The sequence below is a fragment of the Diceros bicornis genome, chromosome 18 (genome assembly GCF_020826845.1).
Source record: "Diceros bicornis minor isolate mBicDic1 chromosome 18, mDicBic1.mat.cur, whole genome shotgun sequence".
NCBI lineage: Eukaryota > Metazoa > Chordata > Mammalia > Perissodactyla > Rhinocerotidae > Diceros > Diceros bicornis.
In genome coordinates this window covers 55,485,350-55,552,956 of record NC_080757.1, presented here as the reverse complement: position 1 = coordinate 55,552,956, position 67,607 = coordinate 55,485,350, and the positions used below count along the sequence as shown (strand labels likewise).

The following is a 67,607-nucleotide window of genomic DNA, read 5'->3' as shown; positions in this document are numbered from 1 at the left end:
AAAGAAAGACAATCCAGTAGAAAAGTGGGCAAAAGACTTGATCAGGCACTTCACAAATGACCCATTTGGTGACAAGGTGTTCAACTTTTTTAGAAGGATCAACACCTGTGGGGGAAGAGAAGAAAGCAGGGTTGGCAGAGGGAGAAATTGGGTTGGGATGTGGCCTTGACAAAAGCCTCCCCTGATTCCTGGACAGCTCTGAATCTGTGGGCGACCCTTCAAAGCTATTCTAAGTGGCAGTGAGGGGAGGGCCTTTATATCCTCCTCCCCCCACACACATACCAACCAGTCGTTGAATGGATGCAGGCTGCCCCTGGGAAGCAAGTGTGACCTTGGGCAAAGGAGCTCTTTTCAGCTCCTCTCTTCTCAGAGGGGGCTGAAGCTGAGGACTATCTGTCAGCAGCTCTCCCAGCAGCTGGAGGAACAGGTCCTTCAGTCCTGAAGAGAAGTCTGGGGATGCATCACAGCATCCACTATAAATACAGACCCTATAACCCAGCAATTCTGTTCAAATATATGTGCAACAGAAATATGTGCAGATGTTAACTGAAAGACATGTACAAGAATGGTCATAGCAACACTACTGATAATAGCCCAGACTGGAAACAACCCAAATGTCCACCAATAGTCAATGAATAAAATGTGGTGTATTCATGCAACGAAATATTATACAGTACAAATAAAATGTTGAGCGAAAGATGCCAGACACAAAGAGTAAATACGTGTATTAGTTTCCTATTGTTTCTGTAACAAATTACCCCAAATTTAGCAGCTTGAAACGACACAAACTTATTATCTTATAGTTCTGTAGGTTAGAAGTCTGACATGCATTTCAGTGGCTGAAATCTAGGTGTCTGCAAGGCCGTATTCCCTTCTGGAGGCTTCAGGGGAGAATCTCTTTCCTTGCCTCTTCCACCTTCTAGAGGCTGCCCACAATCCTTGGCTCATGGCTCCCTTCCTCCATCTTCCAGGCCACCAAAAGGAGGTCGAGTCCTTCTCACGTTGCCTCACTTGGACCTCTTCTGCTTCCCTCTTCCACTTTTAAAGACCCTTGTGATTACATTGGGCCCACCTGGATAATCCAGTATACTCCCCCCATCTCAAGGTCCTTAACTTAATCACATCTGCAAAGTCCTGTTTGCCATGCAAGGTAACATATTCAAAGATTCTGTGGATTAGGATGTGGACATCTTTGAGGGTCGTGATTCCATTTATATAAAGTTCAAAACGGGCAAAAATTAATCTAATCAGGATAGTGTTTGGCCTTGGGGAGTCATGTGGGGCACTTTGAGGGGCTGAGTGTTTTATTTCCTTATCTGGATGCTGGTTACACAGGTGTATTCATTTGTGAACATCATCGACCTATACACTTACGATGTGTACAATTCTCTGGATGTATGTTATACTTCAGTAAAATAGTTTACTTACGAAGAAGGAAAAACACCCTATGGCTGAGACACAGGCAGCCTCTGCCCTTGTGTAGCTTTCATTCTAGTGGGGATAAATAAATTATTACAACCTGCAGCATGTGCTATGAAAGAAATTAACAGGGTTCTGCAAGAGACTCTGGGAGAAGGTTTAGATTCAGTGTTCAGGAAAGGCCTCCCTCAGGTGACAGCTAAGCTAACACCTAAAGGATAAGATGGTGCCAGCCATGCCAAGCTCTGGGGGGAGAGTGTTCCAGGCAGAGGAGACAGCAAGGTCAAAGGCCCTAAGGCAGAAAGAGCTTGATATATATTAGAAACTGACAGCAGCCCAGTGTAGCTAGAGTAGAGTGGATAGGGGAGAGATGAAATTGGAGTTAGGGCCATGAGAAGGAGTTGGGATTTTTTTTTCCCCCACAGCTGTACATTTTTTTATTGGACAAAGAGAACCAGTAAAAGGCTTTCCATGGGCCGGCCCCATGGCTCAGCGGTTAAGTGCGCGCGCTCCGCTGCTGGCGGCCTGGGTTCGGATCCCGGGCGCACACGGACGCACAGCTTCTCTGGCCATGCTGAGGCCGCGTCCCACATACAGCAACTAGAAGGATGTGCAGCTATGACATACAACAATCTGCTGGGGCTTTGGGGGGAAAAATAAATAAATAAATAAAATCTTTAAAAAAAAAAAGGCTTTTCATTTTCAGTTGTAAAATATCACTGGCAATTTTGGAGCAGGGATTGGAGGGCAGCAAGAGGGGAAGCAAGACCAGTTTGGAGGCTTTTGTGATCATCTAGAAGGGAAGTCACTTCGGATGGGCAAGGCTGGTGGCAGTGGAGATGAAGAGAGTTGAGAAATATTTGGGATGTAGAACTAAGATGTACAGAAGAATTGACTGAAGAGTCAGAGCGACGCCTTAGACTTCTGGCTCCAGTAACTGGGCGATGGTGATGCCATTTACTGAGAGGGGGACAAAATGAGTCTAATGGACAAGCAGGTTGGGGGGCTGAGTGCCAGAGGCATCTGGTCAGGACCCCAAGCCCACCAAATGTTCACAGATTCAGTCTCTGTTCCTCCCCGACCCCCCCCCCCCCCATTTGTTCATTTCCTCCTTCTGTAGCTCTGTAGAAATGTACCCACAGCAGCCAGGGCCACTCCAGGGAGTTTAGGAAGTCTCTAGAGGAGAGCAGGGCAAAGTGCTGAGGGCCAGGGACTGGGCAGTGAGGATGCTAGCAGGGACCCCCTCTTGCCAGAGCAATGAAACACAACCCTACCCCCGCAACCTGAAGATTTATCTCCAACTCCTGGAGCTAAGGATGCTTTCAGTCATCACGACTTAGATGACTCCCGTGTTTGAAAATATCCAGCTGCCGGGTCATCTCTCAGCCTTTGGCCTTTGCCACGCTGGCCACAGGCTTAGCACGGCTCTACCCAAATTACCCTCCTTTCCTATAGCCACCTTCCCCCTCCCTCTGCCCCAGAAGCATCACCTGGCAGGGACAAGCATGTCACCATGGCTGGATTCTCATTGCTGCCTGAGCACAGGGTTGATTCAGGCTCGATGGCCCCTGGGTCCCATAAGGCTGGTGTGGGGTGCAGGGTGGGCTGAAGCTGGGCAACCAACTCTGCCAGGTTGGTGGAGCCTCCCTGACCCCCTCTGTAGGGGATAGATGATCGAGGCCTGGGTGACTCCCAGAGCTGTGGCTGGCTTAGGAATGGGGGTGCCTGCTGTGCACCGGGCCTGTGCTGGCCTTTTGCCTGATTTGGTTCATGGGAACCTAGGCTTCTGGCTCAGTGGGACCACTCCCTGTGCCTTCAAGGCAGACTTTGTATTTTCTAAACTGTCCCATGAGGAGGAAAATCAGATCTGCCTTCAAAGGAGGAAATGCCTCCGCTTCCCTGAGCTACCAGCCCACAAGCCCTGGGATCCATTTCAGGCCTTTCCCTCTAATTTAGTCAAAGCAGTGCTGGGGGAGGGGTGCGGGACAATAAACTACGTGACCTTGGTAACCCCCAGAGCCTGGTACCTCATCTGTGTGTCAGGCAGACCTATTTCGTGGTGTTCCTCATTCGAGGCATTAAGATTGGACGCTGACGGCCTGAGCCCTCGTGGACTCGATGTCCCCCAAGCCTTGGGCATTATGATACCCCTGGGGTCGGTGTCACACTGCGGTGACCAAGAGCGCTTCCCGAGCTCCCACTCGAGCTTCCCGGAAATACAAGCCCAGATCCTGGATGTGAGACCAGACGAGAGACACAGAACTGCGGGAGCGCTCGGAGCCGGACTCCACGATGGAAACTCCCTGCCCGCGAGCGCGCTTCAGCGCGAGGCGGGGCTGGGGACCCTGACCCGACCGCCGCAGCACAGTCGCCCCTGCCCGCCAAACAGCCTCGCTCCCCCACCCAGCCCCCCAGCCCAGCCCAGCCCACCGGAAATGACGGTGCATGCGCAGGCAGTGGTGACGTTAGAGGGTCCCGGCCACTCCCAGTCACACGAGTCACGCTGGGGGAGGGGCAGGATGCCCAGCTGCGCCTCTGGCCCTCAGGGTAGCCGCCGACCCCACACGCTGTACCTCTTGGATTGAAGTCAAGGGATCAGGCGACACCAGGACACCTCCCTCGGGTGCCCCCACCCCTGCAGGCTGCGCTGCCCTCCCTGTCCCCACCCGCGTCGTTCCAGCTCTGGGCACACATTGCACTGAATGATCTCGCCCCATCTGTCCCCTCCACCAGTCTGAGGTCAGCGCCTGGCAGTGTAAGGCGCTCAGTCCATTTGAATGAGTGAGGTCATCTGGTGTCCATCTCCTGTTCCCCCGTACACCATCTGAGCGTGTCCCAGACAACTGTCTGCTCTGAAAGGGGAATTATTTTAGATTCTCACAGTCCTTGTGGTCAGGAAGTGCTTCCTTATGTCTACCTCAAATCCCTGCAGTTTAAACCCTCCAGGCCTGTCATCAGTGGAGTGACCTTTAGGATGCTTATGCTGAGTAGTGTCCTCACCCGTGCTCCTTTAATACCTCCTCATGGGCTCGTTGGGGGAATTCCATGAGTTAACACAGGCCAAGTGCTTAGAACAGTGCCTGGGCCATAGGAGCACTATTCAGTGTTTGCTTTTAGGATCATTATTATTATAACTTTTTTACCTGGAGGATCTGTTCCTTGCGCATCACTACCCCTCTTCTGGCAGGGCTCCTGAGAGGCTGGGGAGCCCTATCCAGGGACCTTACCTTCCTGGTTGGGGGGCGGCGGGGGGTCACAGGAGCAGGTGAAGCCTGCAGTCGAGGCCCCAGACATGGGCCTAAGAGACCTGTAGAGAAGCTCCAGGCACATTTGCTCGCTGCCAGCTACCTGGGTTCCATGCATCACAGCATGCAGCCCCACTGCCTGGGATCCACCTGCCCCTCAGCAGACTGAGAGCTCCTTGAGGGCAGGGACTCTGGCTGGCACATAGCAGGTGCCCGATCAATGAGCAAACGAATGCTCTAAAACCAGTGGCAGAACCATATTCCTTTGCCCTCCTCTGCATCTCTGCCCCAGGTCAGAGCCGCTTGCCCCACCTGAAAGCCTCCTGAAAGAGCTTAAAAATGAATCCGAAAAACAGTTGGTGAAAATGTGTCATTCCTACTGACTGAAGTGGACTACCACAGTGGCTCCACCTTCTGTGACCACCCAGGAGTGATCTTCATTTGTTTGTCCACTGAAAGATTGCTGGGTGCTAGGCCAGTGCTAGGTGCTGGGGATGCAGGAACCAAGACAGACCCAGTACCTGCTCTCATGAAGCTTGCGTTTCAGTAGGAGAGACAGACGTAAACCAAATAAAAAGGTGAAAATATTTAAAATGGTAGTAAAAGTTTTAGGAAACACACTGGAGGCTAAGATAACAACAGCTGTGGATGGGAAATCTCTCAGGGAAAGAGACTTTTACAATAAGCCCCCAAGGATGAGAAGGGGACAGCCACATGAAGAGTGGCAAGGAGCAGCCTGTACATAGATCCCAGGCAGAAAGAGCTTAGGGGGTTTGAGGAAATGAAGGAAGACCAGTGTGGGTGGAACTAGGGGCTCGGGGGAGGGGGAGCAGGGCCCAGATGGGGCAGGGCCTTGGAAGTCACTGTGCAGCCCTTCGAGGATTGTTCCTCCGAGGTGTTTTCAGTGGGGGAGTGTTGTGAGCCGCATTTTACAATTACTTAGGTTGTTCTACAGAGAACAGATTAGAGGGGGCAGGAGTGGAGGCTGTTGTAGGTGGGAGATGATGGGGGCCCTGGCAAGGTGGGGGCAGTGGAGATGAGGGAGGTAGAAAATACAATACACATGTATATATAATATAATATATACAGGGGATAACATCATCAGGACTTGGTGATGGATTGGACGTGGGGGTGACAAGAGGAGAGGCATCAAGGGTGACACTGGATTTCTGGCTTGAGCACCTGGAAGATATTTACTGAGATGAGGAGACTTAGAGACAAAGGTCAGGAGAGAGAAGGGCTGGGCTTGGGAGGAGGAAGTGTGGAGAACAGAATCACCCACAATGTGGTAGTTTTAAACACGGCACCAACTTCTTTGACACTTCTCCCATGGGGAGGTGGGTATATGTCCCCTTCCTTTGAATCCAGTGGGCTTATGATTGCTTTGACCAATAGACTAGGGTGGAAGTAACTTTATGTGTTATTCCCAGGCTCCATACCAAGGGGCCATGCAGCTTCCTCCTCTTTCTCTCAGGACACTCTCTTCGTGCACCCTTTGGGACGCTGCCTCAGAGCCCAGCGTCCTTGCTGGGAGAGGCCCAAGCCACATGCAGAGGCCCCATGTTGGTGCTTCCGTCTTCAGCTCCAGCTGAGCCCAGCCTCCAAGTCCTCCCAACCCAGGCGCCAGATATAAGTGAAGACGCCTCCAGGTGAGTCCAGCTCCCAGCTGTTCCAAGTTAACCCCTCCCCCAGCCATTCTAGTCTTCCCAGCTGAGACCCCAGACATCGTGGAGCAGACACAAGCCACCTCAGCTGAGTCCTGTCTGAATTACCAACCATGGAATTTACGATAAAATGGTTATTGGGCCCGCCCCATGGCTTAGAGGTTAAGTGCACGCGCTCTGCTGCTGGCGGCCTGGGTTCAGATCCCGGGCGCGCGCCGACGCACCGCTTCTCCGGCCATGCTGAGGCCGAGTCCCACATACGGCAACTAGAAGGATGTGCAGCTATGACATACGACTGTATACTGGGGCTTTGGGGGAAAATAAATAAATAAAATTATTAAAAAAAATGGTTATTGTTTCATACTAAGTTTGGTGGGGAGGTTGTTACACAGCAATAGTACCTAGAACACACATCAAACCGACAACCAAATTCCAAGATTCCACCTCGCCAACATCACCTGCATCCTTCCTTTCCATCCCACCCATGACTGCCTCGGTTCAGCCCTCATCATCTCTCACCTCCCAGCTGGATTCCCAGTGTTCAGGTCACTGCGTCTTCCCTGTCACGGCTAGAATGACTTTGTTAAGACATAATGATATTCGACAACATTATTCCCCTGCTTCAAAGGCTCCTCATTGCTCATAGAATAAGATAAAATCTCCTTAAACAGCATGTATTCTGTCCTTTATGGTCTGGTCCTAGCACACCTCTCAAGCTTTATCTCTGATTCTCTACGTGTCACCCTAGCTAGGTGTTTCTGTTCTCTGGACGTACCAAGCTTCTGGGCCTTCCTTCCGCTTGCTCCCCCTACCTGGATGTTGGACATGTTCCATTTGCCCTTTCAGATCGCTTTCCATCTTCTCCATCTGCTCCGCGCCCAGGAGGCTGAAGCTTTTGTGGGCTGCATCAATGGGCTCCCTTGCTCTCTTGCTGTCTGTGGGCCCACTGATGGGAAGTATCAGCAGAAAATCGGGGGGCAGGAGAAGAGTGGAGGTGGGGTATCTACCCCACAGCTCCCTCCCTTCCAGACCCCACCGGCTCTCTCCTACCCGGCTCTTTTTCTCCGGGTTCTGGCAACCATTCCTCCCCTTGCGCCTTCAGGCTTAAGGATGGCTGAGGCTCCCCGCGGCTTCTAGCCCCAGAGTGCTTCACAGCCCTTGTTGGTTTCCCTTCTCCTTGATTAAACTCTCTTTAGTTGCTGTGTCTGAATCTTCCATCTCTTTCCTGTTGGGACCCTGACTGATACTCTCAGTCATCCTCCAAACCTCAGTGCAGCCTCCCCTACTCTGTCCAGTCTTTCCTCCCGTGTTCCCACCATGGCCCTGGACAGACTCACTCGCACCCTCAACCCCATAACTCTCTTGCCTGTGTCGTTGCCCTATATGTCTCCCTCATTCTCAGCAGTAGGAACTTGCCTTTCTAGCTCAGGTCCTAGCACTGTGCAAGGTACCTGGCCCTTGGTAGGTGCTGAGTCAATGTTTGTTGCATGATTGGTGGTTGAACTCAGAAAAAAGGGCTCCAGGGAGGGCCATGGGAGCCACGGACTGGCGACTCTTCCTTTATGCTGGGCATAAAAGGAGGACACAGCATAGTTTCCATATGGTAAATCATAGCTAAAAACCTACTAGGAAATCATCAAAGTAATAAGGGATAAGTAATTTCTTTAAACTTTCAAAAGCTATATTTTACTACTAATTTTTTTTTTGTATATATCCAGTCTTTTTCCTTAAAAATTTTTACTATAAAAGTTTTCAAGTGCAGGGGGCCGGCCCGGTGGCACAGCAGTTAAGTTTGTGCATTCCACTTTGGTGGCCCTGGGTTTGCAGGTTTGGATCCTGGGCATGGGCATGTTCACCGCTCATCAAGCCATGTTGAGGCGGCGGTCTACATAGAACTAGAAGGACCTACAACTAGGATATACAACTATGTACTGGGGCTTTGGGGAGAAAAAAGAAAAAGAGGAAGATTAGCAACAAATGTTAGCTCAGGGCCAATCTTCCTCAAAAAAAAAAAAAGCATTTACCTTTAAAAAAAAAAAGTTTTCAAGTGCACACAAAAGTAGAGAGAATAGTACAATGAATCTGCACATACCCAATGCAGATTCAACAGTTACCAGGATTCTGCCACATTTGCTTCATCTCGCCTGTATGTCTTTTTCTTGTTTTCTTTGCTGTAGTATTTTAAAGCAAATCCCAGTCATTAGGCCATTTTCCCTCTACACACTTCAGTATGCCTCACCGAAAAATAACTAACAGCATTTTGAAAACATCATTTGTGAATCAGGGAGGATGTTAAGTTTAACTTAGAGACAGTAAACAAATGGTGGGGATAAATGGGTATTTTTCCACCTAGAAGTGTTAGTGGTCACATTCCTCAAGACAATGTTAATATTTTTTCCCTACTATGGTGGAGAGAGGGCACAGGGATCTTGTAAGATTTCCTGGAGACGGACACTAAGATTTTCCGAGGAGCTGAATGCCCAATGAATGGGAGCAGACCTCTTGAGGTTGGATGAGGATGAATGGACTCGTTTAAATTCATCCCATGAAAGCTGATGGAAAGCAAGGTCCATGAGGGACCGGTAATATTTTGGGACCACTTGGAGTTTCTGGTTGCAAATCACAGAAATGGCTATGAGTGATGGGCAAGAACAAAGGGCTCAGAATTACTCCTTTGGAATGGCCAGTTAGCACCTGCTCTTGGTTTTTGTTTTTTTCCAAAGTCAAGTTTATTGAGCTATAATTTACATACAGTAAAATTCACCCATTTTAGGTATACTGTTACATGAGCTTTGACAAACATATAGTTATGGAACTACTACTGCAATCAAAACACAGAATGTTTTCATCACCCCAAACAGTTTCCTCGTACCCTTTCATAATCCATCCCCTCATCTTGATCCCAGCCCATGGCCACCACTGACCTGTTTCCTGCCCCATTGTTTTGCCTTTTCCAGAATATCACATAAATGATAAAATACAGTATGTTGCCTTCTGTGTCTGGCACAATGCTTTTGAGATTCATTCACACTGTTGCTGCGTATATCAATAGTTTCTTCCTTTTTGTTGCTGAGTATTAGTCCTCTTGTATGGATGAACCACAATCTGTTTATTTACCAGATGATGGACATTTGGGTTGTTTCCAGTTTTTGGTGATTATGAATGAAATTGCTATAAGCATTACACAGGCTTTCTGTGTGGATATATGTCTTCATTTCTCCTGGGTAAATACCACGAGTGGGATTACTGAGTCATATGGTAATTGTATATTTAACTTCATAAGAAAGTATAAATGCTCCCCGTCCTTGCCAGTATCTGGTACTTTCAGGTTTTATTTTTTTTAACCCATTCTAATAGGTATGTAATGGTTATCATTTTGTGGTTTGAATTTGCATCTCCCTAATGTTTAAGATTCAGAGTTTTTAATGTCACTCTGGGTTGGACTGGGGTTGGGTGATTTGTAGAGTGTTGGATTTTTTGTTTTTTAATGCCAAATAAAAGTACTATTCATTCGTTATCTCAGAGTGATTAGAGAAGCCATGGAGCCTGCCCAGGATTTCATCCAGGGCAGGGAAAACCTACCTCTGGAGCAAGGACAGAGCTCCTTTGGTGACGTGGTGAAATCTCTGTCCCCCTCTTCCCTACCTCTACACCTGTCCTACCCTGCCTTTGTGCCACCCTTTTGCTGCCTAGATGGTGCACGCTTCATTTTTCACCTGTGGAATTCCTATTGAAGCTAAATGTCAAGTACTTTTGAAGCATCTAGGATTTCCAGAAGCTTCCAGACATAGTATGCAAGATGATGTTGTGGGAAAAGTGCAGCCTCTTTTGGGGCCAGAGTTAGATTTGCCTTTTGGGCTTTGTTCCTTACTAGTTGTGTGACTTTGGACAAATAACCTAACTGTTTTGAGCTTCAGGTTCCCCGAGTGTAAGATGGGGATAATACCTACCTCAGAGGTATTGCCGTCACATAATAATAATAATAATAATAATTATATTATTATTAATTAGCCTCTATCAAAGGCTCACTGGGTTGAATCATGGCTGATTCTTTCCTTGTTTCTCTCCATAGCTAATTGCTTGTAAAGGGCAGGCCCTGTGACTTAAGCCCCCTAGGCCCCCAGTCTCTGACACAGCGCTGGTGAATACCAGTCCCTCAACACATGTGTTGAAATGGATGGACCTAAAAGGATTCTCAGGGAAGGCAGGCGGCCAGAAAGGAGTTGTAGGACGCGGAGGGACCTTCCGTTCTCATCAGGCCAGGGAGCCGCTTTCCTGGAGCAGGGGCCCTGAGTCAGCGCCTCCCTTCCACAGAAAGGAGGGCTGAGCCCGGGGCTTGTGGCTGGAATAACAGCGAGGCTGCCTGGACATGTGGGTTTGACTGGTCAGAAAAAGGGAAACCAAGAGAGCAGATGCTCAGAAGAAAAAAAAAAAAAAGAATGAGGAGGACAGGCATTGACAAGGAGGGAGAGGGCTGGCTGAGAAGCTGCGGGCCCAGCGATGGTCGGGAGGAAGGGTGAGGATAGGGGCAAGGGGCGGGAGGGTGGGGGGATTGCCGGCCCTGGGGGCTGGGTGGAAATGGAAGGGATGGAGCGGAGGCAAAGCTCCGACACAGGAGGAAGGGCACGGAGCCACCGGGTCCGGCCGAGAAGGGCGGGGGGGTGCCCTGCTGCCTTGACGCGAGCTGCAGACTCCCGCGCAGGGAGTGGACTGGGCGGGGCGCGGCAGGTGCGGAGGGCGGAGCCACGCGGGGGCGGGGCCAGGAGGGCGGGGCCGACGCTGGGCCGGCGGGCGGGGTGCGCCGCTCTGCTCATGCGAGAGCAGCGGGGACCTCGGAGCTGGAGCTGCAGCTGGAGCTGGAGCTGGAGCTGGAGCTGGAGCTGGATCCCGAGCCCGGGCTGGGGCGGGGGTCGGGGCCGGAGCGGGCTCCAACGATATGGGGTCGGCCGACTCCAAGCTGAACTTCCGAAAGGCGGTGATCCAGCTCACCACCAAGACGCAGGTGCGCCCGGGGCCCCGGCTTCCTCACCCACCTGCCGGGCTGGGGGCTGGGCAGGGCCGGGGGGCTGCGCCAACTTGGCTTGTCCGGTCTTGGAGGGACCGGCTGGCCCCAGGGTGACGCTGAAGCCAGGGCCGGAGCGGGAGCCCTTGGCCTGTATCCCAGGGCTCCATCCCCTAGCCCCCCACCCCCAGCCTCCTCTCCCGGGAACATCCCTCTCCCCGCAGCCGCTGCTGCCACCTTAGGCCGACGTGTGCCTACTCCCTGAGCCAACGTCGCTGCTGTCCGCCCTCTGTCCTGCACGCCCCCCTCTGCCCCTTAAGCCTCGCATCTCCAGCCTTCCCCGCCCCCACTCACCCAGCCACCTCCCTGTCCCTCTCTCTGCCCCTCTGTGCCCGCTGGTCCGGGACGCACAGACCCGGCTGACTCAATGCAAACAAAGCCGGGACAGCGCCCGCCTGGGTCCGGGAAACAGCTGGTACGCGGCGGCAGCGGCCTGTCTGGGCCCAGGTTGATGCCCACAGCCAGAGAAGGCCCAGGTCTTCCTGGGTACATGCAAAGAGTGGGGGACAGCACTGCAGCCTGGCAAGGGGACTTGTTCTTAGGCCCATGGAGTCCAGTTTCCCAGATGGGGACCACTGCTCCAGGAGGCTCCTTCTCTGTGGTCCAGCGGTGGGGATGGCTGTGTTTGTGGGTACCCTCTCTTCTCCAGGTCAGGGCTAAGAACCCTCCAGTTTGCCCTTGACTGGCTGGTGTGGGGTTTAGGGGTGTCTTTAAGCCTAATCCATGCTTGCACATCCCCTTCAGTCCACAAGTGGCACAGAGGCTACTTCTTTGCCCCCAACACACAGGACATGGCCCCAGCAGGGCTGCTTCCCTGCCCACCCCTTCTCTCCTCACCCCTTGAACCAGGCCGCTCTGGCCTGGGAGATGCCCAGCCCTGACTCCCTGGATCCCTCACTTCCAAGGGAGTCAGGACCTGCTGTCATCTGGGACCTTCCTCTTACCACTCCCCACCCCCACCCCCACCACCCCCAGCTCCCTTTGCTCTTGACAGTTAGAGTGGGGTTGAGGGAGCCATCTCCCCACAGCCAGCTGGTCATAGCTTCAGAGGCCAGACCACACTCTCTCCTTCCCACGAGAGATACCCAAATGCCCAGGGCCTCTGCTGAGTCCAGCCCCGGCTGAGAGGCGTTTCATAGAAACCAGATGTTGCTTCTCGCCACTTCCCCCATGGCTCCTGGTTAGTTCTGGCACTTGGCTTTCTTTGGACTTCTAGGTCTGTGGGTGGCAGGTGGGCCAGCTCTCAATGTGGAGCCACAGGAGAGGAGGGAGGGGAGGCTCCCAGGTTTACCTACTTGGGGAGGGAAACACCTTGTTAGTGAAATGAGCTATGGGCTGTTGGCTCAGCAGCCAGGGTCCTTTGCTGGGCCAGCAGGACTAGCTCAGCTGAGTCGCAAAAGGTCTGGGTGGACTAGATTCCTCCCTGCTCCAGCCCCCTCCCCAAAATACAGTGTGCCTCTGTCTTTCCCTGGCTGCAGTCCTATGACAGAGCTGACTGAGACAGTGCTGTCCCATTTCCCAGCTGAGGACAATGAGTTGGTTTGGGACAGGACTGGAGCCAGAGACCAGCCTGGATCTCCCTCCGGAGAGCACTGGGGCCCTGCAGGTGGGAGGGGGCCTGGGCTGCCTGGAGAGAGAGACTCTCAGGGGCTGAAGCCTTGGGCTCTGTGTAGTGGGCAACTGTGTAGTGCTCTGGCTCGGGCAACTTGGAAGTGACCACCAGATCCCAGATGGTCATTCCAGACCTTACCACTTGCTGTCCCCAAGGAGAATGAGGCCAGTTGTCCCCAGGGTGTCCTCCAATCCCAGGCCCTCAGAGGCTGTGCTGTGAACACAGATTTTTGCTCTGGGCAGCAGAGAAGCCAACCCAGCACCTTTTCCCGTGGCCTGGGCCTGAGCTGCCACTGCTCGGCCTTCCCCGCCTTCCTGCTCTGCATCCTGTTTTCTTCCTGCCCTGGACTAGGCCTGACCCTGGTCCTGAGGGCCAGCAGCTTTGACTGTGTTTCCTGAGCATTTCTCAGGGTGGGTGGGGCTCTGGAGGGGGTACATTCCTGGACCTGGGCCCCTCTCCTCCATGCTGCCTGTTTGGAGATTCTCTGCCCTGGGCCAGAGGAGGCCTGGTGGTCCCTGTTTACATTACATGTGCACGTGTATGTGTGTGTGAATGCTGTGGTGACACGGTCCTCCAGAACAGGTCACCCTTAGCAGGCTAGAGCACTGCTAGTCCTTCCCTCCTCTCCCCAGAGAGGTTCAAAAGATGCAGCTGGTCCCCCAGGCTGGTGGGGGGGTCTGGACTGAGCGTATCCTGCAAAGCTGGGGTAAGCATATCTGAGTTTTCCCTGGGGATAGCTCAGTCCCTATGCCCCTGGCAGCATGGGCCTGCCGCCTCCAGCAAAAATACTCTTTTCAAAGAAACTGGCTTAGATTTTGGAAACTTCCTTGGGTTGGGTGGAGCCCAGCTGGGGTAACTGAGGCAGGAACTAAGCCATGTCCCTCCCCTCAGAAGCCTAAGGGGCTCCAGTGACCCTGGCCAATACCTGTAGCATCAGACTAGCCTGGTATGGTCAGGTAATGGTCACCAAATTGAAGTGTGGAGCCACAGTGGGACCAGGAGGGGAGGCCCGAGTTCGGGGTGAGGGAGGTGAAAGTCGCCATTCTTGAAGTTCAAGGCCAGCTCCCATAGCAGGGATTTTCCTCTGCTTCCTGGCTGGGCTAACCTGGTCCCACTAAGTTCCCTCCTAAGTCTCTGTCCTCGTTTCAAATTCAGTCCCTAGGTGACACTTGCCTGATGAACTAGGTTCGAGGTCAAGTCTACTTGGTGCTCGGTCAAGTTTCTGCCCCTTTAAGGGGATAGTGGCTACCTGGGAGGTGGGGAAAGTATCAGAGATGAGAGCTTCCCAGGGTTGGGGGGGCTCTGCGTGTTTTCTGGGATGTCCTTCCCCACCCCAGCCCCCCACACTGGGTGTGGTACCCCTGGACCCAGTGAGTGTTGAAGGCTGTCCTGGCTGTGGGCCTGAGGGCCAGCAAACCCCAGCCCCAGGGCCCCTCCTTTGGCCTTTGTTCCTTTCCCCCTGCTAACTGGCTCTACCAGTTCTGGGACTGAGCAGGCCCTGGTGCCAGGCCTGTGCTGCGGGCCATGGCCACGTGCTGCCTGTAGCTCGGAGGGGGCATTGCTTGGGGAGTGGGCCAGGGTGTACCTGGGCCTTAGTGAGGCTTTCGGCCCCAGCCTTACGCACCTCACTGGTGCTCAGCCCTGCCCAGTGACCAGGCTGAAGGGGTCTCTAGGATTAATTACAGCCTATAGCTGAACAAACATTGGCTGAGCATCTGCCGTATGTCTTTTTTTTTTTTTAAATAATTTTATTTATTTATTTATTTTTTCCCCCAAAGCCCCAGTAGATAGTTGTATGTCATAGTTGCACATCCTTCTAGTTGCTGTATGTGGGACGCGGCCTCAGCATGGCCTGAGAAGCGGTGCATCCGTGCGCCCGGGATCCGAACCCGGGCCGCCAGTAGCGGAGCGCGTGTACTTAACCGCTAAGCCACGGGGCCGGCCCTGCCGTATGTCTTAACTGCAAGGTCAGGGCAGAGGGGCTGGTGGACTAATGGGGCCTGGAGGCAAGTGCGCTGACCCTTGGAGCCAGGGGCTACGATGATTGACTGAGTGGGGTGGAGAGTAGGGTTCTAAGCCCGGCAATCCAGAGCTCTGGGAAACTTCTTTGAAGAAGTAGCTTCAGAGAACAGAATTATTTTTTAACAAGATATGTATTTTTTTCTGATGATAAGAGTAGTGCACGTTATGTGTGGATTTGTGGTGGTAGCAGGCCCTGTTATCAGGCCTTTCAGAGAAGGGAGAAGGCTGGGTTGATTGGAGCAAGCTGGGTAGGTCTCTTGCAGAAAGTGCTATTCAGAAGGGTAACAGTGCCTCGGACACCCTGGCCCCTCAACAGATGAACATTCAAAGAAAAAAAATAGTACTACATGCGCTTACAGAAAAATATAAAGAAAAAGAAAACTACTGGGAGAGATAATTGCTGTTAACATGCTGTCATTTTCTTCTCGGCTTTTGTTACTATGTAATTTACACAGAATTGTGATCATCCTATAGTTAGTTTTATATCTTGTCTTTTTCACATAGCATTTTACTGTGAGCATTTTCGATTCATTAATATTCTTTGAAAATGTGCTTCTGATAGCTGCATAATATTCCAGCGCATGAATGTGCCTTACTTTTTAAGCATTCCCGATTGTTGGTTATTTAGGTTGACTCCAACTTTTCACTGTTATCAACAATAACGCTTCAGTAAACATCCTCATACATGCACATCTCTGATCCTTTCCTGAGGAAGCGTTTCTCGAAGTGGAGTTTATGATTCAAACTGGTTTCCTGTATGGCTGTCTGTATGATTCAGAAGGCATAAGTGTGTTTATGGCATGTTGTCTCAATAGGATTGGTGGGACTTTGAAATGTGTTAGAAGGGGTGGGCATGCTGGGAAGGGGGAAAGTCTGAGCAAAGGCAAAGAAGATATGGCAGGGTTGTGTCGTGGGGATAGGAAATACAACTGTGTGTGTGTGCATGTGTGCATGCATGTAGGTGTGTTTAGGTAAGATCTTGGCGGACCGTCTGGCTGGGCTCTGGACTCAGGCTCCTGCAGGCAGTGGGGAGCCCCAGAGGTCTGTGCTGAGGGAGCAGTGCCTTGGGCGCTGTGCTTTGAACATGGGTTGGGGCCAGTGTGGAGGTGAGGCCCTGGCAAGAGTGGCCTGAAGTGCAGCGCCCCCACTGCCACTGTGGGCACTGAGAGGAGCAGGTGCGGGCAGAGAGCATGGGGGTCAGCTCCTTTAGATTTGGCATCTGTTGAGTGTGCGGGAGAGGGTGGAGGCTGGGGATGAGGGGGCAGCTGGGGTGAGTGGAAGTGAGCACATGTTCCCTTGTCTTCTTCCCAGACCTTGCTGAGCACAGCCTGGGTCTGGTCCCTGGGTGCTTGACCTAGCGGTGTGGCCTGGGGAGGTCCCCAAGTGGGGAGGCCCTGCCAGAGGACGACAGTGAGTTACTCAGGGTCACATAGTCCCTCAGGGACTGGACTGGGCTTTGGCTGCTGAACTCGGTGCCCAGCAGACCCCTGACCATCCGTGCCAAGTGTCCCCAGCCTGCCTGTGCTGGCCTCATGGTGGCTGAAGGCTGTCCCCCACGTGGGAAGACTCCTGGGCACCAGCAGGGATGGAGCAGGGGGATGGTAACTTCCCCCTGGGGGGCTCCCTTGGCTACAGGTTGGGCAAACTGTGGGCCTGTTGGCAAGGGATTGTGCAACTCTGGATGCTGGGTTCCCCCACAGCCCGTAGAAGCCACCGATGACGCCTTTTGGGACCAGTTCTGGGCGGACACGGCCACCTCGGTGCAGGATGTTTTTGCCCTGGTGCCGGCGGCGGAGATTCGGGCTGTGCGAGAGGAGTCGCCCTCCAACCTGGCCACTCTGTGCTACAAGGTGAGGGGGTGCCCGGCCCCCTGCTGCCACGCCCAGCTGAGCCGTTTCCCACCCTCACAGGGAGGCTGAAGCTGGCCCAGCGCTGCCGTCCGAGAGGGCAGGCACCCAGGACGTCCCACTTGCCCAGGTCTGGGCAGTCCGGAGGCTTCACACACTTCTCCCCACTAGTTGGGCTTTGGGAGAAAGTGATCATGGCAGTCGCCATCTGTGAGGCTTCCTCTGGGCCAGACCTTGCTGAGCACTTTCCACAGGTCAGCTCATTTAGCTCACCCTGTGTGGATGGTACTGTTAGTGTCACCATTTTACAGATGAGTAAACTGAGGCTCAGAGGGGTGGTCACTTAGCAAGGTCTCAGCCAGTGAGTAGTGGGCTAGGCTCTCACTCCTGTGATGCTCTAGGGATGCTCTCTGGCCCATGTCCTGTCCCCCTGACCTGGCTGACCCTGTCGGGAGAGGTGGCCCTGCTGCCTCTCCCCCTCTGAAGCCTGGGGTGCCCATCCTGACTACAAGTGCCAGGGCCCCACTCTCCACCCTTCCAGAGTGCCTCTCTGCCCATCCCCACAGGCCGTCGAGAAGCTGGTGCAGGGAGCTGAGAGCGGCTGCCATTCGGAGAAGGAGAAGCAGATTGTCCTGAACTGCAGCCGGCTTCTCACTCGCGTGCTGCCCTACATCTTTGAGGACCCTGACTGGAGGGGCTTCTTCTGGTCCACAGTGCCTGGGGCAGGGCGAGGAGGGGTCTGTGGGCTTGGCCAGGGCTGGGTGGGAGGGTGGAGTTGCGGTGAGAGGAGGAGAACCCTGGTTCAGGGCCAGCCACATTCCTCCAGACCTCTTCTGGAGTTTGGGAAGTGCAGGGATAAGAGGAGTGGGGGTTGCTGCTGAGCAGGGGGGTCAACTCCTCCTTCTTGAGCCCTCCATTCCTTCTTTCTGCCCACAGCTGGGTAGAGATGGGGGCAGGGCCGCCCGGCCCTCTCCCTCTCCCGCCTGCCCCACCCCCTCCCTGCGTTTATCTCCAGGCAAATGGCCAAGGGGCGGGGCCCAGCGGTTCCAAGCAATTCCCAGCACTGCTGAGGCTCTGGAGTTTAGGGGACACAGCGTGGCCCCTCCCAGTCAGGGGGGAGGTTTCCTCGCTGCTCCCAGCCTTGCTCTGTCCCTCTTCTGCCTTGGGAGGTTTGGGGTGATGGGAGTCTACTTCTTTTCCCTTCATCCCTATGCCCATGGGTGGCTGCCTGGGCCCAGACCCCGTACTTCTCCCACTGCCCCTCCCCGAGTCCAGGGGCCACCTCTCCTTGGCCAGCTACCACTGAGATGGCCTGTGGGTGCTGTGTCTCAAGCAGGGAGAGGACGATGATGAGAATGCCCGGCCCCTGGCTGAGTCCCTGCTCCTGGCCATTGCTGACCTGCTCTTCTGCCCCGATTTCACCGTCCAGAGCCACCGGAGGAGCACTGTGGTGAGAGCCCGCCAACCCCCACCCCCAGCCGGGGAGGGCTCTAGTCCTGGGTTAGGGCGGTTGAAGTTCCCCTGGGCAGGATCCTGCGAGGGCAGGGGCCGCTCTGGGAGAGCTGGGCTGCCTGGCACAGCTGGAGAGGAGCCAGCTGGTGTGCCGCCCTGCCCCCTGCATCCGGGAGGCTGGGCACAGGCACCCATTGTCTTCGTCTGGCAGCGGGTGGGGGTGTGGGGCTTGGACACAGGAGGCCCGGCCCTCTGACTTCCTGTGGGCTCATGGACTCGACCTTGAGTGTTCTCTGCCCCCCACCCCCACGCACCACTGGGGGCACCCAATTCCATTCTGCTCCCTCCCAATCTTGCCCTGTCTCAAGCTGGGCTTAGCAAGTAAAAGGACCAGGCTGAAGAAAAATTAGCTTTCAAGAGGTTGAGAACAGTCGTTTCTTCCTTGTGCATTAGTACCTGGGGCATTTTGAGGGTCTGTCTTTAGGAGAATATGAGAGTCTCTGCCCCCTGGGGGGGGATGGGGGCAGGGGCTTGGGTTGGCCATCCGCAGCCTGATCTCTTCCTGACCCTGTCCCCAGGACTCAGCAGAGGACGTCCACTCCCTGGACAGCTGTGAATATATCTGGGAGGCCGGGGTGGGCTTTGCTCATTCCCCCCAGCCCAACTACGTCCACGACATGAACCGGTGAGCCATGCTTGGGCCCAGAGTCTGTGGCGGGGCTGGACCCGCAGCCTGGCCCTTGCACAGCTCAGAGAGGGAAACATGCGTGGGGTTTTTTCCAAGGACACCCTGCCTATACTCGTGACCCCACTTCAGCCTCACAGGGATAAAAGGGGGTCATTTCTTTTCATGGACTTGCGCTGGGGCTGGGCAGGGTGGGCATGCCCTCCTGGAGGACTGAACCCCTCCCCTCATAACCCCCCACCCAAGGATGGAGCTGCTGAAGCTGCTGCTGACATGCTTCTCTGAGGCCATGTACCTGCCCCCAGCTCCGGACAGTGGCAGCACCAACCCGTGGGTGCAGTTCTTTTGTTCCACAGAGAACAGGTGAGGGGCCCCTGGCCTTGTTTTCCATTCGCCGCCTCCTGGTTCTAGGCAGCCCAGAGCTGACGCCGCTCTCCAGCCCCAAGAGTCTTATTTGAGGGGAGGTGCTGCCCCCTGGTGGTTATGACTTGTAACTTCGCCACACCTTATGCCGGCGCTGTCCAGTGTCCCATTGGGGGGCCCTGGTGACTCCTGCCTGTGTCCTCCATCTAGAGCCGCGCTGTCAAGTAGAAATATAATACAAACCACATATGCAATTTAAACATTTCTAGTAGCGACACTAAAAAAGTAAAAAGAAACAGGTGAAATTAGTTTTAATATTTCATTTAATCCGATATATCCAAAATATCAGCATTAACATGTAATCACTATACAAAATTATTGAGATGTTTTACATTTCCTTTTCATGCTAAGTTTTCAAAATCTTGGTGTGTAGTTTACACTTACAGCACATCTCAATTCAGACCAGCCACAATTTAAGCTCTCAATAGCTACATGTGGCTTGGATGGGGCAGTGCAGTTTAGACAGTGGGTGGGGAGGGGGCGTAATGAATACCCTGAAGGATGAGGAAGCCCGGCCACATAGGGGCGTGCATGGGCTGTGGAGGCTCATGGGAGTACATGGAGGTGTCACGTGGCGAGATTGAGTGTTTGGAGCTGGTACATGCGCTCCAGCTGTGCCCAGGGCCGTGCTGGCAGCACAGGAGTTAGTGCCCCTAAGGGTCGTGGTTCACCCTCTTACTTCCAGACTCTGATCCCCACATGGCACGCCTCATCCTTCAGGTTTTCCTGGCTGCCTTCCCAACCCCTTTTTTTTTCCCCAGAAGAGAAGGGAGGCCCCCTCCACCAGTCAGAGTCCAAGGCTGGCCAGGGTTTTCTTTCTCACCAGCCTTGTCAGGCAAACAGCCATCCTTTGTCAGTTGCTTCGCCTCGAGGGGTCTCACTTTCCTCATCCGTAAGATGAGGAGCCTGAACCCTGACATCTTACAAATCTCTGAATGGAGCCATTCTGTGGCCTGGGAGCTGGGTGATTGAGCACATGCTCTGCTTCCCCAGGGGAAGCCCACCTCCCTGTGGGCCTCCAACTCCTTCTTTGAAGCCCCGAGGGAGGGTACCTGCCCCTCAAGATCCTGAGGGGCATGTCATTACATATCTGTCCAGACCATAGAATGGATGGCACCAAGAGTGAATCCTGATGTAATTGTGGACTTGGGGTGATACAGGTGTGTCCGTGTAGGTTCATCAGTTGTAACAGATGTACCCCTCTGGTGGGGGTGTGAGTCGGGGAGGCTGTGCATGTGTGGGGCAGGGCTATATGGGAAATCTCTGTACCTTCCTCTCAGTTTTGCTGTGAACCTAAAACTGCTCTAAAAAATAAAGTCTTTTAAAATAATAATAAGAGGAAAAAATAGGCTTTGCCCCTGGGGGAAAAATCTAAGGGGTGTGGACATGATTTCCTACAAAGAGCCCCTCATGACTGGCCATCACGCTCTTGGTTATAAATTCCTTCTGCCCTCGGCCCAGCCTGGCCCAGGTCTGGGATGCAGGCAAAGATGAGGAAGGGATCTCTTCTACTTCGGACGGGACGAGCTCCTGGGTCTGCTCCCCAGTCCCTAGCCCAGGGCCTGGCACTGATACACTTGTTGAATGAGGGGGTGGCTTGGCTGACCTGCCCACGTGGTCCGGCCAGGGTGGACGGAGGGAGGGCTGGGCTCAGTGGCGTCTCTGCATCTCCGCCCTTCCTCTCCGCCGCAGACACGCCCTGCCCCTCTTCACCTCTCTCCTCAACACCGTGTGTGCCTATGACCCTGTGGGCTATGGGATCCCCTACAACCACCTGCTCTTCTCCGACTACCGGGAACCCCTGGTTGAGGAGGCTGCCCAGGTGCTCATCGTCACCTTGGACCATGACAGCGCCACCAGCGCCAGCCCCACCGTGGACGGCACCACCACAGGCACTGCCATGGACGATGCTGATGTAAGGATGGGAGGGGGAGGGCAGCCGCCCTGCCAGGCTGTGGGTAGATGACACACCCTCTAGCAGAACCCAGGCAAGGGATACCCAGTGGGCACCTCCTGGTGAGCCTGGGGGTATCTGAGGTCGGAAGGGGCACTGCTGCCCCAACTAGGCCCGGGCTAGGGGCAGGGGTGAGGGCACCTGCTCACCTCGGGCTCCGCCCTCTGCAGCCTCCAGCCCCCGAGAACCTGTTTGTGAACTACCTGTCTCGCATCCATCGCGAGGAGGTGAGTTGAGCACTGCTCTTTCTCCTGTGGATTCTTGATGCCTCCCCTTCCACAATGGTTACGGCCTTGCAGAGGTGAGGGGATGCAGATGAGAGGGGGTGAAGGGAGTCTTGACCCCTATGTGAAGGAACCATGGTCCCTGTGGACTCAGGCCACCCCAGGTGAAACAGTGATGGCAGGACTGTGAGGGTTTCGAGACGCAGAAAAGGGCTGATGGCCTCAACTGGGTGGGGGTAACCAGGAAGGCTTCCGAGGAGGCAGCTCTGATGTCAGGTTTAGTGGAGGGGGAGTGACAGTGGACTTAAAGGCCAGGCAGACCTGAGTTCATGTGTCTTATGACCTTGGGGGAGGTTCTTGTGCCCCAGAGCTCTAACTGCTGCAGCTGTAACATGGGCACGGTAACTGCTTTCTTGCCTGGGTGTGAGGATTAATTGCGAGTGCAGCCCTGTGTGCAGTAGGTGCTCAGTGGATGGCAGCTCTTTGAGAATGGTGGAATGCTCCTCACGTGTGACAGGGCGATGGGGAGGGGTGGATGGCACCTGTCAACAAGGAGTCCAGGTGGGCAGGGGCCCAGTTCAGTGTGTGTGTGTGTGTGTGTGTGTGTGTGTGTGTGTGTATGTGAGGGGGTCAGTAGGAGCAGCCTTGCTCGGGCACAGGGGAGCCTGTGGTCTGGCGGGGGGGTAAGGGGCTCTCCGACCTGCCCTGGACTCAGCTTCCTGAGGGCCTGGCCCAGGACAGCTATTGATGACATTGGAATCTGGGCCCCTCAGGCTCTAGAGGTGAGACTAGGCTCTGAGGGAGTGAGGAGGCATTTTGGGGGCCCTGGCATGGGAAGCGGAGCCACAAGGGGCCAGACTGGACAGGCCCCTGCTCTTCCCCCCGCCAGGACTTCCAGTTCATCCTTAAGGGCATAGCCCGGCTGCTGTCCAACCCCCTGCTCCAGACCTACCTGCCCAACTCCACCAAGAAGATCCAGTTCCACCAGGAGCTGCTGGTCCTCTTCTGGAAGCTCTGCGACTTCAACAAGGTGGGCCAGCTTTAGGGCCCAGCCTGGCGGGCAGCGGTCTGCTTTGAAATGGGGAGCGGCTACTCTGGATAGCCCAGGCATGGAGACAGCATCTGGGGAGACTCTGAGGAAGGGGAGAGGGTGGGGCAGAGCTGCCCTCCCTCTGACCCCCCACCTGTCCCCTACCCCACCCCCCAGAAATTCCTCTTCTTTGTGCTGAAGAGCAGCGATGTGCTGGACATCCTGGTTCCCATTCTCTACTTCCTCAACGATGCCCGAGCTGATCAGTGTAAGGCCAGGGTGGGCAGGGGATCCTGGGGGGCTCCTCTCCGGGGGTGGGGGGGGGCAGGTCCAGCCAATCTGTCCTGCCTCCCAGGGCCTCAAGCCTGGGTCTCTGACCTCCCAGGAAAAGAGCTTCTTCCAGGCCCCCCAAGATGGGTTTCTGCCCTGGGCTCCCTTCTTCCCCTCCCCACCCAGCGTGGTGACCCCCCCATGCCACGTGCTGCAGCTCGGGTGGGCCTGATGCACATTGGCGTCTTCATTCTGCTGCTTCTGAGCGGGGAGCGGAACTTCGGGGTGCGGCTGAACAAGCCCTACTCAGTGCGCGTGCCCATGGACATCCCAGTCTTCACCGGTACCCACGCGGACCTGCTCATTGTGGTGAGGGGGGTCCTGCCGCCAGGACCTGGGGGCATGGGCGTGATGTCCTCTTGTCTGAGTCTGGAGGCGGCGGGGACCCTATGGCCGTCCCTCTGCCTCCCTGCACAGGTATTCCACAAGATCATCACCAGCGGGCACCAGCGGCTGCAGCCCCTCTTCGATTGTCTGCTCACCATAGTGGTCAACGGTAGGAGGGCCGGGAGCCTGTCTTCTTTGCGCTCACCACCAGGTGGCGCCAGGCCACAGGCTGACCTGCTGCCTGCTCCCTGATTCAAACCCGCCCGGTCCAACAGAAATATACCGTCAGCCACCTATGTACTGGTCAATTTTCTAGTAGCTACATTAAAAAAAAAAAAAAAAAAAAGAAACAGGTGACAATAACTTTATATTTTATTTAATTTTTTAAATTTACATCCAGAGTACCATCATCTCAACACGTAACCAATATAAAAAATTATTGAGATATTTTATATTCTTTTTTGCACCCCATCTTCAAAATCTTGTATTTCACACGTGTGTCTCAGGAATAGCTATGTTTCAAGTGCTTAATGGCCACATGTGGCTCGTGGCTACCTTATTGGACAGTGCAGGTTTGGACCAGTGCAGTTGGGGTACTGGGATGTGCTCCTCCCACCAGCCCAGAGTGCAGACAGCTGTCTGGAAGAGGCGGCGGGAGGGCTCAGGCTGGCTGGGGTGCTGCGCCCAGCAAGGTGGGTGGCCGTGGGCTGGGGCGGGATGACTTCAGCATAGCCACCTTTTGGAGAGGATGATCCTGGGTGGGAGGGACTGTGGACCCTCCTTGTGGTCTCTTGGACTCCAGGGTGGGTGGGGCGGTTCGGGGTGCCTCTAGCTACGCCGTGAGCTCTGGGACTAGAACCACGACTCTCCAGTCCTCGGTCACTCATTGGCTCCATCCCACAAATCTTAACTGAGCACTGGCGAAGTGTGGCTGGCTCTGAGAATGTATCTGTGACCAAGAAAGCCATCGCCCTGCCCCAGCCGGAGAAAGACATGAGGCAAAAATGCACACAGACCACTATGTGACTTCAAGCTGTGCATGGCATTTCATCTCTGATCCCCCTCACAGGCTATGCAAAAAAAAAAAAAATGGATTTAATTGTATCTAGACTATCAGGTTGATATTCTAGAAAGACTTAAAGATCCTGAGTTTGTAACCCTGCCAATCATTTTATAACTGGGAAACTGGGCAAGTTTACGAACCTCTCTGAGCCTCAGTTTCCTTGTCTGTAAAATGGGAATGGTTTCGTCTGTGTCCCACCTTCCCCTCAGAGGTGTGGGGAGGAGTGGGCGAGATGGCATGTGTGAGTGACTTTATAAACAGTATGGCTGTCCACACAGTGGAGGGACGAGGGTAGAGCCCCGGTGGCCTCCTGGGGCTCTGCGGGAGGCATGGCCAGTGTGGTCTTGGCCTCCGGCGGCTTGGTCTTCCTGGCTTTGCGGGGGACTTCACAGGCAGGGTGCAGGGAGTGTTTGGGAGCGGGGGCATCTTGTCCTGCTCAGGCCCAGGATGTGCAAGGACGGCGGTGGGGGCCCAGGAGTGAGCCAATGCCTCCTCTGTAGTGTCCCCCTACCTCAAGAGCCTGTCCATGGTGGCCGCCAACAAGCTGTTGCACCTGCTGGAGGCCTTCTCTACCACCTGGTTCCTCTTCTCTGCCGCCCAGAACCACCACCTGGTCTTCTTCCTCCTGGAGGTTTTCAACAACATCATCCAGTACCAGTTCGACGGTGAGGCACCAGCCCAAGCCCCGGGCCTGCTCTCGGGGGCAGGAATCAGGGTGGGCAGTGGGTGAGGGCACCTTCCCGTCTAAGGAGGGCACAGCCCTCTGCTCCCCAGTTTGTTCAGCGTGCATTTATTGAGCACCCGCTGTGTACCAAGCCCAGTGCTGGGTGCAGGGGATACAGTGGGGAGCAAAACAGAGTGCTCCCTGCCCCGTGGAGCTCACAGCTGGGAGTGGAGGCACAGAGGGAGGCTTTAAACAGATGCACACCCAGACAAACAGGTCATCCTAAATCTGATGAGAGGCAAGTTCAGGGTGGTATGGTTCTGATGGGTGTCACAGGGGCCAGACTGCCTGGTGTAAATTAGGGCCTTGCCGCTTGTTAGCTCTGTGACAGTGGGCACATAACTTAACCTCTCTGAGCCTCAGTTTCTTCATCTATAAGATGGTCATAACAATAGTATTGAGTCCCTATTTCAGAGGGTGTTGGAAGGATTAAGTAAAATGACCCCAAAAAAGCACTTAGCACAGTGTCTAGCAACCTAAATATTAGCAGTTATTATTATTTCCAAAAGAAGTAATATTTGCACTGATCTATGAGGGATGAATGGGGATGAGGTGGGGTAGAAAAGCATTTCGGGGGGAGGGGCAACATATGCAAAGGCCCTGGGGTGAGATGTTGAACTGAAAGCAGGGCAGTGTGGTGAGAGGCAGGGACCAGAGAGGTGGACGTGGCACTGAAGGTCTGGAAAGCGTCTGTATCTTCCCCCAGAGACGAGGGAATTCAGCGTGGGTGACGGAGCACAGGCACACGCCACGTTGTCTTTTCTCTCTGCTGTCCTAGCTCAGGAAGAGTCAAAATATTGAACAGCTGGCTTGGGGTGGACACTGACGTGCTGGGCCAGCCTCCCTTTGCCAGGTGTCACCGCTTAGTGCTGGATGGTGAGGGGGTCTGGAAGGTGCCCAGGAGGGGCATGGCGGGGAGCTGAGCCAGAAGCTCTGAACATCCTGGGAGAGCTACAGCGGCCACACCGCGTCTGCCTGGCCCCCTGTCTTGGGTGCCCCTTTCCAGCTCCTCCCCTGGGATAGATGCTCCCCGGTCCTCCCAACTCCCCCTCCCAGGAAGCCCGCCTCGTGGAGGAGGAGGTGTGGGGGCCTCCCTGAGGCGAGGCTCGTCCCTCCCCACAGGCAACTCCAACCTGGTCTACGCCATCATCCGGAAGCGCAGTGTCTTCCACCAGCTGGCCAACCTGCCCACCGACCCGCCTGCCATCCACAAGGCGCTGCAGCGGCGGCGACGCACACCGGAGCCCTTGTCCCGCACTGGCTCGCAGGAGGGCGCCTCCATGGAGGGCTCCCGCCCTGCCGCCCCCGCCGAGCCAGGCACCCTCAAGACCAGCCTGGTGGCCACCCCAGGTCTGGCGCTGGCAGGTGGCAGGGGGGTGTGGGTACTGGCATGGTTGGGGGATGGGCTGGGTCCCTGGGGTGTCACCCCCATCTCTGGCAAAGGCAAGGCCTGAGTTGGGAAGCTGAGGGGATGGGGATGGGCAATAGGGGTGGGGCTGGAGGTATTGAGGGGGCCCAGGAGGGGGAGCTTGGCGGGGGGACCGAGCCTCGGGGCTGGGTGTGGGGAGATCAGGCACAGCATCTCTTAAGTGGGTGGAGGAAAGAGGGAGCCTCTTCCAGCTGGTGTCTGGCAGGTGTCCTCACGCCCACTTGGGGCCCCTGCCCCAGGCATTGACAAGCTGACAGAGAAGTCCCAGGTGTCAGAGGATGGCACCTTGCGATCCCTGGAGCCTGCGTCCCAACAGAGCTCAGCAGACGGCAGCCCAGCTGTGGAGGTGGGCGACTGGGACTCCTGGAGGGGTGTGAGGCTGGGCATTCCCTTTCTCCCTGGCCTCCAGGGTGTGGGCTGGGCCAGGGCACTCTGGGGTCACCTGTGGTAGAGGGGTAGGCACGTAGTGCCCAGGGCATCAGGGTGGGCACTGCTGATTTTCGGGGGAGGCTTTTACGTACCCCTTCCTTGTTTACTGGTCAGGAGCTCAAGCCCTTGGTCTTCAGACACCTCATCCATCACCCTTATCTGAGGCTGGGCTGGCCTTTACCCGCCTGCCCAGTCAGCCCCGGGCCCTAAACCTGTCACTGGGCTGGGCTGGGTTGGGCAGGGCCTGGGGCGCAGGGCAAAGGGTGCTGGGCTGGGCTGGGCTGTCCCCTCCGTTGGGAGTGAGCCCCCCCCCCCACCAACATGGGCCAGTAGAGAGACCTTATTGCCCTCCCAGGTTCCAGAATGGGGAGGGACTGGGAAGAGGGGATGCTTCTCTGCCCTCGGTCCCCACCCTGTACCTACTCCCTCCACCCCTCACTCCTATTCCTTCCCCTGGGAACCAGGAGCCCAGCCAGGTGTGGCGGGAACAGCGGCGACCATCCAACTCGTCAGCCAGTGGGCAGTGGAGCCCAACATCGGAGTGGGTGAGGGTTCGGGCAGATGGCACGGAGGAGGGGCGGGTCAGGGGCTCCTGGCTCGAGGAACAGGTCAGCAAAGGCTCGGATGGGAATGTGTCCAAGTCCAAGGACTGGCCTGGGAGCCAGGCTCGGGTCAGTCAGTCCTTCCAGCTGGGTGACCTTGGCCTCTCTCTGGCTCAGTTGCTTCCTGTGTCTACACTGTCCAAAGTTCTCCTGCAGGGTTAAGCTTCACTTGTCCACAGTGCTAACTTTCTTAATAAATCACCCTTTCCAGCTTCCTTCCCCGAATCGCTTGCCCACTCCCTTATGTGTTTCCTGAGATCACCACTAATTGCACTTGTGTGGGGTAATTAACGTCCCTCCCTGACCATGCCATTGTAAGGGTAAAGGGGACAGTTTCTGGCATGCCGTACGTGCTCAGTGCGAGGCCCTGACTGTGAATAGATCACTGTTCCTGGGCACTGCCCCACGCCAGGCCCTTGCTGTGGTAGGTGGGGACGCTGCCTGCTGTGGGGAGCCCATGGTTCAGGCCTGTCCCATAGCCCCTGGGGGCTGCTTTCCCAGCCCCAGGAGCCCCGGTCCCTCCCCCAGGTCCTCTCCTGGAAGTCCAAGCTGCCACTGCAGACCATCATGAGGCTGCTCCAGGTGCTGGTTCCCCAGGTGGAGAAGATCTGCATTGACAAGTGAGGCTGGGGGCGGGGGTGGGCAGGTGGGCCCTGAGGAGGGGCCCACCCAGGCTTGAGTGGGGGTGAGACCGCGAGCATGGGCCTCTGGGGTGCAGGGTGAGCCCCATGTTCCCCTTGATCTTCAGGGTGGGCTTTCCCACGTGATCACATTGGAGACACCCCTCTCCCTGGCAGGGGCCTGACAGACGAGTCGGAGATCCTGAGGTTCCTGCAGCACGGTACCCTGGTGGGGCTGCTGCCCGTGCCCCACCCCATCCTCATCCGCAAGTACCAGGCCAACTCGGGCACGGCCATGTGGTTCCGCACCTACATGTGGGGCGTCATCTATCTGAGGTGGGCCCCGCGGGGTGGGGGTACAGTTACCAGCCTCAGTGGGTCTGGTGTCCACCTGAGGGTCTGCCCAGTGGTGCTCAGCAGGGGTCGTGGCTCTGAGTCCCACCTCGTAGTGGGCTTAATGTCAAGACAGTCAACCAGGGTGGCCTTGTCTGGTTGAGGGTGGGCACCCACTGCCCGGGGTGGGACATCAGGGTGGAAGGGGTTGGGCTTCCGCCTAGCTCCTCCTCAGTCTTTTGACAAGGCCTCCCAGCACCTGGGTGACAGCCCACTCCCTCTGCAGGAATGTGGACCCACCTGTCTGGTACGACACCGATGTGAAGCTATTTGAGATACAGCGAGTATGAGGATGGAAGCCTGCAAGGGGCAGGGACCAGGGGAGGGCAGGGGCCCTTGTCCTTCTGATGCTTCCCCCAACCCACCGTTCTGAGCTTTAAATGACTACGATCAGGGCTGGTGGCTGGCAGAGTGGCCGAGTCCTGGGTAGCAGGCCCTGGAGGCCCCTTGTGGCTGGGACAGTGGGGACCAGCTCTGACCCGCCCCCCTGACTAGGCTGGACTCACAGGAGCTTCTCGTCTCCAGGGCTGCAGGCCCCAGCCCGAGCCCCCATCTCACTCTGCTCCCCCTCAAGACCTGTTTTCTGTGCTGCCCCTCAGTCCCCACCCAGCCCCTGTGCTGCCCACACCCAGATGCCACAGGTCACTATGCCCGAATGGGTTGCCCAAGAGGGAGCCTTGGGCCATCCCTTGTGGCACCTGGGCAGGGTGAGGGGAGCCCTTCCAACCCTCCCAACCTGAAATCACCTGGTCAGGCCTGGCTAGCTGCCAGGGCCCGCGGGAGGAAGGGGCGTGGGAGGAAGGAGCGTGGCCAGGCTGCTCGAGGAGGAGGCTGGGGGCTGGCAGACTGCAAAAGCCAGACTAGGGGAGCTCATGCATTTTAGGGGTTTGGAGTAGGGTGTTGAGGGTCTCCTGCTATATTCTCCCAGGTCAATGGATATAGATATAGCTGGCTCCTTCTTATCCAGTAACGGGGGGGGGAAAGGAATGAGGAGAGCAAGGGCAGCTGTACAGTCCTCCCTGCCCCCGCCCACTGCCTGGATGACTGGGGGAAGGGGGGCCAGGAGGCCACCCCTCCGTCCTGCTGGCTCTGGCCTCTGGGTCTCCCTCAACCTACCTGTGTCAGTACAATCTTTGCTCTGTACAATCTCTTACACAATAAAACTCCCCTCTCCACGCCCTGGCTCTTTGTGCTTGGAGAGGAGGGGGTCAGGCCATGGCTATTGGCTTCAGTGGAGCTGGGGATTCTGCCTCCCAGAGGCAGTCCCCAGAGGGCCCTCAGCGCATGACTGGGAACTGGCATTTGTCATTTTCTTGGGTAAAAGTGGAGAATTGGACCCTCTCACCCAGGGTTTGGCCCCCTGGGCTGTGGCCACCCAGATGAAGAGCCCACGCAGGAGAGGCGAGGGGCCTGCCTCCCAGCCTCCTGCATGGCTCCAGGCAGCACTTGAGACAGTAGGGGGGTCCCTGGGTCCATGGCCCTGTGCTTGCCAGTGCCTAGCTTCATGAAAGCCTGGCCTGCAGGGGCCAGTGCTGCCCTGCCTGGGCCTCACCGTGGGCCTCTCTCTGGGTACAGCCCACTGTTTGCACTGGGCTCCAGGAGATGAATGGGCTGTCAGTGCCTGCCCTCTCCACCTGATGGCTCAGAGAATCCAGCAGGCCTGGGGACTGGTCAGCCAGATGCTACAGCCCCTGTGGTGAGCCAGCTGCAGAAGGTTACCTGGTGCTCTGTCCTGAGGGGAAGGTGTGCTGGCGAGGGGCGGGGGATGAGAGCCCCAGCCCCTCTCTTCCACCTCGTCCCGTGTAGCAGACAAGGGAAGGACTGGTTTAGGCCCTTCCTGACTCAGAACGGGACTGTCCCAGCCCCATAGCCCTCCCCAGGAGGACTGCCCCTTCCCACCATACCCGGAGTGGCAGCTCCGTCCCTGGGAACAAATGCCACGAAGCCCGAATGTAATCGATCAAACAAACAGGGTTTATGGCAGAGGGAGACAGCTGTTGAACCCTGCCTGGCAGCTAATTAATGAGCTCATTAGGAGACAGGGTGTGTGGGGAGGGAGGAGCAGGGCTGTCTGCCGAGCTTCAAGCTCCCAGGATGTCCTGGGCTGGGCTTGGACCGTGTGCCCTTCCCACAGTAGGAGGCAGACCACTGAGGCCTGGCTGGGTAGGGGCTCCCCTCTCCAAACTCCCCAGACTCAGTTATTTAGGACTGACCCTCCTAGAGAGTAGTTGTGGCTTCCTGAGGTGCATCCTGGGTAGTTCTGATTGTGGTGGTAAGCGGGGGGCAGGCGTGTGCCCAGTCCTGGGTGTGGGCATCAGGAGCTCAGTGTCCAGACGCTGCCCTTGGTCTTGGGCTGCAGACAGTGCCCTCCCATCTCAGTGAGGCATTGGGGAGGGGGAGGCTTTGGGGGGCCCAGGCTGGTCCAGGGCGCCCTGGAATGCTCTGGGCTACCTTCCCCCCAGCCTTGGCACTTTGAGGTTCTGCCGGGGGTGGGTTCCTTGGGCAGCCTCAGGCCCCCAGGTAGACCTCCACCAGCCCCCCCACAGAGTGCATGCGGTAGAAGACCCCCAGCGGCAGGCCAAAGTTGACGATGGTGAACCATGTCCAGTAGCCATAGAAATCCTTTTCCAGTCCGTTCTCAAACTCTGGGTGTATCCCAAATGCGGGCATCATCCACAGCTGGGGAGGAGAGGAGGGCGTTGAGTGGCAGGGGGCTCTCCCATGCCCCAAGGCCTTCAGCTCAGTGGAGGCAGGCCCCAGAACCTGCAGCTCCTCCAGCACATCCCCCAACCTAGCATCCCCTCACCCTGGGGCCAGCCCCTCTCCCACCATGTTCCCCCTCTACAGCAGAAGGCCTCAGACACTTCTTGGCTTGCCTGGGGCCAGCCTGACCTCCAGATGGATCATGAGACGTGGGCTGCCACCACGCATGGTACAGCCTGCCCCATCAAGCTGGGCTTCCCTGGGCCCTGACCTCAACCGCCTTCTGCTCTAGCTTCATTCTCCTGCTAGTTATGACTCTTTGCACCCTCCACCCCAGCCTTGCCTTCTGTCCAAATTCTGCCCATTTCTCGAGGCCCAGATCAAACCTTCATGGAGCCTTCCTTGGCCACTTGGGCCCATGCTTCCTTCTCTGAGCTCCTACTGCACTTTAGGGCCAATTTATTACTGATGCTCTGCCGGGGCCAGAGGTTTCAGCACCTGAGGTGTTTCCAGAGCGGTCGTTACCAACATGGGCTCAGACAACCCTGACTGGTCCCAGGGCATGGGACCGTGTGCAGGTCAAACAACCTAAGCCTCAGTTTCCTCATCTGTCAAAGAGGGACATTAATAGTGCCTGTTGCATGGGGTTGCCGTGATGATCCAGCGAGGGGGGAGCTATTACATAGGGAGGTAGACTTGGGGCTTAGCAGCCGCCAGACACTGAGCAATTGTCGTCAACACCTTCCACTAGAGAGCCTTTAGAAAACCAGGCACTTTCTGATCTCTTTCTTTGAATTCAGTGGATGATTAATTATTTGGTAATTTTCTAATTGGTCCCCCAGTGTCTCACCAACTAGACAGGAATCTTCCTGAGGGTAGAAATCTTACATGCTTATTTGTAAAGAGCACTTAGCTCCACACTTAGCACATTCATTCATGCCAGGCACTTTGCAGGGAGCTGGGGGACTCTGTTCTCAAGTAGCATTGAGCTAGTTGGAAACGGGCATGTGTCCTTGGCAATCAAAGGGACAAGCCAGTCGCTCTTGGGACAGTCAATATGCAATGAATGCGCCTTGATCCGTTCCTTCCTGAGCCCTCGAGGATTTCTGGGGCTGCCTGGCCAGCTCTGCCCCCACGCCTCCCGCCCACCACTCACTGTGATGTTGCAGAGGATGAGGAAGAGCGAGATCTCCTTGAGCGCCCGCCGCTTCTGGTTGAGGTGGCTGTAGGAGTGGATATAGGTGCGCGAGGCCCGCCGCAGGTCCTGGCCCAGCTCCAGCAGGGAGCCCCTACGGGGTGGCCCTGCCTCCTGCTTCCCCGCCAGGCCCTCGGGAGCTGCCTCCCAGAGCGGGCGCCGGTGGAGGCCCTCGATGATGAAGAGGTTCTGGGCGATGTGCTGCAGGATGTGCAGCAGCGAGTAGGCCAGGATGAGGCGGTTGAGCTGCTTGTGGGGGTGAGTGGCCACGATGGCCACGATGGAGAAGTAGGCTATGCCTATCTGGCCCAGGGCTGCGCCCATCAGCAGCACCACGTCCAGGCTGCGGGTGGGGTTCTTGAGCGTGTCCAGCTCTCGCTCCTCCAGCCCGTGGATGGCCGTGCCCGCCAGGCACGCCAGGCTCATGGCGGGCAGCACAGCCGCATAGAAGGCATAGTAGAGGGTGAAGTACTGGCGCGCGATGGTGGGGCCGCTGGCTTCGATCTGGAAGAGCACGAAGATGCACACGCCTGCCACCAGCACCAGCAGGCCCAGCAGTGGCCCAAAGATGGCCCCGTGCAGGCAGAAGGGCAGGGTGCCGGGGTGGGCGCCTGTGTGGGGTGCCAGGCGGCGGCCCACGTTCTTCCACATGACAAAGAGCACAGCACAGCAGATGAGGCAGTACTCGGTGCTGAAGGGGTAGAGCATCAGGTAGCCCTTCCGGAAGACCTTGCACACTGTGGCGTTGAGGCACAGGCAGGTATTGGTCTCATTGCCTGGGAGGGGGCAGGGCGAGAGGGGACAGACGTGCAGGTGGGCCTTGCTCTGAGGAAACCAGCTGACAAGTCAGTCCCATTCACCTTCTGGAGAATGCCAGAGGTGGAAGGGACCCAGCTACCCATTTTACAGATATGGGAACTGAGGCCCAGTGATAGAAATCAGAAATCACAGGATGATCATTCCTTTACAAAGGGATTCAAGACTTCAGGTGCCAAGCTTATGTAAAGCATTTAATGCATGATGTCTCTGGTGCCAAATGCCACCTCTACTCTCCAGGTTACTTTTTGGGCACAAGGGGAGACCTGTAACTTTATAATGGGAGGATCTGGCTGCTATACCTGGACCCTCAGCAGCATGTGCAGTGGGGTAATCAGACACCTTGCCCTGCAATGAGGTGCCCTGCAAAGCACACAGCATCACCTGTGGAATGCCAGCACCAAAAACGCTCAACCTGAATCTGGTCAAGACTTTAGTCTCTGCAGCCAGTTTCTAGGAAAAGCAGGGGAGAGGGCAACAGCTCAAATGCCACCACAAGGAAGCAGCCTGACAAGTCTCAATGTCATTAGGAAAAAAGAGACTTAGATACTTAGCTTACTGCAGAAAGCTGAGTATAGATGGATGAAGAGGGTGGCGATGATATTAAGGACTTTTGTTGGAAATTATAATAGCATTGTGGTAGTGTAAGGTAATACACTGACTTTGAAGAGATGCATACCGAAATGTTTTGAGATGAATGCCGTGATCTCAGTAATGTAAATAACTCAGCAAAAAAACAGAAATAAATGTTGCAAAATGTCAATAATGATTATGTCTGGGTGATGGATAGATCTTGTTCTTCCACTCATCTGTATGAATGTTTGAATTTTCTAATAATAAAAGAATCCATGATGTCACTTGCCAAAAATTCTCTTTGCATGGCTCTTCTGAAAAATGTCTGGAGCATAAAGAATGCCCACAGTCCACAGGAGTGCCATGATTTATGCAGTGGGTGTGTAAACACATGATTGTGCTGGGAGGGCTTGGCTGTACACAGGTCAGGATGGTGATGCCACCTGGGGGGGGCGCTGAATACATCCAGGTGTGGCTGAGTCCCACAGACAGCAATGTTCCCACGAAGGTTTCTGGGATACCGCCTCTAAGGGCCAGACTGTACAGGCGGGGATTGGGCACGCGGGACAGTGTGGGGAGTTCTTTCTACCCAGAAATCTCCTGTCCCTCTTGATATGTCCAGGTACCTACAATTGTGTTAGGAAAACATTCCTTTGAGTCCTAAAGGCTTTTTAGTTTCTTGAAAGTAAAATGCAAATACCAGGGGTGGGGTGCATAGCTGGACTCATCAGTGACTAGCTCAGCCAGGATTAGTGGCTAGCTTGCTGACAGCTAGATGGATGCCTGGAGCAGGCTGCAGGGTGCCAGCCCCTGATGAGGCAGGCACAGAATGGGAGCAGGACGTCAGTTTTCTGATTCGTCATGATCTGGCCTCTAGAGTTTGCTCCCAACTCTAGAGCCTTACCGAGCCTCACCTGTTTGAGGGAGCATGGCATGAGGGGGTGTGCGCAGGGGTGTGTGTGTATGTGTGCGCACATATTGCGGGTGAGGGGGTCCTGGGCTCATCTGTACCTGAGAGCTTCCCCACGAGGGCGCTGAGCTCGGCCTCGATCTCGCTGTGCATGGAGTCGTTGGTGATGGCCAGAACCCACAGCAGCAGGTTGGTGGCCAGGGTCAGCATCAGGCCACACCTGGAGGAGGTGCCGTACTCTGCCCACACAGCCTGGCCGGCTCCCCGGGGACCCGAACCTCACCATGACCGCTTTTGGGCAACCATTCTCTCCCAAAGCCAGATCTCATCTGGCATTAGGACTTCAGAAAAGGCAGCCCGGGGCTACCTGGGATGCTTTTCCAGACTAACCCACAGCCCCAGGGTCACCCTGTCCAGGGAAGCTGTAGTTGTTGGAGAAAGAGAAGGGGTCCCCATCTTACCTAGTGAAGTTGGTCTGGACCTGAACACAATCCTTACAGTGTTTCCAGAGCACCCAGGTCTGAAAGAGATGAGGCCTTGAGCCCAGGGGCTGCGGGGTGGGACCGTGGGCTGTGCCCCAGTTGCGTGTAGATATTTACAATGGAAAAGACAGTGAGGAAGCCTGGGTTGGAATCCTGGCTCCACTGTTTCCTTGCTGTGTGGTCTTGGGCCAGTGGCAAAATATCTCTGGGCCTCAGTCTCTTTGGCTCTAAAATGGGGCTAAAATGCTTACCTCTCAGGGCAGTCCCTGTTTATTTTGGGAAAATAAAGAAGACGATGCAGATGAAACACCTAGCACAGTGCCCGGTACAGAACAGGAGCTCAGGAGGGAGTTGGATATCCATTGCTGTGAGTAGCTCTGCATATCTGGGCTGCAGATTTAGGCATATACAAGTATGTACAGGCAGATGTATTAATAGTCTGCATTTCGGTGACATGGTGTGTGCGCTGATGCAGGTATATGCAAGTATGTGTGGATGTGGGTACCGGAGGCAAATATTTGTGGAGGAGCTGTGGTAGTGTGTACACACCCTGGGCCATGTAGGTATTTGCCTATGTGGCTGTTTCTAGGCACAGGTCAGCGTGTGTGTGCGCATAGCATGGGTAGGTGGAGTGTGTGCCCGGTGGCACGGATGGGAGAGGCCTGTCACCTGGACACCGATGAAGACGATCTCGATGGCAGGGAAGACGAGCTCCAGCTGCGACTTGCACTGGATGTGGCTCACGTCGTAGCCCATGTGGAAGACGTTCAGGCAGATGGTGCAGCTGCCAAAGAGCACCAGGGAGCCTGGCCAGGCCAGGGGGCCGTTGGCACCTCCCCTGGACTGGGCTGTCCCTCCCCACCCTCTCCATCTACCCAGCACTCGACACTCACCCCGCACCCAAATGGGTCCCGCGTGAGGGTCCCGGTAGAGCACAGCGTGCGATCGGCGGGAGGTGCCTGTGGCGTAGTAGAGGAGCCAGAGGATGGAGAGGGCCTTCAGCACAGCCAGCAGGATCCACACGTCGCCCAGAGTGACGGCCACATTGTTGAAGATCATGCTGCAGATGAAGGCTCCGCCCAGGAACACCACGTTGAGGGCCAGGAGCCCCGAGAAGAGCTGCCCGGCCTTCTGGGCCTGCCGGTCCCGCCGCAGCAGCAGGGAGACATGCCGCACCAGCCAGGACTTCTGGTGGGGCGAGGCAGGGGCCACCGTCTCCTCAGCCCCCATCTCCACTTGGTTCTCTTTGGCTGGGGCTGGTCCAGTCTCCTGTGCTTCTAGAGAGGCCACCGGTGGAGCCTCAGTAGGGGCTGGGGAGGGAGAAGGGGTCCTGGTTGGTTGCCAGGCTGTCCTAGGTTCAGTTCCACTCCTGCCCCTAACTGCTGTGTGACCTAGGACAAACTATGCAACCTCTCTGGTTGGGACTTTGGAAATAACAGCAACTGCCCCATCTACATTATAGGACCTGAGGAGATTCAAACAGACCAGGGAATATGGAAACCCCTTGTGCTCCGCATAAACATAGGGATTATTTTGACTGGCTTGAGGACCACCTCCCCTCCCTGCCCAGCTTCCTGTCTCAGTGCCTGGTCCCAAGGTGGAATAATAATATCTGTCAAGGGAGCCAGGGCCAACCACATAGTGCCTGGCCACTGGGCAGTTCCCTGGGCTGTGACTTTTTGCCACTAAAAGGCAGCTTGTGCCCTGCTGACTTCTGGGAGGAATTTCGCTCCTGAAGTCAGGGGGAGCAAGTAGGTGTCCTCTCTTGTTCTGACTCTGATTAGTTGGGTAATGATTGCTTAGAGAGTTGTGTTGAGAAGGATCCTGAGGCTGAATGTAGGCTTGGTGGGAAAGAATGCTGTGATCTGAGATAATACTCTAGTATGGGTACAAAAGTGTGTATAAAAAATTACTTTTAAAAGGTCTAGAAGATACTCACCAGATTTACAACAGGATTTTCTTCTGGGGAAGGGAGGAAGGTACTAGGACTGGGAGTGGTTTAATGTTCTAGTTTTTTTTTTTTTTAACACTACTTATGTAATCAACATTACTTACTTAATCAAAATTAATTTTAATGCACATTAAAGGTTTAGGGGAAAAGTTCTGGGATTGATTTGCAATGTCTGCCTGGGACAGGTTGGGATCAGCATGAATGCCATGCCCTCGACTGTGACAGACTGACTTCCATCTGCACCCTCCCCCCGACCCCTAGATGTCCCATAATGCCCAGCACAACATGGGGAACACCATCCTTGACTCTTCTCTTTCCCTCAATGTCTCCTGCTACTTCCTCAACTTCCCCAAGCTTTCACTCAGGCCACCCCTTTGTCACCCCTCTGTTGGACCCTGATCTTGGGTCTTCCTATCCCTGCAGCTCAGGGACCTGGCCTGGAGGCCAGCACACTCCTCCTGTAGGCCCTTTGGGTACTCAATCCTGTGGGACTGAGCTGCACTAGAGAGCTAGACAGCCTCGCTGGCTCTGGGTGCTGTCCTGGTGGGGAGGCTTCTCCTGAGCGACCTCGGAGGCTCCCTTGCCACCCTCTGCCACCTCGGGCGCTCTCCTTTGGTCCTGCCACTGTCCTTGCATCCCTAGTGCTTTGAGCTCAGGGTTCCAAGTGCGCACTGTCCTCCTTCTCCAGGCTGTAGGAGGCCCGTTCCCTAAGTTCACCATCTCAGTGAGTGGCGTCTCCATTCCCACATCTCCCAGCAGGGGACCAGCTGTCCTTGTCTCTCTCCTCATCTCTGATTCTCTCAGGCCTCAAGCCTGTCCGTTCCAGCTCCCAAACCGCTCTTAGATTTTTCTTGACCTCAACTACTACCATAGCCAAGGGCCCCTTCTCTCTCTCCTGGACTGGTCTCCCTGCCCATTGTGCCTCTCTCATACTGTGAGCCCTGCAAAGGCAACCAATTGCCCTCAGTGTAAAGTCCAAACTACCTAGCATGGCCTTTCAAAATGAAACAAGGCAGTGAATGTTCAGTATGTGCTTGGAGCGTAAAGTGCTCCAAGCAGGGTAGCTGCTGTGGCTTTCTGGTCCAGCCTCGACTTACATCTCCAGCACCTTCTTCAGACCCCACTCCCTTGCCCACGGGCCGTGCCATCCTGCTGCAGTTCCCAGAATGCCCCTGCTTTTGCTCACCTCCCTGTCTGCCCACACCCCACCCTTTGCCCACAGTGCCCACCCCCTTGCCCCTTGGCTGACTGGAGCTTGTCCTTCAGGACTCAGCAGAGCCCCACCTCCTCTGAGCAGCCTCCCCTGAATCCCCATGCCAAGGCTGGATTAGGTGTTCCTCTTGGTACCCTGCTGAGCTCCATGCTGGTTGCTGCAGCAGCATCGTGCTCTATTTTAATTAGTTCTGCTTTGCTCTGTCTCTCCCTTTGAACTCTGAGCTTCAGACTCTCCCTCTGTGTAACCACCAGAAGACCCTCTCTCATCTGGCTCTAAAATGCAGCCTCCCATTCTCCAGCCTCCCATTCTCCCATGTGCAACCTGCGCAATATTTATATCTTCTACTATTCTCTTCTGGGGCAAGTGGAATAATCAAACTTGATCCTCTTTTAAAGATTCTACAAATGATTCCCCTTCCCCCTCTTTCCCAGTCCTCCCTGTCATCCTTGCTCCAGTTCTGCCCTCTCCCTGTCCAGCCCTCTCATCACACTCCAGGCACCTGCCCCCACGTCCGTCCAGGCCCAGCCAGACAGCTCCACATTTCTAGCATGATCTCATGCTTCCAGCCATCGCTCCTGGAGCCTGCTGTTCTTTCTGCCTCGCCTGCTAACCTCCACCATGGCTCTCACTCATCCTTCCCACCCACCTTAAGCGCCTCTCCTGGGAAGCCTTCTCTTTCTGCCCCAGCATCTATTGAGAGTGGGAGTGCACTGTCCGGTGAGGTGCTGTGAGTGTGGCTGGCTCCCCTCAAGGCCAGGAGCTCCTCCAGGGCAGAGGAGCTTAACTCAGACCCCCAAATTTGGCACAGGCATGACATTCAACCAGTGTTTGCCAACTGACTCGGCATTTTCCCGGGAACTTTCAGCACCAGAGTCATGGACAGAGACCTTTCCCATTAAACGTTTCCATCCTGGCCTAGCCCAGGAGACTTTCCAGATTGATCTTAATCTTTCCTCCCAGGCTCCCCAACCCAGGTTGAGCAAGGCTGAGGCTCACAAGGACACCTCCCTGCTCCTTTTCTCCCAACTGTGACTGCTCCATCTCGCCTTCCCCAGCATCTCCCTGTCCTCTCAAGGCAGGATAGCCTAATGATTAAGAGCCCAGATGCTGGCACTTACTACCTGTGTGATCTTGGACAAGCTACTTAGACTCTCTGTGCCTCAGTTTCCTCATCTGTAAAACGGATGTACAACTATGGTTTAGTGCCTGGTGCATGATAGATGGTCAATAAAAATTTCTTGAACGAATAAGCAAAGGAATTAATGCATAATACCTACCTCATAGGGGTTTTGTCAAAATTAAATGATTTAATTTATGTAAATGCATGTAGATCAGTGTGTGGCACAAAGAAAGCTCTCAGTGTTAGCTATCTGTGCATTTCCTTCCAGTTCTTTCGAGGTCCTGGAGAGGCTGGAAGGGTCAAGATTATTGGGGAATTCCAGGGGCGGTTTTTGCTAGGACTGCAAGCCTAGAGGGGACACGGAAGGACAAGGTTCCAGGTACTCTCTCTCCGGGGTCCTCGCCCTTACTATCTTCCCCGCCGGCCACCCCCGGGGGGCCAACCCTCCAACGGCCTCTAGAGGGAGCCCGAAAGTGGCGGATTGGTCCGCCCCGGGGGAGGGTGCCGGGGTGGGCACTGTAGGGGTCTCGGGAAGAGGGCGAGGGCACCCGGAACTGACAAGAAGGAATCCACCGCCCTCCGTCCAGTACGCCTCTCGGCGCAACGCCAGCCCCAGGGAGGGCCCGGACACCAAACTAGTTTGTAGGTTGCTGTTAGAGGCAGGTGATGAAAGCTGGGGTGCCGTCAGGGCGCGGCACCTGGCCAGGAGCGCATGGCCAGCTCCGGAGGAGGCTGCTGAGCGCCGGCCGGGAGCTTCGGGATTTCTTTCTGAGCCACTCGAGGGACTGCGGGGCCTGGGGCAGTATGCCACAGACCGGGCCTCCAGGCTGCCCCAACCCCATACGCCTTTTCCCAGCCGTCCGGGTTTTTCGTTTTTTCCTGGCCTCAGAGCCCTCTTTCGGCTGTGCGCGCCGGGATCCGGCTGGTGGCGGGGCGCGCCCTGCTGACCTTTGTGTGCCACCCATCCGCGGAAAGGAGGTGGGGCGCAGAGCCGGGTCGAGGTGGGGGGCAGAGAGGGGCCAGGGCTCGGGTCACCGGGGTTGGCTTCCCATCAGTCATCCCGCCCTCCGGCCCCAATCCCTGCAGCCCCTAGTCCTTGCCTCACTTTGCGGGGGAAGTAGGTGCGAGTGTCAAGTGTGGGCTCGCCGGCAATGTTCCTCCAGCGGTCCGAGGGCGCTCCCAGCCCTAATGGCGCCACCGGGCAGCCTTACCTGAGGCCTGGGCAGGCATTGCCGACGGCTCACCACCGACTGCGGCGCAGCGCGGATCTTCTGTCCAGGTGAGGCCCCTGCGCCCCGACCGATGCCCCCAACGCCCTCCCCCCGCGGGACTGCGCAGCCGCCGCTCCTGCTCCGCGGCCCATCGATTTTTCTGTTGACTTTGGGGAGCTCATTAATCTTTCGTTAATTACCCCTCCGGGGGCTCTGGCCCGGACGGTGCAACCAATAGCGAAGACGGGCGGGCGGGGCCGGAGGCGGAGCAGGCTCAGAGCCTCAGGGTTCGGGGACTTGCTGGCGGCCCGCCTCTGGGGTGGGGTGGGGTGGGGTGGGGTGCAATGTCCTTAGGCTCACAGAAAAAGCCTTGCGGGATTCGAGCCACACTTTCCTCTGGCGGCCAAGCAGAAAATGGACATGGCCCCCAGGTCTGGCGTCGCCTCTTCCTGCACCCCACCTAGCACCAGGCTGGGATGCGGCGTCTCAGCAACCTGCTACCCCACGTGGCCCAGCGCCTTCTCTCTCCCTAAGTCAAACGTGAACTTAGTGCGGAAGACACCCCATTCTGACAGGGCAATAGGCCAGTAGGGTGGGAAGTCCCCCTCTGGCCCTCCTCAGCTCCTCCTGCAGCCTCTGACACCCACCCATCTCATTTGGCTGGTAGGGTCCAGGCACCTTTTCTTCTGAAACCTCTGTGCTCCAGATGCTGCTGCTCTCACGCTCTCCTCCCACCCCAGCCGCCACCCCAACGCCCACCCTAGCCTGTGCAGCTTCACCTGACTCTGCTGGCCACCAGTTCCTCTTCTTCTAGCTGTTGGGGCCTCCTTTTCAATCTCGCTGTTCAGTCTTACATTCTAGTCTCTCCCTCTGCTACGTCCACCTCTATACCTTTTGCACAGTTGAAGCCCTAGGGCTTTGGAGGAGAGTCTCAGGGACTCCCAGGGAAAGGGGGTGGTGGGTAAGAGGAGGCCCGGGAGGTGGATATCTGCATCCCCCAACCCCTCTTAGACTAGAACAGCCCTGTTTATATTATAAACTTGAGTTCCTAAAATATTTTATTTGAGGTAAAAAAAAGTTCTGCTGTTTGAGAATTATTATTCTTAGTAGAAGGGCTCTGGCTGTTTCGCTGTGTGACCTTGGGCAAGTCACTTTACCTCCCTGGGCCTCAGTTTCCTTCTTTGTAAAATGGTAGTTGAACTAGGTCACACCTTCCTAACCTTTCGTGCATCATGGAACACACAAATTATGTATTTGTCACTTGAGGATAAAGGGAAGAGGAAGGTGGCAGCCTGGGTACTCTGCCCGGCCCCTCCCAGCCACCCAGGCACTAGTCTATAATTGGTCTGTAACTCAGACTTGGCTCACCCACCAAAAGGCTTGAGCCTGAAAATCTCCAAGGACCCTTCTAGCTCCAACTCCCAAGATCCTCTCCTGTGATCATCTCAGATGGGGCGGCTGAGACAAGAAGTGGGGGACAGGGGGCGAACTGCAGCTTTATTGGTTCCCAGCTCCAGGCAGCAGCACTGGCCAGGCCACAGGGCTGGGATCAGGGGTGGAGCCGGAGCCATGGACACTTCCAGATCTTGCCTGGTCCTAGAAGTGCTGAGGGAGAGGACTTCCTCCCTCGGTCGCCCGAGGCCTCAGGGTCATGTTGGGGTGGATGGGTGTGTCCTGTTGGTGATTTAAAAACTCATCCTGGAAAAATAACTTTTGTGAAAATTTCACTCTGGGGCCAGCGGGGAAAGGGTGGTAATGTGGCGCAGTCACTGCCAGCCTGGGGATCATTCCCGAGCGTCTCTGGGTGTGCACATGAGCTGAGGGCTGCCCCGTGTCTCTGTTGGGGGCTTCAGGACAGCACGTAGACTTCCAGCAGGCTGGAGACAGCATGCATGCGGTAGAAGATGCCGAAAGGCAGGCAGATGTTGACGACGGCTGCCCAGAGGGAGTAGCCGTAGAAGTCCACCTCTACGGTGTTGCTGAAGTGAGGGCGGGCTCCAAAGGCAGGCATGATCCACAGCTGTGGGGGGAGGGGGCGCATCAGCACCTGGCCCAGACTAGCACCTGGGGGACATTCCCATTGGCCTCGCTGGAGAGCGACAGGATGGGGGTTCCAGCTCTCTCGTTTGGTGGACAGCGAGGGCTGCATGTTGCTGAATGGGAACTTACAGCATCTTGGGTGGGGCTTGGCACTCACTAAGGAGCTAGGGAATTGTGCCTAACTGAACTTGCCCACCCCCAGGCTAGGGCTCCCCTGTGATGGTATCTCCCACCCTGTTAGTACGGCCCACTTGTGGGATGGGGGAGGGGAGAAGAGGTTTCAACAGATGACATGAGAATTTGGTACAAATGGTTAAATCGGCAGCTCTCTCCTAGAGAGACATATGCAGGGTGGTGGTTGAATCAGACAAGCCCAGGGCGGGGGGTCAGAATCCAGCCAGAAGCTTACCCCACCCCAGCCCTCTCTGAGCTTCTCTCTCCAGCTCCACTCCCACTCCCTTTCCCCTCCCAGGTCTGGCAGGAGGTTGAACTGGAATCCTGCTTCATCTCTGGCTACGAGCTCAAAAGGTTCCGGTGTGGGGTGTGGGCAAAGAAAAAAGGCTATAGGCTAGCCTCACCCTCCCCACCCCTAATTAACTGCATCCTTGGGCACATCACAGCCCCTCTCTGAGCCTGTTTCTGTCCTATAAAAAGAAGGAGTTGCAGTTGATCCAGGACTCCTGATACCTGAAGCAAAAACAGCCTCCCCAAAGGTGACTCCCAGGCTGTAGGCCGGGCCTGGGCAGAAGGCCAGGTCTATGTTGGATGAAGTCTGTTGCTATACAGAGGAGTTTCTCTTTTAAGGGGCTTTGCTGAATCACGGGGAGGGGGCCGCTGCTGTGGCTGCTCCCCTTCCCTGCCAGCCCACCGCTCTACTCTGCTAACAGACCACTCACACTTACTGGTGAGCTGGTCTCTGCTGCTTCCTGGTGCTGCTCCAATTATTCTAAGAAGCAGGCTGGTCACAAGTTCCCAGGAGCTGTCACACCTCCCACCGGGGGTGAGGGCCCCTGCCCTCCACATCAGCTCTCACAGCTCCCTCTCACCTCCGCCCAGCCCCCATGTCAGCATTCCCTGGGACCCCTCAAGCTCCATCCACTGCCTAGATGCCAGAACGCTGGGATTTCACTCTCTCTGTGTGCCCTGAGATGCTCTTTGCTCGGGGGCTGTACCTGACCCTCTCTGAACTTGCTCCTTTCCTAGAGAGCTGTAAGATTCTCGAGTGGGCTGGGCAAGACAGAGAAAACCAAGTGAATAAACCTGAAAGAGCACCTTTCCTTGGCCTTCTCTTCCTGCCAGCCCACTCCCATCTCCCCCCAGTTACTCACAATGATGTTGCAGAGCAGGAGAAAAAGAGAAATGTCCTTCAGGCACCGGCTTCTCCAGTGGCCCTTGGGGGCCGAGATGATGGCCACTGCTTCTGGAGGGCCTGCTGGGCTGGAGCCAGCCAACCTGGGGGTGGGTGGGCAGGAGGGCAAGGTGTGGAGGGCATCCAGGTTGGCAAAGGTGAGGCCGTGGCAGGGCTCCTTGGGGGGCGTATCATGAGAATCGGCCCCAGGCGGGCCCCGGTGGAGGCTCTCGATGATGAACACATTCTGGAAGATGTGCTGGGCAATCATGAGCAGAGCATAGGCTAAGTTGAGCGCCCCCAGCAGGTCCCTGGGCGAGCCTGCTACCACGGCCACGATGGAGTAGTAGGAGATGGCGTACTGGCCCAGGGCGGCACCCATCAGCAGGGCCACATCCAGGGTGCGCGTGGGGTTCTTATGGTGGTCCATGGCCCGGCGGTCAAAACGGTAGATGATTGAGCCACTCAGGCTGACCAAGGTCATGAGCCCCAGACAGACGATGTTGAAGCTGTAGTACATGACCAGGGCCTGCTGGGTGCGGCCCTCCTCCCCACTCACTTGGACCTCATAGATAATGAAGACGGCCAGCCCTACTATGAAGAGCATCAGGCCCAGGACTGGGCCGGCAATAAAGGTCTCCCGGAAGAGGCCGAGCCGGGATGGGGTGTGGCTGTGGCCATGGGTAGAGGAGGCCAGCAGCCTGCCCACATTCTTCCACATGACATAGAGCATGGTGGAGGCAAAGAGGCTGTACTCGATGTTGAAGGGATACAGGTAGAAGTAGCCCTGCTGGAAGATCTGGCAGACGGCCGTGTCGCAGGAGCAGTCTCCTCCAACGTGGCCGTCCGCACGCTCTGCTGTGGAGAGAGAGGCACAGAGCTGCACTGCCCTCTCGCCTTCTTGGAGGTGCCCCATCTGAAGAACCTCAACCCTAGACTGTGACCTTTGTAAGGGCACGGTCTCTGTCTGCCCTATTCATCACTGTATCCCATTTGCCTACACAGGCCTGGCACATTCATCCATGCCATAAGTTTTTACTGAGCATCTACTGTATGCCAGAGATTGTGGGACACGTGGGTAAACAATAGCCAGTAAAAACAACAATAGCCATAAAAAAAAAATCTGAACCGCAGCACTGCCCACTTCATCTCATTCCATTCCTTCAGGAAAACACTCCCCATCCCTCCTCCCAGTAATGACCTCAGGCTCCTGGAGATAGGTGAGGCTCTGGTCCTGACAGAAGGCAGCCCTCTTGGGAACCCCTGAAAATTCAAGCTTCCTCGCAGCTCTCCCCAGCATCTGACTCAGCCCAGAAAGCGGCTGCTGCTGAGGTCTCAACCATGGCCTCCTGTCACTTCAGTTCACACCACACTGATGGGAATCTTGTCCTGCACCAGAGTGCACTTTGTGGGTTGCCTTGGACCTTGGCAAACATCTCTTTTGATCCACAGACTATCCCAGCTGGTTTTGCAGATGAAGAAACTGAGGTTTTGCAGATGAAGAAACTGAGGCTCAATGAGGTAAAGTGTCTTATAATGGCAGAGCTAACGCAAATGACCTAACTCCCAACCCTGGGGCAGGTACTGCTCCAGCATGCCCCTCTGCACCTCTGTGGCCCCAGCAGGTTAAGTTGTCCGCCTCCCCAGGTTGGTTTCAACCATCCTCAGAGACCTTCTGTGTGTGCAAGGGGACCCTTTATCAGTCCTGCTGGGCTGGGGTCTCCCAGAGGGCTGGGCTCATGCTTTCCGTTCCAGGACTCGCCCATACTGGGGGTGTGTGTGTCTTCAGACCAAGTCCAGATGGACTTAGTCATCTAGTCTGGTCCTAGCTAGTGGGGGGCCCTAGAGAAGTCCAGAAAACTAGGACCAGGGGGACTGTGGACCCCATTCTTCCTCAGTATGGCATATTGGTTAAAAGCAAAGATGGATTCTAGTTCTCCAATTTCAAGCTCTGTAACCTTGGGCAAACTACTCAACCTCTCTCTGCCTTAGTTTTTTCATGTGTAAAATGAGAATATAAATAGTACACATCTCATAGGGAAGTTGTGAGGGTTAAGTAAGATAGAGTGTTTAAGACACTTAGCACAGCGCCTGACACATAGAGCTCAATAAATTGTCACTATTGTCATCATGATTATTATTTCTAGCTTCTGCTTGCCAGGCTTTCCTGTCTGATCCCATGCTTCCACCATCGAGCCACCATGCTGCCTCCCTTCCCCTCTCTCCACCTTGATCATCCTTGCCCTTTCATCCTGGAGCCCAAGTCCCTTCCGGGACGGGGTGTGGGATGGAGACCTGGACAGTGGAACCAAGGCTGCATCCTCAGGATGAGATGACGCCCCCGATACTCTTCCTCCTGGGTCACCTACACCTAAATTTCTTCAGAATCAGAGCCTGGAGCAGGAGGAGGCTTTCCTCTCTTGTGAGGGCACAGGAGACTGACTCTACAAATCCACAGAGCACCCAGCCTGAGGCCCGGGAGTCATGGGGCCAAGATCAATCCCAAGTGAGGACTCACGGTCAGAAGCGAGGTGGGTGTGGCTGGTGTTGCTGGCAGAACTGGTGGAGGAATGGGCCTGGTGCACAGATTCATCCACCACGGCTGCCATCCAGATGGCCAGATTGGTGGCGAGTGTGAACATGAGACCACACCTGTTTGAGGAGGGAGAGCAAAGAGGCCAGTGAGAGTCCGGCTTATCTTGGGTCCCTGGCAAGGTGGAGAATTGGGGAGCTATACTGGAGGACGGTGTTGAGATGCAAGAAAGCAGTCGGGCCCTGTGTGCACAGGGAAGCTGAGTTTGGAAGGAACACTTAGCCTGGCTGGGATGCCATCCTGGATACCAGGTGGTGTCCAGGGGCTCAGGCTGCTGCTGCTCCCTCTCCTAGAGGAAAGGACGTATAGTGCACTACACGAGCCATCCCATCAAAGCACATGCAGGTGTATGTGGGCACACACACACAACACACACACAGCACGGGGTGGTGGAAATCAGGTTGACAAAACAAGGGAGTCTTGGCTGAAACCTCACCCAGAGGGCAAAAAGAGGACCCCCGCCCTCATCTCTCGTGCAGGGTGAGCAGTGGCATCACGGACATGGAGCTGTGGAACAGGCACTCACCGGGTCAGATCCAGGTGGATGTGAATACAGTCTTTAGCGGAGACCCAGAGAAAGTAAGTCTGTGTTGAGAGACAATGGTGAGGTCACTTACTCTGCAGACAGGCGAAACTCCGGAGGGCCCATGTCCATGCCCGGCATTGTGTTCTAACTCAAGACTCCTCATACTAAATTATCAAGGTTATCTGAGCTTTACAAAATGAAATGGCAAGTTTTCTCTCTTTCTATTCTATGGAATAATTCGTATAAAATAGTACTCTGTTTTTTAAAAGTCGGCAAAGTGTCACCTGTAAACTCTCTGGTCTTGGTGCTTTTTGTTTTTTGTGGAGTGGCAGTCAAGAGTTTTGATTGCCTAGTTATTTGTTCCTGGGAGCATGGCCAGCCTCAGGCTTGGTCTTGTCCAAGGTAGAAATAATCTCTGGTGACTCCTCACCTCTCTTTGGCAACATCTTCATCCTCTGCTGCCCTGCAAGGCCTCACTCTCATCTGGCCACCAACAAATCCTTGCTATGATATTTGTTGATGTGGGAATATTTATATTTTCATTTTGTCTGAGTATTCTTCAAACCCATAAAATTTGAGATTAAAACCAAAGTCATAGATGTGTTGAGTTGTGGAAACCTGGCAGCAGGGGTGATATCTCAGGAGAGGGAACTATACATGTGGTCATTCTGGTCATGATACAGGGCTGAGGTCTGTCCCGGTCCTATGTAAGATCAGTCCTGCCTCAGCTCCATCAGAGGATCTTTCAGTGTTATTTATGCAACAGATGGAAAAAAAACATATTTGAACTTGTTTGAAAAATCCCAGGTACTGGATACCCTATGTCCTAAACAAATACATAGGGGCCATGGGTGAGGCCAAACCGGCTGTGCCCACAGCCATGCCTGGGGCTGAGACTAATGCCCTCTAATGCCCTGGCGCCCCGGGAGGGCAGGCCAGGTTCTAGGAGACAGGGCAGACACACAACTCACACCTCCTAGGTGTTAACTACTGGCACTGCTAAGGTTGAAATGAAATCGCAGGGCCCCTAAGTGGGAGCTCTCATTTGGATATTACTATTACCAAGTGCTTCCGGATTTATGGACTCACATGATCGACACTATAGTCCTATCCCCACTTTGTTTGTTTGCTTGGGGTAGAAGAGGAGGGGAGCTCAGGTCTCCTGAGCCCATGCCAGCTGTTGCCACCTTTCCAAAGCACTCAAGGACACTCTTCCCACCCACCTGGATGATGACAAACACAGCCTGGATGAGAGGGTGGAGGATCTTGATGGCCGACTGGCACTCAAAGAAACTAGAGTAGTAGCCGGTCTTGAAGACATCCATGATGAGAGTGCAGATCCCAAACAGCACCAGCCCACCTGGGAATGAGGGTTGCGGGGTGAATCAGAGAGACAGGAGGAGGCCTATAGATCTGAGAATGGATGGCTAGATGGGTGGATGGGGGATGAATGGATGAATGGGGTAGGTGGGAGGATGAGTGGACCCATGGATGGATGGATGGATAGGTGGATGATGGATGAATGGATAGGCGGATGGATGGATAGGTGGATGGGTGAATGGATGGATTGAAAGATGAATTGGTGGATGAAAAGAGGAGTATATGATTCAGTGGGTGGATGAATGGATGTCCTATTGAGCCCCCATCTCTTTGGGGCTGAACAGATAAAGGGAAGGGCCCTAGATGGGCTTTTTCAGCCTGGCTGTCATCTGTTTTCAGCTCTCCATCAAAGGCTCTCTCATACCACCCTTTTTCAGTCTTTAGACAGGGCAAAGAAGTTCCCCTCCATCCCTCTCTTTATCCCTCCTCCAAAACTCTCTCCCTTCCTCTTCTCCAACTGCAGCCCACCTCACCCTCAGCCACATAGTCCTCCGGAGTCGGGTGGGGTGGTAGGCGACTTCTCACCTCTCTACTTTGACTTGCACTTAGCAATTCAATCATCTAAGAGTTCCAGCCTCCAGCTCCCTGCCTGGTTCACCCCACCTCCGCCCCCACCTCCCCGGGCACCTCGGAGCCAGATGGGGCCGGCGTGCGCGTCCCGGTAGGGGACGGCGTCGGGGCAGCGCACGGTGCGGAAGACATAGAAGAGAATCCAGAGCATGGCCAGCAGCATCATGGTGGTGAGCAGCGCGAACACGTCGGTGTCATACACTGCCACCTTGTTGAAGGCACCGCCGCTGATGAGCGTGCAGGCGAGGAGCAGCACGTTCACGGCCAGCAGCACCGACAGCAGGCGGCCGCCCTTCTTCCACACCTCGCGGGGCCCTGCCCGCGGCGCCGGCGGGCTCTCCTCGGGGCCCGTGGCCGGCTCCTCGGACATGGCAGTGGCGACTGGAGGAGGTTGGCGAGGTCACTGTGGAGGAGGAGTGGACAGGACCCCAGGTCAGCCTTCGGGGTCTTCTCCCTAGATTTGGGGACGGGGAGTTCCTAACTCGGAGGGAGGGGGCTGCGGGGGGTGGAGGAAGCGCTGAAAGGGAAGAGAAAAGCCACCATGCGGGTCTTGCCCCCGACGGGAGAATAGGAGAAGCGGCGGCAGCCCCGTCGGACCCCGTCCAAGGTCCCCAATACCCCGACCTGTCCGCCGTCTGGCCCGGGGCACCCACCTGACTAGGCCGGGAGCCCGCGCTGAGCTGGAGGTCAGAGGGCGGCAAGCGTCTCCTCTCTCCCACGCCGGGCTGGACAGGCGCTTTATACCGGGGAGGGCAGGGTGATTTACAGCCGCGGGAGCCCAGCTCCATAAACCTCTCAGTCCCACTCACATGATCCATCTTTTCTCCGAGCTGAATTTAGGGAAGAGCGGGCGGGAGCCAGATAAGGTGAGATTTATATTTACCCGTTAAGAGGCGCCCCCTCCCTCGCCGCCCCGTCACCTAGCGCGGCCAGGCTCGGGCGCGGCCCCGCACTGCGGCACCCAGAGGGCACCCTACCCCAGCGCCCACCACGCCCTGGCTTCCCGCGATCCAATCCGCCCAGAGCCCCGAGAGCTAATGCTCAATAGACACCCCAAGGGCTCGCCGGCGCCCGACGCGCTCTCAGCCCCGGAGCGTCCTATACCTTTGTGCTCCTCTGTTGCTGCCCCAAGATCGGGAACCCTAGTGCCCCTTTCCCCGGCTCTCTCACAGTGACCGAAGTTCCCTCTTTCTCTATCCCTCCCCCCTGTCCTCTGCTCCGCTGGACGCTGCTAAGGTGGGCTTGGGTACGAAGTTCCCAAGCGGCGCGCCGAGTCCGCTCCCGGTCTTCTTGCGCCCCCTGCTGGAGCGCGGCTTGCCCACCCTGCGCGAGCAGGTGGCCGCCAGGACAGCCGCGTCCTACTCGCTGTCTGGCGTTCAGTCCTCATATCCCTCTTAGGCCCACCGTCAGGGGTCCTTGCTGGGGCCTCACTGGTCCTTACGGGTCCTTACTGCCGGTAAGGACTGCCCTCAGACACCCCTCTCCAGCCCTTGGCCCGTTCCCTTGACCAGTGGAGACATCGGGAACCGCAGCGCCGGGGCCCACCCTGGACTGTCTTCAGACTGGCCCTCATGGGGCGGGGCGCTGGGGTGGGCACTTTTGGAGAGAGAGAGAGGCCTCGAGGGGGTCATCTCTGTGCGCTTGGGAACAGGGAGTTTAGGACCCAGGGGCAGCCCGGGGGCGGCTCCCTGGGCAGCAGGAGATTCCCCCCGCCCCCGCCGCCCCCGCCCGCTGGGTGAACAGCTCAGATGTCCTATTAGCGGCGGCTGTGGAGCTCTGCATCGTCTTTCAGCGGCAGCAGGGGCTGGCCGCCCCGGCCCCCGACCGGGCCCCTCCCCAACCCCATGCCTCAGCTCTAACCCCGCCGATCTCCCCCGCGGGGGGCATTTCCCCGAGCCCCCTGCTCTCCCCGTCCAAGTCAGGAGCCATGAATGACCAGTACCACCGGGCGGCCCGGGACGGCTACCTGGAGCTCCTCAAAGAGGCCACCAGGAAGGAGCTGAACGCCCCCGACGAGGATGGCATGACCCCGACACTCTGGGCTGCCTACCACGGCAACCTGGAGTCGCTGCGCCTCATCGTGAGCCGTGGGTGAGTACCCCCCCCCATTGCCCCCACCAAGCCCAGCAGGGGAGAGGGAAGAGAGTCTCTGGGTGGCTCCAGGCCCCGACCCCCACGGCATCTCCCTCCAACCCACCAGCCGCCCTCTTCCCTACAGACAGACCCTAAGATGGGACCTTGGAGCTTGGCAGTCGTGGGAGGGGCACACAAGCTGAGGCGGTGACACTGGTGACCTGGATGTGGGGCTGGGAGAGGAGGGACTGGGATTTGGGGATCCATGATTGCCGGTGGGCTGCAGAGTGAGGGGAAGGTGGGAGAGGTCTCCACGGTGAGGGGCACCTGGAAGCAAGAGTGAGGAGCAGAGTGAGGATCTGCAGCCAGAGTGGGGCTAGGAAAGGAGAGGCTCTTCACTGCCCAGCCAGCAGCCTGGGGGTCAAAGTGCTCTCCCAGCCAGCACCCACCCCTCCCCACAGGCTGCCTCTCACACAGCTCTCTCCCCGCTCATTCCTGGGATTGATGGGTATGTCCACAGTACCAAATGTCACTGGGTTCAGCCATCCCATTAACTCCCTCTGTGCCTCTCCCCTACTGCAGGCTCCCACACCCTCCCTTTGGAGTTGTCTGGGGGGAGGAGTGGGTAGAGTCCAGGTGTCAGGGCCAGGGAAGGGGTTTGGAGGTAGCAGTTGAGGAATGCAGGGTCCAGGGCCGCTAAAATGGGCTTCCCGGGGCTGAATGACACTGTGCACAACTCCCCCAGCCCCAGCAGTTTTATGAAGAGAAATCTGGTTGAACTGGACACCAGGGTGGCCTGGACAGGGAAAAGGAGGGGAAGAGATGTCCCAGGAGGGTTAATATGAACATCTCAGGCCCTGGGAAATCATGGTGGAGGGGAAGGGGCCCAGCTGGCCCTGGTGCCAGGCGCTGGCCTGTGGCCGGAGCATGTGGTGGGTGGGGACCCCCCTTGCCCTCCCTCCAGCAGCAGGTGGGAGCAGCCCCTAAGACCAGGCAGGTGAGCCATGTTCCAAGAGGCCAAGACGGGCCCCTACCCATGCCAAGAGGGCACATAGTGATCGTGCCATTCTGTGCCCCTTCAGAGAGATTCATCGGAGGAGGGGAAGAGGATGCCCCCTTGGACCACCAAATCCCCCACCTCCTACAGAGGGCAAGGGTTGGTGTTTGATGGGGTGTGGGTCAGATGCTGAGTAGCTCCCTCCTACGTTGTCCTGCTGGATTTAGCGACCAGTAGAGGAAGAGAAAAGGGGGTTGTGGGGGGAGCTGTTGAGACAAGGGGGTGATTCTTCCTCCAGCCCTGCGGGGTGGCCTCATGGCCTCATTAGCGCTGGGCAGAGGCACTGAGCTAGGCCCCTGAGGGAGGGGAGAGCTTGGAGGAGCCAGCAGAGCATGCTCAAGGGGGGCACAGTCTGCTGGGGAGGGTGTTGGAGGGGCTGGGTGGGTCCACTGGACAGGCCCAAGCATGCCTGCCTCACAGGGCTCCCAAAGATGGGGCAGCCCCAGGAGGGGAAGGTGGCTGGGCCCAGGTTTCAGACTTCCCTCCTCCTCTCCACCAGTCCTGGCTGCCACCACACTCCCCTCCTCGCCCAGGCCAAGACCCGACACCTGCTCTCACACACGGCCTTGCCAGGCCTGGCCCTGCTCCCTGCAGACATGGCAGTGCCCACTGACACGCAGGCACATACCCTCACACACACTCACCCAGGGCTCAGGTCCAGCATACACCACCCTCTCATCCTCTTTTACAGTCACTCCTGCACACGTAGCCACACTCACCACCACGCCTGCCTAGAGACCCAGACTCGGCCCTAGCCCACCACCTCTCTGGGCCAGCTCCCCGCTGGGCTCCATGAATAATTCACTCCTTTCTCTCTGGGCATCAAATATTTATCCCCTGACATTCCCAGCCCTCAGTTCTCTTGGGGAAGGCCCCGCCCTTGCCCCGCCTTCTCTGTCGCCCCACCCCCTGCGTGCCCGGGGCCATTTTTCCCCAGGGCTCACTCTAGGTCCGTCTCGTGGCTCAGGGCTGCGTGTGTCCCGGGGTCAGAGGAGGGGTCTCAGGCCCTCGGCTCCCTCTGGTGTGCCTGTGGGAAGCTCAACCAGGCTGGGAGCTCCCCACCCCTGCTGCCACTGCCAACTGCCTGCCCGAGCTTGCGAAGGCTCATCACCTCTCCCCGCGTGTCCTCCCTGCAGGGGTGACCCGGACAGGTGTGACATCTGGGGCAACACTCCCCTGCACCTGGCAGCTTCCAATGGCCACCTGCACTGCCTCTCCTTCCTGGTGTCCTTCGGGGCCAACATCTGGTGCCTGGACAACGACTACCACACGCCGCTGGACATGGCCGCCATGAAGGGCCACATGGAGTGCGTGCGCTACCTGGACTCCATCGCGGCCAAGCAGAGCAGCCTCAACCCCAAGCTGGTGGGCAAGCTGAAGGACAAGGCCTTCCGCGAGGCGGAGCGGCGCATCCGCGAGTGCGCCAAGATGCAGCGCAAACACCACGAGCGCATGGAGCGGCGCTACCGGCGCGAGCTGGCCGAGCGGTCGGACACGCTCAGCTTCTCCAGCCTCACGTCCAGCTCCCTGAGCCGCCGGCTGCAGCATCTGGCGCTGGGCAGCCAGCTGCCCTACTCGCAGGCCACGCTGCACGGCACGGCCAGGGGCAAAACCAAGATCCAGCGGAAGCTGGAGCGGCGCAAGCAGGGCGGCGAGGGCACCTTCAAGATCTCCGAGGACGGTCGCAAGAGCGTGCGCTCGCTCTCGGGGCTGCAGCTGGGCAGCGACGTGATGTTCGTGCGCCAGGGCACCTACGCCAACCCCAAGGAGTGGGGCCGCTCCCCGCTCCGGGACATGTTCCTGTCCGACGAGGACAGCGTCTCCCGTGCCACACTGGCGGTCGAACCTGCCCACTCGGAGGTCAGCACCGACTCAGGCCACGACTCCCTGTTTACACGCCCCGGCCTGGGCACCATGGTGTTCCGCAGGAACTACTTGAGCAGCGGGCTGCACGGGCTGGGCCGCGAGGACGCGGCGGTGGACGGCGCGGGCACGCCGCGGGGTCGGCTGCAGAGCTCCCCCAGCCTGGACGACGACAGCCTGGGCAGTGCCAACAGCCTGCAGGACCGCAGCTGCGGGGAGGAGCTGCCCTGGGACGAGCTGGACTTGGGCCTGGATGAGGACCTGGAGCCCGAGACAAGCCCGCTGGAGACCTTCCTGGCCTCCCTGCACATGGAGGACTTCGCCGCTCTCCTGCGGCAGGAGAAGATCGACCTCGAGGCGCTGATGCTGTGCTCCGACCTCGACCTCCGCAGCATCAGCGTCCCTCTGGGGCCCCGCAAGAAGATCATGGGGGCCGTGCGGAGGCGGAGACAGGCGCTGGAGCGGCCGCCCGCCCTGGAGGACACAGAGTTGTGAGTCCCCAGAGCCTGGGGGGGGATGGGAAGATAGGGGTTGGAAGGCCCTGGGGCAGGGGCAAGGGGGTGGGGGGTGGGGTGGGGATCTGCCTTTTCAGGAGTGGGAGGGGGGATCATACCGTATTTCATAAAATCTAAGTCGCCATCAATTACCAGAGGCCCCACTTATTTTATTTACCCCCAGGTGGGAAAAAGAAGCTGCCAGTTTACATTGCTAATGTAAAATGCTACTCGATTTTGGCGATATCAAAATGTGGAAAAATAGGTGTTTTAGTGTGGGTGAGATACAGTCATAGCAGTAATCACAGCCAGGATGTTTTGAGCCCTCCCAGCTCTCGGGTACCAGAGATGCCCTTGCTCGTGTCCTCTCATTTAATCCTCCCCAATTTTCATGTGCAGGGGCTGTATCGTCCCCATTTTACAGGTGAGCAAGTGGAGGTTCTGAGGTTAGAGTAGCTCACCCAAGGTCCTGCTGCTCTGTGCAGAGCTGGGCTGGATCCCTGGTCTGAGTGCCTCTAGAGCCTGGGGACAAGGTGACTTCCATGGTATGGGGGGTGTGGCAGCCAGCTGTCTCCCCAGTTGCCCAAGCCCTCAAGGCAGATATTTTAGCTGCTGGTCTCTGAACCCTGTAACCAGGAACATGAGCAAATACTCTCAACAGGGCCTATAGTGGCCTTGGAGGGCAGAGTTGTCACTTTTTGTCTTTCTTTTTGTGAGGAAGATCAGCCCTGAGCTAACATCCGTGCCAGTCTTCCTCTTTTTGCTGAGGAAGATTGGCCCTGGGCTAACATCCAGTGCCAATCCTCCTCTTTTTTGCTGAGGAAGACTGGCCCTGGGCTAACATATGTGCCCATCTTCTTTCACTTTACGTGAGACGCCGCCACAGCATGGCCTGACAAGCGGTGCATTGGTGCACGCCCGGGATCCAAACCCGGGCTGCCAGCAGCAGACTGCGTGCACGTAACCGCTATGCCACTGGGCTGGCCCCCAGAGTTGTCACTTTTAAGAACGCATTGTGGGAAGCTCAAGGCTCTTGCCACACTGGCTGTGCTGTTGGCCCATCCTTGCCCTGACCCTCCCTCAGGGCATCCCACAAGCCCAGCAAATGCTGCCGCCCCCTTTTGGTATTGATGGCCTTTACCCTGCATGGCCAGGCAGGGGTGGGTGTGGGGAGGCAGTCTGGATAAGAGTTTGGGGGATGGGGAGGGCACCCCTAGGCCAGTATCCCCATCACTGACCATCACCCTACCTAGAGAAGGTCAGTTGTCAAAACGGGCCTGGTTTAAAATAATGTCTTGAAGGCCTTTTTATCTGAGGTCTGTTTTTGTCTTTTTCTCCGCAGATAACCAGGGGTTCCTCTCCCCGGACCAAAATGAATTGCAAGTTGCCACAACCCACAGTGGGGCCATGAGGTCCTCACAGTCGCCAGCTCTGCAGCCCTCCAGCCCCTCCCCAGGAGCAAGGACCACATGGGTTGTCTCCCTTGAAAGCCTGTCCACACCCTGCAGCAGAAGATGTGGCCTGGAGGCACCCTGCAGGACAAGAGAGTGTCCTGGAACATCAATTCTGAGGGGTCTTGAAGCCCCTGAGCCACTCCCATCTCAGTGGCCCTAAAGGACATGTGCATTCACGGAAGGCCAGCCCCAGAGGAAGGGCAGGGCCCTGGGGCCTTGGGGACTAGACGATGTGCCCATTAGAGCTGATGAGAGTGTGTATGTGGCACACATACACCGGCACAGCCTGTCCCGGGGGCCATTGTCTCTTCCCACCCCTCCTCTGAGGATCCTGTTGTGTGCTCAGACTGGAGACTTGCTCATTTCCTACATTTTTGTGAAGGGAAGAGTTTGGGCTGCTTCCCCTCTGCCCATACACCTCAGAGGGGAGGTTCGCCACTAGACTCTTCTGCCAAATGCCCTGACTTTAGTCCCCACCCCTGCCCTGAGCACGGCCAGCCCCCTTTTCCTTCTCCCACTGGCCATGCCTGGGAGTTGGAGTGCCAGGCTGTGCTGGGGTGGGGGTGATTGGTGCCCTTCTGGGCTCACCTTGGGGGCGGGACCCAGCCTGAATCTGCCCTCCTCACCCTGACTCTGCCCTCCCCACCCTGTCCTCTTCTACCCTCCCCCTACTCTGCTGTGCAGCTGGCCCTCCCCAGGACCCTAGAGGGTCAGGGCAATAGATGCAAGGTGCTAGAGCAACTGGCTGCAGTATTATGGCCCCCAGGCCCGGCAGGCGTGCTCTGGGCTGGAGAAGGCATCTGCCAACGCCTCAGAGTCTCCCAGGCCCGAGACGGGTGGAGAGAGACGGGTGGAGACCAGGCGTGGCTGTGTCCAGCCTACTATAGGCAAGTCCTGCCAGGTGGATACTGGGCGAGCCTGAGGATGTGGACAGTCTAAACTGCAGGTTGTCCCCAGATCCCCAGGGCTCTGTGTATGTGTATCTGTGTTGGGGTTGGTTGGTGGATTTCTCTTGAGGTCTGGAAGAGGTGGGCACTGAATGGTTCAGCATGGATAGTGGGTGAGCAAGAGCTCAGCATGTGTCCTTGCTCTGTGATGGTGGTGAGACCAGGGGAGAGGCCAGCCTCAGACATGTGTCCTCAGAGCTCTCCCGTCAGACAGAGATCACAGATGTGGGCGAGTAACTCAGGAGCCTGCACACATACATACCCCCACGCAGATGTGCCCTTCCTCCTCTGTCAGTAGTGGACCCCCATCAGCTCCCACTGAGAACACTGCCACAGCTCCCAGCTCCTTGCTGGGCCTCCTTGGTGAGGGGCAGAGGAAAGAAAACCCCCAAAGATTGCCACAGGCCTCCCTCTGGTGTGTCTGTGTATGTGGGCCCCCTTCCACACACATGCCCAGAGCTGGGGGGTGATGGAGGCGGTCCCTGTACCCACTCTGAGGGCTTGGTGGCCTGCCACACCACCCTGCGCCCACCTTGTCCTCTCTGTTGTCCAGGTCTGGGCCTGGGGCCCCCCAACAAGTGCCGATTCGACCTTCTTGGAGCCCCATGTGCTGCCCTTTCTCTGCTGTTCCCTGTTCATGTACTGCCTCAGCTCCTCCTGGTTCTCCCTGTGCTGGGGTGGGGCGGGCTCCAAGATTCCCACCACTGTACAATGCCCCACCCCCGCCGCAAGCTTATTATAACTTTTGTAGAGAACGTCCTGCATCGTTGTTATGCCTGCGTCTTGTTTTGTAATCATTTGGTGGTGGGGTGAAGAGAGCAAGAGGGTGGGAGTGGGAGAGGGGAGAGTCTTTGTACCTATGAGGATTTGGTCCTGTTCCTTGGAGGGGGTCCTGGGATGGCTGGTTGGGTGTGCCCCCCCACCCCCATGCATCTCTGCAGGGCCTTCCATCATCCCTGGGCCTTCACTCTGCTCTCTCTGGGCACAGAATGTGGAGCCGATGGGGAGGGAGGATTCAGAAGAACTGGGACAGGAAAGCCTCCAGCAGCTGAGCGAAGAGGGTGGTCCAGGCTCCAGTCCTGTCCCCACGGCATGCAGCTGCTGAGGACAGGACGACGCTTTCCCCCTTCCCACTGGGGCCTGCTTGGGCTTCTCCAGACATGAGCAGAAGCTGTACCCCAGGAGGCTGCCACCCATCACCCGGGCCCCATGACCCTGATCTCAAGGCCCCGGCCCACCCCTGGGAGACCCCCAGTGGGGTCTCCATTTCTCTCACCACTCAGACAGCTCTTGGGGCAGCCTTATTTAGAACCCTCCTTTCTCCCAGGGGTAAGGCTTTCCCTTAAGCTGCAGGACAATGGGCTCTGTTTTCTCAGTCAAGTCTGGGAAAGGGCCCCGGGGTCGTTTTGTTTCATTCTCTAAGGATGCTGGGCCAAGTGCTTCGGCCAAAAGGAGTTCAAGACAGCTTCCTCCCTCCAGTGTTAGTCAGAAAGGTCCACAGGACCTCAGTGCAGGGAAGTTGCCTAGCAACCATCTAGGGGTTCTGGGCCACCTCCCTCCACTTTACAGATGGAAAAACTGAGGCCCGCCGAGAGGAAGGTCCAGACCCAGAACACGGGCCTCCTGACTGCTGCCACACTTTCCTCACCCCCAGGCTGCCAAGGGGGCCAACAAGATGCGAGATTCTGCCCTCGGACGCTCCATGGGGTTCGTCTACCCTGCGACCCCTACTGGCATCCTGGTCACTGCACCTACCTCACGAAAGACCAGCCAGTCCTGGCGCCGCTGGTCCGGGGAAGGACATGGGGGTGAGGACTCGCCATGACAACACAGCGGATGGGAGCTTCAGCACAGAGGCAGAGACTTAACTGGAAGCACTGGGGGCGGGAGTCTCCAGGGGTCAGTGTGGCTGCAGGGTGGAAGCCTGGGGTGCAGGAGCAGGTGCCGCTGCAGGAAGCCTGAGGGGACTTTAAACACAGCGAAGGGAAGAATTTTACAGGGTAGGGACTCAGCTTTCTCAACTCATTCCCCTAAAAATTTAGATCGAGACTAGGGCAATTCTAAAAGGTTAGAATAATCAATGGTTCTTAGCCTTTGGGGATTAGAATCTGGTAATGTTGACACTTTGCCTGGAAAAATGCATACGGGGCCCACACACACCCATTATGAGCGATTTTGCTTATAATTCCGGGCAGCTCATGGAGGCCGAGAGGTCCAGGGACCCCAGGTTAAGAAGCTTCAGTTAGACTGCTGTGAAGTTGCATCATAAATGGCACTAGCAATTTGATGGAGATGGTGGTGGAATGAATCAGAGGCAGGAAGGGCCTTGGGGCATGTGGACCAACATTCTCATTTTACAGATGAGATAACTGAGGCCAGAGGGCACGGGGCTGACCGAAGGTCACAGAGCAGCCAAGTGGGCAAAGTAGCACTAGGTCTCCTGATGCCCTCCCTGGTGCCAGCTGCCTCCTGTTCCCATGTTAGACCAGTCTGGACAGCACGACACCCCTGTCCTCCCAGCGCACGCCTGTGTCACCTTCTCTGAGACAAGCCTGGGTCATACAGGAGGTGGCAGGACTCAGGAGACAGCCAGATTTGGGCAGCAAAACTGGCCCTGCTCCTTCCCAGCTGTGTAGCCTTGGGTAAGTTACCCAGCCTCTCTGAGTCTGTTTCCTCATCTGTAAAATAGGTATTATGATTTATTATACTAGCAGTGTTAACCCTATAGGTCATTAGGAGGGTGAAATGATAACGTATGTAAAGCACTTAGCACACTGCCAGATAATCAGTACACATCAGTTAATAATGATCGTGGTTATGGGTGGCCGGAGACAGGCCCGTGGGGTGCTCATTGCATTTGTGGCTCTGGCCACCCAGTAGGTGAGTCCTGGGCAGTCCCAGGGAGCAGTCCTGCTTTTCCAACTCCCCAGTGAGGGTGAGCCCCCACCCCAGCAGCACACTGGCTCCTGGAAACAGCACTGGGGGGCCATCTTCATCTGACCAGTAGGGGGTGTTGACAATCCAGCCAGTGGCTAAGGAATGGTCAACTAGCCAACGGTGGGCCACCATCCAGTGGTGTTCCTGGGGTGCCCAAGGAGCTGGGCATCTTTTCTGGAGGGGGAGTCGCAGACCCATTGGCCTGGGCCCCCATTATGCCACTATCTGACCTTCAGAGTTTATCAAAAGCTTTCCTCCTCTCATGAGGTGGGCAAGTGAGGGGTGTTAGCCCCACTCCATGGATGAAGAGATTGAGTATCAGAGAGGTTTTGTGAAGTTCCTCAGGTCCCAGTAAGTTAAGAAAAGTTCAGGGCCAGCCCTGTGGCTTAGCGGTTAAGTGCGCACGCTCTGCTACTGGCGGCCCGGGTTCAGATCCTGGGCGCGCACCGACGCACCGCTTCTCCGGCCGTGCTGAGGCTGCATCCCACATACAGCAACTAGAAGGATGTGCAACTATGACATACAACTATCTACTGGGGCTTTGGGGCAAAAAAAAAAAAAAGGAGGAGGATTGGCAATAGATGTTAGATCAGAGCTGGTCTTCCTCAGCAAAAAAAAAAAAAAAAAGAGGAGGATTAGCACAGATTTTAGCTCTCGGCTGATCTTCCTCACAAAACAAAACAAAACAAAAAAAAAAGAGAAAAGTTCAGGCTCCCTCAGCTGGGTTCCCTTGGCCACCTCCGTCCCAAGAGGTGAGCCCTCAAGTTTTACTGTCAATTACTGAGAGCTTACAGGGTGTCAGGTGCTTAGGTTAAGCACTTTACATACGTTTAACCCTCACAATAAAACCACAACCCGATAAAACAAGGACTATATTATTATTATTATCGCCGTTTTACAGGTGGGAAAACAGTCAGAGCAGTGATATGACTTGCCCAAGGTCACAGAGCTATCAGGTGGACGGACATGTCCGTGGTACTGAAACCCGCATGGCTCGCCACAGTGCCATATTGGCCCCCAAGCACTTGTAACCTTTGCTGGGGGTTGTCTTTGATCTTGAATCCCCTTGACCTGGGCATACCTGGTCCCGGGCAGGTGCCAGACTCAGCCTGAGGTGGGGTAGGGCATGCTGGCAGCTTCAGCAGCCCAGGCACATGGTCTGACCCACCTGCCCTGGGAGGCTGGGCAGAGAGAGAGTAGGTCGGGTCATGGGGTCACTGGGTAGGAGACTGGGGGGCTGTTTGGGAGGGTGAAAGCTTCATGTCTTGAGCCTGCTGAGATGGGGGAGCAAGCCTGCAGAAGCATTTCATCCCAACCAGAGTCTGCTTGTCTCCCTTTCTGTCTTCCTGTCTCTCCGTCTCTCCTTGCCCCATTTCTCCCTGTAATGCTGGGACTCCTGGTCACTCTCTCTCCCTCTCTTTTTGTCGCCTCGTCTTTCTGGGTCTCAGTCTCTCTTGGCATCTTTCACGTATAAACATAGATTTGGTAACTGCTCCTGGTTCCTGACACAGAGCTCCTAAAACCCTTGTAATTTCCTGAGTGATGGAGGTGACAGGAGCATCTTTCACAGAGCTCCTAAGTCCCCTGGAATTTCCTGGGTGATAGGAGCAGCTTTTGTTCTAATGAAACAACTCTTGGTTGGCTTCTGGATAGCTTCATGTTGGGAGCTGCTCGCCGGAAAGACCAAGCCTTGATTAGAAGCTTAGAACTGTCAGCCCCAGCCCCCATCCTCTGGGGAGGGAGAGAGGCTGGATATTGAGTTAATAATCCCTCACGCCTATGTGATGAAGGCTCCATAAAAGACCCTAAACTACAGGGTTCAGAGAGCTTCTGAGCTGGTGAATGCGTCCACGTGCTGAGAGGGTGGAGTTGGAGACCGAAGTTCCTGCACTGGGGACCCTCTTGGACCGCGGGTGTCTCTGCCTCTGGCTGTTAATGAGCACCCTTTATAACATGCTTCCTAACAAATGGGCAAGTGTCGGTAAAGTGCTTTCCCGAGCTCTGTGAGCTGTTCTAGCAAATTATGGAACCTGAAGTGGCAGGTTGTGGGAACCCCCGAATTTGTAGCCAAGTTGGACAGAAGTGCAGGTAGCCTGGGGACCCGGGACTTGAGACCTGCACCTAAATGAGGGCGTCTTGTGGGACCGAGCCCTGAGACCTGTGGAGTCTGACGTGAACTCGGGGTAGTCAGTGTCAGAACTGAGTTAAATTACAGGACACCTGGCTGGTGTCCGGAGAGTTGGAGAATTTGGTTGTTGGTGTGGGGGAAAAACCCCACACATTTGGTGTCAGAAGCGTTGTGAGTAGAGGAAAGGCTTTCTTTTAGTGTCTCTCTCTCAGTCTTTGTCTCCCCACATGTTCAGGCTCCCTGATCCTCTCCCCATCTCCGTCCCAGTCCCTGTCTCAGCTTGAACAGGAACCCTGTAGCCCAGCCTCTCCTTCGAGGCCCCTCCTTTTCCCATCCCACACCTAGCACCCTAGCAGTCCCTGAGGCGCCTCCAGGGAACCTGAGGGTTCCTTGGAACCCAGTGTGAAAACCACTGAGGTGATGCCTCACCTACAGAGGAAGCACAGCCTCTGAAGACCTGGGTTCAAATCCCAGACCTGCCACCACATAGCAGTGCCCTTGGTCCAGTCAGGTCTGTGTTTCTTCTTCTGCAAAGTGGATATCAAGTTGCCCTCCTGATGGGGCTATTGTGAGACTTAACTGGTGGAACACGTGATGCACCGGGGTCCTAGCAGGCGTGCAGCCCACGTCTCCACACCAGGTGCTGCCTCCCATCAAGAGTAGTAGCAACACCTAATGTGGCCCGGGCACTTCAGGTGTGTTACTCACCTAGTCTCCAGCACTGTTGTTAGTCCTGTTTCTCAAATGAGGAAACTGAGGCACAGAGATGTCTATAAAACGTGCCCGAGCTCACAATGCTGGGAGGTGGTGGAGCTAAAGCTTAAACCCAGACATGCTGGCTCCTGGCTGTGCCGTGTCTCATGATGGTGATCATTATTGAGCGCCTGCTGTATGTCAGCTCTTTATGTCTGTGATTTCAATGAATCCTCATGACAGTCTCATTTAATAATGACAGGGGACCATTAAACCCATTTGACAGAGGAGAAAACCGAGACTCGAGGACACTAGGTTGTTGCTCGGGTCACACCACCAGTAAGAGCTGACTCTCCATAGCTGCACCCTGAACTGGCTGCCTCTCATCGCCCCATTTCCTCTAAGAAGGTTGAGGGCAGCGAGCTCTCTCTGAGTTTCTATTGCTGAATGACTACCCAGTGGGATTTGGAGCCTGAGGTTGGGAAACTTCTGGCAAGTCCATTCAGAGCTGCCAATGTCTGGTCTTTAGAGAAAGGCTGTCGGGGCATGCCAGTGTGGTGGGCCCTGGAAAGCCCCATGAAGCTGTGAATCATGGGCCCTGTTTCCACCCTCACTCACTCTGGCTTCTGTATTCCATGGGCCCAGGGTGAGGGGGTGTCTGCATGGGCAAGTGTTCTGGGGGCTGCAGGACCCTCTCACACCTGGGAAGTGGCTCCACTGGATCCTGAACAGTAGCCAGTGGGAGCCCTGGTGTGGGGGGAGGGGGCTTTCTCAGGGAGGAGAGGGGGTGGGGGCAGCAGCATTTGCCAGCTGAGTCCAGCCCCTGACCCTCGCCTTCACTGCCCCACAGGGGCTCTCTCTACCCCACCCAATCAACTACCCCCACAGCATTGTCTTGTCAAGTCTCACAACAGCCATCTGAAGTGGGCATGGGCAGGAAGGCATTATTTACTAGCCCCATTTTATAGATGCAGCAACTGAGGTTCAGGGGGCCAAATGACCTGCTAGCAAGTGCATAAGCCAGGAGGTTTAGTCTGGTCCATTCGCACTGCTGCACACTGCAGCTGCCTTCTCAGAACATGTATCTATCACCTTCCATGTACCAGGCACAGCAGACCCATGAGAATAGCATCATTGCCCCGCCTCACAGGTAAGGAAACCAGGGCTCAGCCAGGTTAAGTCATTTCTCCAAGGCTCTGAGTGCAGAAGGGTCAGGGCTGTGGCATTTGAACCCCAAACTCTGGCTCTTTCAATGGCAGCCCCTCCCCCCGCCCCCCCCCCCCCACTCACTGGGCCACCTCCTTGGGCTCTTACCTGGTGCAAGGGTGGCTCAGGGGCTCCCCGGGTCAGAACAGGGGCTTGGCCGGCAGGACTTGGGGAGGTGGGACAGGGGACAGGCGGGACTTGCTGCCTCCTCCTCTTCTTCCATCCCTGTTTACTTCCCTCCTGCTCAGTCTCCAGACAGACCACTGACTGCTCTCTGCCTGCGTGCACATGTGTGCCTCTGTGTGTGTGTGTGTGTACCCTGACACGGATCTGTGCAAGCGTGAGGTGGACATGGTGGACCCAGAGCTGTCCTGGAAGGTGGTGTTTACTTGTGAGCTGAGTGTGTTTGTGTGTCTCTGTGGTTTTGCTCATTTATCTTTGCTTCGGGGCCTCCAAGTTTCCCAGGATGGGTGTGTGCACACGTGTGTGTGCACGTGTGCTCACAGAGGGCTCCGTGACTTCGTCTAGAGTCTGTTTTTAGACTCTTCCTCCCACCAATTATCTATTTTTAAGGTCCCAGCTCCTTTAGACTGGAAGTTTGAAGCTCCACCCACCTCCCCTCACCCCATCCCTCACCCTGGACTGGGCGATCCCACGAAGCTTCCTCCAATGTCTCTCTGGGTGACTGGCTTGTTGGGGGTCAGAGCCCCAGGGGAGAGGGTGGCAGTAGGGGGAGGACCAAGAGCCCAGAAGGCACCGGATGCGGTAGAGGCAAATCTACTTTTTTGGGTAGCCAGGGCACCAAGGGACCTGGCGGGGGGCCCTTCCTCTGGGTCGGAGTGACCAGTTTGGACACTGCCACTTGCTGGGAAGACTAGTTTGGCTTTCCAAGCCTCAGTGTCTCCATCTGTAAGTGGGAATAATTATACCCCACCTTGTAGGCCAGTTGGGAGGATAAGCTTTATGTAAAGCACTTAGCTCAGGCCTTGACATGCGGTAAGTGGAGGACTGGCCCAGGGACCTGGGGGACAGGAATTTGGGGATGGGGGAGGGCTCAGTGGGCATCAGCCAGGCCTGGGCACCCCTGAGCTAGCAGCAGAGAGAGCTGACGTGCCAGGTTGTCCCCAGACTCCCCTTTCCATGGTCACCACACCTCTGCACAACCTTTGCACTATCACAGAGCAGACGTGGCAGGAGTCATCACGTCCCCGAACCCCAGCCCTCTACACACACACACACGTGGAAATCATGGGCAAAGAGAAGGAAATGGAATGAGCGTATTTAGGCCCTTTCCTTGCTGGAAATTGAAACCATTTTTCCACTATCATTATTGATACCAATTATGTGTTAGATTTAAATAATTATCAATATTCAACATAACAAAAACATTAGAATTACCACAGCACAAGAGATGGCATTAATGATAACTATATCTACCATGAGCACTTGCCTTATGGTGGTCCGTTGATATCCATAGCACAGAAATTATCTTATTACACTCTTCAGAGACCAGTAAGGTAGGTAGTATCACCCTCATCCACTCCAAATCACCCTCTTAGAAAACTGAGGCTCAGAGAGGTCAAGCGACTTACCTAAGGTCACACAGCAAGGACTGGAACCTGGGTGTGTCTGAGTCCGGAGCCCTGCTCTAAACACTGTTCTTGGCTTCCTCCACACTGTGCAAGAATTGCGGCCTTCACTCCCCTTCCAGCCCTGGCACTGGCCCCACCAGGCCCAGCACACACCCTTCAGGCTAATTCACACTCCAGAGTCACTCACACACATTGGACTGTGGTGTTGACCTGATGCAGGGGGAGGGACCAGGTGACCCTTGGAAAAACCTCACCAGTCAGGAGTCTGTGTTGCTAACAGCTCCAGCCTTGGGTTTTCAAGGACCTAACTTGCTGTGAAGCTTGGAGAGATAGACTGGGCCTCAGCAGTGTCCCCACCAGCTCAAGGCTGGCCCCCTTTTCCTCACCTGTCTCACTCCCTCATCAGCCCCACTGGGCCATCACCAACCTGGCTTTGTCCCTGCAGAATGGCTGGCAGCCTGGAGAGGTGTGACGGAGGCTGAGGTAGCTGTAGCAGGCACGTGGCAGGGTCCTTGGAGGTGAGGCTGATGCTGGGACACCCCGTTGATGTGTCCCTGCCCCTCTGGAGCTCAGGGAGCTCGGGGTGCCAGTCCCACTCTCAGCTGACCACGATCTGAGCCAGAGGCCAGGCCACTTCTCCCCCAGCTCACTCAGCCCCACCCCTGTGAATAATGCCACCAGCCTCATGGAGCCGGACCTCACCGGGCTTTGATGGTTTAGGGGTTGACTCAAATGAGTGGAAGATAAGGAAGGTTAAAGACCAGCCACCTAGCCTTAGAGCCTAGAAATGGTTACACTGGTGGTACAGGTGCCTTTCTAATCTACCCTGTGCCCCCAGCCTCCCAGTGCCAGCCCTCTGGTCTCCAAACCATCCCTGCCTCTCAGATCCCCCTCCAGGCCCTGGGGCCAGGGCAGGGCCCCTTCCCACCCCACCCCAACCACAACAATAATTAACCCAGTGAACCCCAGCAAACAAAGATCTGAATTGCAAAAGGGAAGAATCCTCGCTGCCCCAGGGTGGGGAGCTCCGGAGGTCCCAGATAGGCCCAACTCAACATCGGCTAACGCCCCATCCCCAGCCATTGTTGCCTGAGTGGGTCCTTGGGCACCCAGTCCGTGGGGGCCTGGGAGGAGGGCTCACCTGTCTCAGGTGTGGACTGGAGTCTTCTCTGCTAGCTAATGTTTTTTTAAAACCTTTTATCTCTTCCTTCCATTCTCTTGAGCCTGTTTTCCTAATCTTTCCATGAATTCATCTATTCATTTCTTCAACAAATGTTTACTGAAAACCTACTATGTGCTACACACTGTGCGGGACCCCAGGGAAGTGGTGTTGTCCAAAGAACGGGAAGGACCTATCTCTGCCAAGCCTCATCACCTTCTCCTTTGGGCAGCTGTTTTGACATGCACTGTCTGTCCATCAGCGTCAGTATTGAGCACTGACTGGGTGCGAGGCACTGTGCTGGGTGTGATGGGTGTGTGAGTATGTGTTGGGAGCAGGCAGGTTAGAGATCATGGAGGAGGTTCAGGGAAACATGAGGAGGGTGTGTGCAGGGTCGGTGCCCTCAGGAAGCTCACAGTGCAGCTGGCTGTGGGGCAGAGACAGCTATATGGTCATTCATACTACTTCCTCTTCCTGGGCACATAGGAAGGCTACAATTCCAAGTCTGCCTGTGGTTAGGTTGGGGCTATATGCCTGAGTTCTGGCAATGGGATGTGGATGGAAGTGACGTGTACCACTTCCAGACCTGGAGCTAAAACTACCTTTCCGTGCTGTCTCTTCCACTCCCATGGCAATCGTGGTGGCCTGTGTTGGAGATGCAGGCATCAGAGGACGGAAGGAGCCTGAATCCTCGAGTCACCACTTGGAGGAGGGCCACCTGACCCATGTCAGAGTGTGATGTGAGCAAGAAATAAACCCATATTGTGTTTAGCCACTGAGATGTTTGGGGTTGTTTGTTACAACAGCTAGTGTT

At 56.1% G+C, this 67,607-nt stretch overlaps 4 protein-coding genes across 6 annotated transcripts; 2 read left to right on the top strand and 2 right to left on the bottom strand.

Moving 5' to 3' along the window:
- Nucleotides 1-11,154: 11,154 nt before the first annotated feature.
- HID1 (HID1 domain containing) lies at nucleotides 11,155-29,731 on the top strand. 2 transcript variants are annotated; one of them, XM_058561549.1, is made up of 19 exons: nucleotides 11,155-11,330; nucleotides 16,725-16,874; nucleotides 17,438-17,608; nucleotides 18,205-18,321; nucleotides 18,902-19,008; nucleotides 19,255-19,371; nucleotides 21,124-21,346; nucleotides 21,556-21,612; nucleotides 22,499-22,639; nucleotides 22,817-22,907; nucleotides 23,127-23,278; nucleotides 23,387-23,465; nucleotides 24,860-25,024; nucleotides 26,206-26,433; nucleotides 26,752-26,858; nucleotides 27,406-27,486; nucleotides 28,072-28,163; nucleotides 28,341-28,499; nucleotides 28,783-29,731. In XM_058561549.1, exons 1-19 carry the CDS (start codon nucleotides 11,265-11,267, stop codon nucleotides 28,844-28,846), a joined length of 2,367 nt encoding a protein of 788 aa, XP_058417532.1. In that variant the 5' UTR covers nucleotides 11,155-11,264; the 3' UTR covers nucleotides 28,847-29,731. The 2 variants fall into 2 exon arrangements, with proteins under 2 accessions (XP_058417532.1, XP_058417534.1); XM_058561551.1 differs by having other exon boundaries at nucleotides 11,156-11,330; nucleotides 18,208-18,321.
- Nucleotides 29,732-30,506: 775 nt separating this feature from the next.
- OTOP3 (otopetrin 3) lies at nucleotides 30,507-40,764 on the bottom strand. The gene is made up of 7 exons (XM_058561552.1): nucleotides 40,734-40,764; nucleotides 36,129-36,545; nucleotides 35,905-36,041; nucleotides 35,215-35,273; nucleotides 34,855-34,973; nucleotides 32,416-33,230; nucleotides 30,507-31,235 (listed from the first exon to the last, which is right to left on the bottom strand). The coding sequence occupies exons 1-7, from the start codon at nucleotides 40,750-40,752 to the stop codon at nucleotides 31,065-31,067; spliced, it is 1,737 nt and encodes a 578-aa protein (XP_058417535.1). The 5' UTR covers nucleotides 40,753-40,764; the 3' UTR covers nucleotides 30,507-31,064.
- A 1,563-nt stretch (nucleotides 40,765-42,327) lies between these two features.
- On the bottom strand, nucleotides 42,328-49,564 carry OTOP2 (otopetrin 2). The gene is made up of 6 exons (XM_058561561.1): nucleotides 49,248-49,564; nucleotides 48,464-48,600; nucleotides 47,241-47,299; nucleotides 46,640-46,773; nucleotides 44,102-44,976; nucleotides 42,328-42,753 (listed from the first exon to the last, which is right to left on the bottom strand). Exons 1-6 carry the CDS (start codon nucleotides 49,558-49,560, stop codon nucleotides 42,583-42,585), a joined length of 1,689 nt encoding a protein of 562 aa, XP_058417544.1. The 5' UTR covers nucleotides 49,561-49,564; the 3' UTR covers nucleotides 42,328-42,582.
- A 1,439-nt stretch (nucleotides 49,565-51,003) lies between these two features.
- Nucleotides 51,004-56,755, top strand: USH1G (USH1 protein network component sans). 2 transcript variants are annotated; one of them, XM_058561563.1, is made up of 3 exons: nucleotides 51,010-51,281; nucleotides 53,457-54,674; nucleotides 56,020-56,755. In XM_058561563.1, exons 1-3 carry the CDS (start codon nucleotides 51,118-51,120, stop codon nucleotides 56,021-56,023), a joined length of 1,386 nt encoding a protein of 461 aa, XP_058417546.1. In that variant the 5' UTR covers nucleotides 51,010-51,117; the 3' UTR covers nucleotides 56,024-56,755. The 2 variants fall into 2 exon arrangements, with proteins under 2 accessions (XP_058417548.1, XP_058417546.1); XM_058561565.1 differs by lacking the exon at nucleotides 56,020-56,755 and having other exon boundaries at nucleotides 51,004-51,281; nucleotides 53,457-54,678.
- The last annotated feature ends 10,852 nt before the right edge of the window (nucleotides 56,756-67,607 follow it).

Excerpts from the sequence above, each read along its gene's own strand:
- OTOP2 (XM_058561561.1), bottom strand. The coding sequence starts at position 49,560 with ATGTCCGAGGAGCCGGCCACGGGCCCCGAGGAGAGCCCGCCGGCGCCG. Across the intron at positions 47,300-48,463 it reads CTGTGTTTGTCATCATCCAG|ACTTACTTTCTCTGGGTCTC; the intron begins GTGGGTGGGAAG and ends CTCTCAACACAG. Across the intron at positions 42,754-44,101 it reads TCCTGCTCTGCAACATCATT|CTGTGGATCATGCCTGCCTT; the intron begins GTGAGTAACTGG and ends CTCCCCCCACAG.
- OTOP3 (XM_058561552.1), bottom strand. Across the intron at positions 35,274-35,904 it reads TCGTCTTCATCGGTGTCCAG|ACCTGGGTGCTCTGGAAACA; the intron begins GTGACAGGCCTC and ends CATCTCTTTCAG. Across the intron at positions 34,974-35,214 it reads GTCCAGACCAACTTCACTAG|GTGTGGCCTGATGCTGACCC; the intron begins GTAAGATGGGGA and ends CACCTCCTCCAG.
- HID1 (XM_058561549.1), top strand. The coding sequence starts at position 11,265 with ATGGGGTCGGCCGACTCCAAGCTGAACTTCCGAAAGGCGGTGATCCAG. Across the intron at positions 19,372-21,123 it reads TTTTGTTCCACAGAGAACAG|ACACGCCCTGCCCCTCTTCA; the intron begins GTGAGGGGCCCC and ends TCTCCGCCGCAG. Across the intron at positions 22,908-23,126 it reads CGATGCCCGAGCTGATCAGT|CTCGGGTGGGCCTGATGCAC; the intron begins GTAAGGCCAGGG and ends CACGTGCTGCAG.
- USH1G (XM_058561563.1), top strand. The coding sequence starts at position 51,118 with ATGAATGACCAGTACCACCGGGCGGCCCGGGACGGCTACCTGGAGCTC. Across the intron at positions 51,282-53,456 it reads CGCCTCATCGTGAGCCGTGG|GGGTGACCCGGACAGGTGTG; the intron begins GTGAGTACCCCC and ends TCCTCCCTGCAG.